At 44.7% G+C, this 71,365-nt stretch overlaps 3 protein-coding genes and 1 pseudogene across 5 annotated transcripts; 2 read left to right on the top strand and 2 right to left on the bottom strand.

The window, feature by feature from the left end:
• Positions 1-5,789: 5,789 nt before the first annotated feature.
• On the bottom strand, positions 5,790-6,869 carry LOC306668931 (poly(rC)-binding protein 2-like; annotated as a pseudogene). Its single transcript has one exon. The product of its transcript is annotated as a poly(rC)-binding protein 2-like (transcript).
• Positions 6,870-26,879: 20,010 nt separating this feature from the next.
• On the top strand, positions 26,880-31,406 carry LOC306668776 (GTPase IMAP family member 1-like). Its single transcript, XM_079152515.1, is given in 4 exon segments — positions 26,880-27,117; positions 29,358-29,406; positions 30,298-30,480; positions 30,483-31,406. Coding segments are annotated over 3 exon segments (918 nt in total). The 5' UTR covers positions 26,880-27,117; positions 29,358-29,363; the 3' UTR covers positions 31,175-31,406.
• Positions 31,407-38,810: 7,404 nt separating this feature from the next.
• LOC306668775 (GTPase IMAP family member 5-like) lies at positions 38,811-45,321 on the top strand. The gene is made up of 3 exons (XM_079152514.1): positions 38,811-39,211; positions 43,000-43,048; positions 44,297-45,321. The coding sequence occupies exons 2-3, from the start codon at positions 43,006-43,008 to the stop codon at positions 45,181-45,183; spliced, it is 930 nt and encodes a 309-aa protein (XP_079008640.1). The 5' UTR covers positions 38,811-39,211; positions 43,000-43,005; the 3' UTR covers positions 45,184-45,321.
• Positions 45,322-49,267: 3,946 nt separating this feature from the next.
• LOC306668773 (GTPase IMAP family member 5-like) lies at positions 49,268-55,874 on the bottom strand. Of its 2 annotated transcripts, none has more exons than XM_079152511.1 (4): positions 55,632-55,874; positions 54,169-54,264; positions 51,449-51,497; positions 49,268-50,911 (listed from the first exon to the last, which is right to left on the bottom strand). In XM_079152511.1, the coding sequence occupies exons 2-4, from the start codon at positions 54,211-54,213 to the stop codon at positions 50,064-50,066; spliced, it is 942 nt and encodes a 313-aa protein (XP_079008637.1). In that variant the 5' UTR covers positions 54,214-54,264; positions 55,632-55,874; the 3' UTR covers positions 49,268-50,063. The 2 variants fall into 2 exon arrangements, with proteins under 2 accessions (XP_079008637.1, XP_079008638.1); XM_079152512.1 differs by lacking the exon at positions 55,632-55,874 and adding an exon at positions 54,400-55,115.
• Between the last annotated feature and the right edge of the window lie 15,491 nt (positions 55,875-71,365).

The raw sequence follows: 71,365 nt of genomic DNA, 5'->3' as shown, positions 1-71,365 counted from the left end.
GCAATTGTTGGTTGAAATGGATGCAGAGTCTCTGTTGTCTTTCCTAGAACATTAGAAGTGTTTACAATAAGACTATAGCTATAGAAAATGTTCAGGGAATGCAATACATAAAGGACACAATTTAGGACACAGCAGAAAGTTCTTTCTACGAACTGGAAGAGTAATGCCATTGCTTTCTATGTTGCCGACATTTCCATACTTTTATTCATTATGAGAATTACACACTTACGTGCTCTGATTGCAAATGAAATGCAAATTACCTCCACCTGGTTACACATTTCAGTGAGTGGTTTACATAAGCAAGTAGAAAAAGCAAAGGTAGTTTATGGACATCAACACGAGTTCCAGGTTGTGGGAGGCACAGAATGAGCTGGGGCATTGGTTTATTACAAAGGTCACTGACTTTGACCTCAGATGTAGCTCCTCTCTTCAGCCTTTCTTGCTAAGGAAAGGGTAGGATGGGGAGGAGGCAGAGGAGAGAAGGGGAGGGTGGGAAGTCTGAGCTTCGCAGGGAAACCTAACACCATAGCTCGAGACCTCCCACCCACCTTCCCACCTCCCTCCTCTACTGTAACCCACTACTTGGTTTCCTCCCGCCACCCCCTTGGCCCTGACTTCTGTCCCATTCATTGTGGGCCCTAAAAGCCATTTCTGACTCATTCTATCCTTCGTTTAGGTCATAAGGGTAAGTCTTGTCCTTTTAGCCAGATTGAAATCAAGTCGACACTGTTGCCAGAGCTGGACACAGAGCTCCGCAGCAGAATGAGAGAAGACAGGAACAGAGGAGGACAGACCCAGCCTGTGTGTGAGAACAAAGGCCAAGTTTCATGCTGACTGCAGGGGAGCCACGTGCTGAGGACTACGTCCCCAGGTTCCTTCACGAGACATGAGCTCATGAACAGAGGGCAAGAGCTGTCCAGGGAGGAGCGCTGGTCCCGAGCTCCCCCGACTGCTGTTGGCTCAGCACCCATCCCTGGAACACGTCACCCGAATCCCCTTGTGCTCATGGCCATCCCCCAGGATGCTCCCCTTCGCTTCCCTCGGGTCCTGGATGCCCAGGGCTTTCTGACAGCGAGCTCAACCTTCTTCTGTCCCTGCTCACTCCAGCTACCGCAGGTGAGCTGAGCAGACCCCAGCCCTGGTTCCCACACCACCCCCTTGGGGAGCCAGGATGAGCAAAGGCAGCTTGTGAGCTCTGGCCTTAGTGGGCAGAAGGAAAAGCACGAAAAGATAAGCCGGACATTCTGGACAGTTCTCCTAGGGGCTGTTCCTGCACACGGGAAAAAGGTGGGTCTTCTCAACACAAAGCCAGGGAAGATTCTACAAGGTGCTAGTCCCCCAGAAAGGACTTTTTCTTAAAAATGTGTGTATTATGTTATACATTATCCAAATTTGATCACTTCTCAGATTTGGAATTCACAAAGAACCATCTTGCAGACATCGGTTATAATGAATGTCAGCAAAGTCATCAGCTCTGTCATCTTCAACTTTTCTGCTTATATGATTTACATTTCTGAGAATTTTATCTCTATTGTTTAATTGCTCTTCCAACATCACCACAATATGTTCCAAACAGATTAAGAAGTTTCTTTTAAAAATATTGGGAAACAGTATCAAAAGATCTATTAAAATCATGCCATTAGTTATGTATTTGATATGTTCTCCTTAATTATCCAGAAAAAAATCTTAATAATATTTGCAATGAGACATACTAAAACCAAGAAGCCAAAATAACCTAGACTAGTTTAAACACTGAACTAACACCCTATGGACAATTATTTTGAAATTTCTTCAGTGATACTATTTCCCCCAAATTAAACATTAGAGAAGTAGACTGGAGGCTTTCTCCAGAGGGTAATTTCAGTAGAAAATGACCTGGAGTGTTTGGTTAACAGTCATACAAAAAAAAAAAGTTATCACGAAAAAGTTATTATTTCCTGGAAATAATACTCCAACTCTCTGCAGTGTTACCAGGCCACATAAGAACACACAGCCACTTCAGGGACTAGTCTTTGGCAAGTATTGGTAAGTTGGAGCATCCCAAGGAGTGAAGCAAAGAAGGCTGAGGCGTGTGTGAAGTATTTACACAAACAACAGCGAACAAACTCAAGAGCTGCAAGGAGAAGACGCTGAGCTGAAGAAATGTGCTGCCAATGAAACGCAGCGTGGACTCAGGCAGCTGCTGCAAGGTGCAGGACGCCGATCGTCGCCGTGAAAGGAAATCCAGACAGGGCGCCTCCAGACAGCTGTGGGTCCACAGGTCCTTTGTCCAGGCCTGCCCGGCTTGACCATCCTGAGCATCACCCCATGAACAGAGGAGGGGCCGGAGACTGGCTAGACTACAGAGGAAGGAGGCAAGGCAGGGGGTGGCTGTGGGGAGATGACAGGAAGGGGGCCTCGCACACAGGCAAGGTGACAAGAAACAAATTCTGTTTTCGCCGTTTGAGACGGTTGTGGGAAACGGGCCAACATCACCTACAGACCACAGGCTTCCTGGGACATGTTGAGGCGCCTGTGAACAAAACCCACGTAACATGCGGCAGAGAGGTGGCCGAGGTGTGAAGAGTGGATGTGGGATCACAAGAGCAGCAGCGGCAGCCTCGGGAGACGCCTGGGGTGTGGGAGCCGCAGCTGCCTCCCTGCTCCTCATCCTGTCCCGCCTCTGCTGCCCCACAATGTCGAGGGCTAGGACGAAGCCAGCAGCTGTGAGAGACATGCTGTGGCTTGTGGTGAGGGGGGAAGGTCGTTGGCACCCAGGAGGAAAGGGCCAGGTCTTCCGGCACAACCCTCCTCCTTGGGTGTCTCACACCAACCGGGGGACAAAGCTCACTTAATGACCTGCCATTCTCTCCAAATCAGCAGTTCTGCGATGACCCTGGGGATCCAAACCCAAGGACGACAAGGCTGTTTCTAACACTGCTCCCCCGACAGTGTTGTTCCTGTGTTTGCCCTGGACTGGTCACTACCCTTGTCTCCACTGGGACCACTAGTCCTTGAGAGCAGGCCTATAGATCTCTCGGTGTGTCACACGAGCTCTGAGAATGGGTCAGGGTGACGGGTTGGTGGGCCGGCTGTCATGGGTGAGCAGGAGTTTCATGCTCATCTGGGATGGCCAGAAATACGGGACAACTTCAGATATGGAAAGAGGAAGAGACCTTAGCTCAAATATCATAATCCTCACTTCAACCATAAAACAGAAGCTCAGAGACAGTACGTGTCTTGCCCAAGGACACAATGTGAGGGCACAGTCTAGCCCACGCCCCGCATCTCCCGGTCCTCAGGCTGTCCTTTCCACTGTGCTCTGCACTAAAGGCAAACAAAGCGCTGAGGTACAACGGGGAAGTCCAGAGCTGATGGGCCCACAGCGGAAAAACAGCCATGGGCTGATGGGTGGGTCCCAACAGCACCAACCCAGTCCTAGTCCCACACACTCAGAGCTGGCAAGAACTAACCCGTTAGTGGGAAGGGGAGAGATGCGATGTTAGGGGAAAGCCCCACTTGTATTAAGGCAGTAGAATGAGGACTTTGGAGTTGATACCTTCCATTGGGCATCAGTGTCAGTATTATCCTTTAGGTAGAAATTCAAATTCCTATCACAGCGTGGAAATGTCTCAAGGCCAGTGAGCCATGCTTGCATGCAGAGGGGCCTTTCACCCACCTCCACCTGCACCTGTAATTTCCCATCTCTCAGAAGAGGAAATCATTGCTATTCTCCAGATTAAATGAACTCATAAAGCAAAGTCCTTGTAGAGGTGCTAAACTCAGTAAGAACAAGACTTATAACTAGGAGGAGCTGGGAATAAGCTTGGGTCTAGCCACCACGCTCTGTGTGTGTGTGTGTGTGTGTGTGTGTGTGTGTGTGCACGCGCACGCGCAAGCACACGTGCACGCGTGCACATACACACATGTATGTGCCTGAGTGTGTGTGTGTATGTGTGTTCCTTGAATAAGGGGTGATCAGACTTTAAGGAGTCGCTGGGCAGGATCCCAAGTGGCTTTCTTGGAAAAGTTCTCTGTTCTCCTTTGTGACCTTCAAGATCCACCAGTTCTGGGTGCAGGGGTCAGATTCAGGGAAGGGTGTTCCAATGAGGTTGGGTATTTCAGATTACCTAATGTAGTAGGGTAAAGAGCTGGGATCAGAATTTTTAAGCAGACGTCATATGAGAAAGAAAGGGAAAAGAGAAAGGAACTGAAGCAAGAGGGAGATGAACAGATGAGTAGTGGGAAAGTAAAATACAGGTTTGGGGGGAAAGAAAGAGGTAGGAAAAGGAAAAGGGAAAGAAAAGGGAGACTGTCTATAGATGGACAGTAACGTTCCTTGGCCCAGCTTCACTCCTTTAGCTTCATCCACTAAGCTGATTTGGCTCCTGCTGTCTCGTGGCTGATCTATGGAGCTTGCCTGTTATCTTTTCTTCCAAGCAGAGCTGATGTCTAACTCAACTCATCATTCATGCTTTTTCCTTCCGTCTAGTTGTCTGTCTCCAGGGTCTTCACACATGCCAGTGCTGACATCCATTAGTGAAAACTGCTCTGTGGAAACCTCCCAGCAGTGTGCGATCATTGGTCGACCCCCTCTGCCTGACCATCAGATGATGCTTCTTGGACTCATTTCTCGTATGTGTTAGTTTTGTCTTCTCAGAAACGTGTGAACACAACTGCAGATAAGAAACCAGAGTGGTTTCTTCTTTTACCTCCTTATAGTCCTCTGCTGCATGACAGTCACTTCAAAGAATTTAAACTCTACTTGAACTTCACAGAAATGGCTCTTTCATTTTAGTAATTCCCAGAAGCACAGGAAATAGAAAATAAGCTACTTGGCAGAGTGGCTGGGCAGTAGACCAGTTGTCCCAAAGCATGGGCTGTGGATCAGCAGCATCAGCATGAACTAAGAACAAACTTACTGACAGAAACTCTGAGTACAGAGTCCACCAATTTGTTTTCCAATAAACCCTCCTGGTGAGTCTGATGCATGTTAAGTGTGAAAAGCACTGAGGATAAAACTTACTTGTTTGTATTTACTAAGAACAAGAGACTGAAGTTTTAGTTTAAATGATGCAGGTTTGAACAAGGGGACAGATATTCCCAAGAAGGTGAATCCCAATCAGACACGGTCCAGCTGCTTCCATGCGTAGGCATGTGTGCACCCTCCACCATGGAAGTGTGTGCCTCTTCTACAGTTAAGTCCTAGGAGAGTCTAATCCTCAATCTGGGCACAAGCTTCACAAGGAGCCACCAGGTACAGGGTCATAGGAAGAAAGATCAAGGGCCAACAAAAAACATGGGAGTGGTGAGACAGAGGAAAATATCTTCATTGCAATAAAGATTTTCATTCAAAACCCAATTAGGGTCCAGTAAGGGATAAAAGGGACAACAGGAAGACAACAGGAATAAACCCACGTGAGTCACTGCGGCTTCCAATTTCTATTCACAAGGAAAAAAGCTCTGGTTCATTCTTTTAATTTTTTTTTTTAAATTCCTGACATTCCAGAACTTAACTGAAATGAATTAATAGTATACTTCTACATTTCCATGATTTTAAAAAAAATCATGAGCCATAAAGAATGGGGAGAAGCTTATAAAATTAAATATGGACCTCAGCCTTAACAGCTGAACAGAAAAAAGAATTAAAACACTTTCATTAAAAAATCATGAGTGGATGATAAAGTATGTAGAAACTGAAAATTTACAAACTATTTAAAACCTGGAATCGCTGACTGCTCAGGAACTACACAGATGGATCATGGAGGTGGTGAAGAGCAGAAAGGGGCTAGGGACGAATCTGCATTGTCCTACCTGCTCCCCATGCCACCCATCTCCAAGGAAGGCCTGGCATTGAGTAGATACTAAGCCAGGCTAGCACTGGCAGCAGATCCAGTGACAGTACCTGCCTATAAGTAGATCCTTCCACTGGGCTGGCAGCTTGATCTGCACCCCAGACATCTGGCGGATATCACTGATTTTGGCACCATGATGCCTGGTTATGCAGCCAATCAAGTTGGAATGGTGAGTGTGTGAGAAGTGGTCTGAGCAGATGCTTCCAGGTCTGCCCAATAGCTTTTACCTCTGGAGAGCAGGATTCAATGCCACTGAATCTGGCGTTGCCACGTGTCATAGGAAGATGAGACTCTTGCATTGCCCATTGGTGCAGCTTGGTCAAGTCTGGCTATGGAATGGAATACTGTCCTTGAATGGCACGGGCCACTAGAGGTATCCCTCCAGGTCAGGGTTGAGGCACATGGACAGGGTGGTGTGGGGAAAGCTCACAATGTCACTGCCTGTGCTGTACCTGTCCTGACCACCTGCAAAGATGACTGGGTGGGTATGGATGGTCATGACCTTTGGGGAGACTCCAACATGGCATGCAGGTGTGTTTCACACAGTCAATGATGTTTTGGGGAGTGCGAGCAACAGTGATGGCCTGCTCAGTTGAACTGGGGAGCATACCCCCTACCACCTGGACTTGAGCCCCATACTCCCTCGTATTTCCTTGATCTTGCAACTACTTTTCCAATGAGAGAGCCACACTGACTAGCAGGCACCACCAGCCTCAGAGTGACCAGGTCTACTGGAAACGGTGCTACTGGTCATAGAGCCGCTGTTGTCCTCTATCAGTTTGTCAATGATCATAGCAAAGGCTTTGAAGATGGCGTTAGCGGGACCGGCCGAAGCCATCATGCTCAGGAGAGTTGCTTCTGCGACCTTGGTGCTGCGCCACTCCCCCGCCCAGCTCCTTAACTGATCCTCCTTTCCGACCATACTGCCAGCTTCCCTTCCACACCTAAGTAGCCGAATGAGAGTGACATTCAATCCACCTTCAGTCACACCCGTGTTCATGTCCAGGGTTATGGGGAGCTGGACTTTGAGTGGCCACGTCTTTGGTCACTGGTGATGGGGAGTCAAAAACTGCAGGCATGAGGCCACTGAGGGGAGTAGGGGAGCAGGCGGGAAGGGGAAGGAGGGAGGCTGGGGAAGGAACAATGGGGCAGGGGGAGGCAAGAGGGGCCTGTGGGCAGGTGGATGAGGGCGGGGGCTAGGAAGAGGAGGAGGGAGGGGGAAAGAGACCCCAGAGCAGGAGAGGGCTCAGGGTACCCTGCACTCTCTTCTCAAATGAAAGTCTTTGAAATAAATACACACTTTTACATCTTTAGACCTGTGATGGGTGGGGTCCTGCTGATTCCTGAGATGCCCTCAAGACATATTTCCTACATCATGGTACAAAGTGATTGGCCTTTTATTCTTTTTCCTGCCTCTGGTTTATCTGTACAAATATTACAGAAGGACAGCAGCCCCCTGCAGATAGGGGCCCAGGGGTCACACCAGTCCTCTGTCCTCTCCTTCACAGACAGAGGCCTTTACTATGGAGACTTCACAGGGACCTGGGCACCTTTGGGAGACAGAACAGAAGCTGAAGCCTGGGCCTTGCTCTCTTTGGCAGAGCTTTCGACCCTTAGCGATGTGGCCACCAGCATGCCTCCTAAGCTTGGGGTGGGCAAGGAAGCCAAGTGTTTTGAATTCCTTATATGTTATGGATATTAATCCTTTGCCAGATGAATAGTTCACACATATGTTCTCCCATTCTGTGGGCTTTCTCTTCATTCTGTCATTTGCTGTGAAGAAGCTTTTTTAGTTGGATGTTATCTCATTTGTCAAGTTTTGCTTTTGTTTGCTGCTCTTAGGGGTCATATCCAAAAACTCATGGTCTATGCCAACATCTTCAAGTGTTTCCCATAAGCTTTATTCTAATAGTTTTGGAGTTTCAGGTCTCACACTTAGGTCATTGATCCATTTTGCGTTGATTTTTGTACAGGGGTAGATACCTAGTTTTCCCACCAAAAAAGTTGTGCTTTCTTCAGCGTATGCCTTTGGTGACTTTGTTGAAAACCAGTTGACTGTAGATTCTTGGGTTTATTTCTGGGGCTTCTATTCTGTTCCACTAAGCTGTGTGTCTGTTTTATGCAAATGCCATGCTGTTTGGATTACTATGTTTCTAAAGTATGTCCAAAATCAGGTTTTGTGATACCTTCAGCTTTCTTCTTTTTGTTCAGGACTGCTTGGGTTATTCAGTGATTTTGTGCTTCCATATGAATTTTAGGATTTTTTTTTTTTTAGTTCTGTGAAGCATGTAATTGATGTTTAATTGGGGATTTTATTGAATAAATAAATTGCTTTGGTGGTATGGACATTTTAACAATATTAATTTTTCCAATGCATGAACACATGAGGCATTGCACATGTTTTGAGGGGGTCTTCATTTTCTTTCATCAGTGTTTTGAAATTTTTATTGTAGAGGTCTTTCACTTCCTTCATTAAACTTATTTCTAGATATTTTTGGTAGCTTTTTGGGATACAATTGTTTTCATTTTTATGGATTATAGTCAAGCCCTAGATCATGAATAGATGATATTCTAGTGCAAGATGTGTAGTGTTAGGACTTCAGAGCTCATATCTTTTACAAAAATGCTTTCCATTCAAGCGTAAGGGGCTGCAGACTACACCAGCGAGCCTTCCAGAGGACACCCAGTATTTAAGGACTTGAACCGTTAACTCTTCAGCCCAGGTACTTTGGTCTTTTCAGTTCCTTTGACCTCTTCTATGTGTGTTGTTTCCTCTGTCTGACCACAGTCCTGGTAGAAAATGTTTACTCATTAGAGAGGACTGATAGCTCAGGGTGAGTGGGCAGCAGGCACATGGTTTTTCAGAGGGAAATTTCAGCATCTTCACATCATACAGGATAAGACAATTCTCTGCCTCCCTGAGAGCAGATCTTGCCTCAGTAGCCACCCTGGATCTTGCAATTTCCCTTTACACACTAAATTAGAAACAGTTATTTTTCATACTTGGCAAAACACCCCCAAATCAAGTTCTTCTAAAGACATAGTTGAACTCAGAGAGAATAAGAAATAAAAATGAAAGAAACTTTCATGCAGAATGGTTGGGGAGGAAACGGGCTCCTGGCAAGGTTCTGAGCAGAAGAAAGAGAGTGGGTGAGAACCCAGGGGGCTCCCCTCAAAGGTTGAAGCCAGGGCTCCTCTCCTGCTCAGTTTGGCCACAATTGCTGTGTTTGCTTGCACTAAAAGGGTGAGGTGAATGGAGATTCAGAGGAAGCAGGGGAGCCCCCAACAGAGCAAACAGAATTCAGCTCATGTAAAGCACAAGGAGGGAGAAGGCTTTGGAATCCATAATTCACATAACTGACAGTTACACATCTCTGACCATGACATACCTCAGTCTACTGCTGGAGCAATTTTCCATTTTCAATAAGAAAAATTTCAGGCTTCAAACATAACAATAAATCCCTATACAAATCACCTGCCTAAATCTGCAACCTCATTTCTGTACAATCTGGCTTATATAGAAGTCAGACTTAGGATCCAGTCATCCTTGACTTCCTTTAGGATCCAGCCACCCTTGATCTCCTTTGGTTACCTGTGAGTTCCCTGCCATCTCCTGGTATATTCTGTTTCTTCTTCCCGGAAACACTTATAATTCCTTTTTCCAACTTCTACTCACTCTTCACTTTCAGCTCAGTGTTTCTTCTTCTTAGAAATCTTTTCCAATTACCCACACCGTTAGTTTAGTGGATCAATTATATTCTCCCAAAGCACCCTATCGTTCTCCTTAATGACATTTATCATGCTAAAGTATCTTTTCAATATCATGCTTACCTGGGAGGAGGTAGTGATAAGGGAAATGTGGTGATGGTAGAAATTTTATTGTTTAAAAAAATGGTACATTTCTTCTAGAATATATCCAGAAAAACATGATGGTTGATATGTTTGGAAAAAAGACTTTAAAACTAGATTCAGCTAGAACTAAGGCAATCAGAGAGAAAATTGCGTGTACTAGAAATGGATAAGAGCCATTCTTAAAATCAATGCAAAAAATCATAAATTAGATATTAACAAATACAATCCAGCAATATCCTAAATTACTAAAATTTGTCCTACAAATGCAAAGAATTGTCAATATTAGAAAACATTTTCATATAATTTAAAATAATGTAAAGCTAAGGAACAACATAATCTGATCATTTCCTTAGCTGATGAAAGAAAATTGGAAAAATTCAATTTCAAATGATGGGTTACTTTCTTAGCAAAACATTCCATTTCAACCTCAAGTCTGCATCCACTCCCAAACTCACTGGCATAAAACGACAACCATTTTATTGCGCTCATGATTCTGAGTGTCAGGAATCTGGGCAGGCCCAGCGTGGATACCTGGCTCTGCTCCGGGAGATGGGGGATTGCTGGACTGGCTCTCATGGCTGCAGATAGCAGGGCCAGCGCGGCCTGGGGCATGTCTGAGCCTCTGTTGTCACCTGTCCCTGGGTTCCCTCTGGTGCTCCTGCTGAGGCCGAAGTTGACCTCTTCGCTCCTTCTCCAAGACAATAGCACTCCTTTCCTGGTGGCTCTGCTTCCCTGAGTTTATCAGAGTATTATCAAGTCAGAGGAATTTAAAGTTGCTGTTGTCAGCTCTATTCACTGTTTGGCTTACAGTCGTCAAGAAAGCAGGTTGTGTGTGAGATCTCAGATGCGCAGAGATTATTTTTCTTTTATGCATATGTGTTTTAATATTTTATAACATGCATCACAGTGTTGTCACCATATTCAGTGTCTGAAATAACACTCTTCTGAATGTGTTCAAAAAGTACTTTAAGAAACATCTTTCTACATGGGTCTTTAAGCACTTTACTGTATGCATTATAGTCAGAGATCTTTATAGTACCCTGACTCACCCATAGCCTCTTTCTTTTTAAAAAAATTTTTAGTTGTACATAGACACAACACTTTATTTATTTTTATGTTGTGCTGCTGAGGATCAAACCCAGTGCCTCACACATGCAAAGCAAGCCCTCTACCACTGAGCTACAACCCCAGCCCCTCCACAATCTCTTTCTTCATAGCCAACAGAAACTTCTAGATTCCTGCCCCACTGTATCTCATATTAGAGGCCTCCTTTGTTCTGAATGTAACACATCCAAATGAAATTAAACCCCTATCTCTCACCCTGCACAAAACTCAACTCAAAGTGGATTAAAGACTTAGGCACTAGAACAGAGACCCTGTGCATAGTAGAAGAAAAAGTAGGTCCAAATCTTCACCACATCAGCCTAGGTTCTGATTTCCTTTATAAGACTCCTAAAGTGCAAGAAGTAAAATCAAGAATCAATAAAAATGGGAAGATTCAAACTAAAAAGCTTCTCGGCAAAGTAAAAAATCAAGAACGTGAAAAGAGAGCCTATAGAATATGAGAAAATCTTTACCACACACACCTCAGGTACAGCATTCATCTCCAGGATATATAAAGAACTCAAAAAACTTAACACCAACAGACAAAAAACCCAAACAATAAATGGTCTAAGGAACTGAACAGACACTTCACAGAAGAAGAAATGCAATTGATCAACAAATTCATGAAAAAAAGTTCATCATCTCTAGCAATTAGAGAAATACAAATCAAAACTACTCTAAGATTTCATCTCACTCCAGTCAGAATGGCAAGTATCAAGAATATAAGCAACAGCCAGGCATGGTGATGCACGCCTGTAATCCCAGAGGCTCAGGAGGCTGAGGCAGGAGGATTGCAAGTTCAAAGCCAGCTTCAGCAAAAGCGAGGGGCCAAGAACTGAGTGAGACCCTGTCTCTAAATAAAATACAAAATAGGGCTGGGGATGTGGCTCAGTGGTCGAGTGCCCCTGAGTTCAGTCCTTGGTATCTCTCCCCCCAAAAAAGAATACAAGCAACAATAAATGTTGGGAGGATGTGGGGGAAAAGGTACACTCATACATTGTTGGTGGAACTCAAATTGGTGCAATCATTATGGAAAGCAGTGTGGAGATTCCTCAGAAAACTTGAAATGAAACCATCATTTGACCCAGCTATTCCACTCCTCAGTATATACCCCAAAGACTTAAAATCAGCATACTATAGTGACATAGCCACATCAATGTTTATAGCAGCTCAACTCACAATAGCTAAACTATGGAACCAACCTAGGTGCCCTTCAACAGATGAATGGATAAAGAAAATGTGATATACATACACAATGAATAATAAAATGAAATAAGTCAATCCTCAAAAACCAAAGGCAAATGTTTTCTCTGATATACGGATGCTAATTCACAACGAGGGGCACAGGTAGGGAAGCATAGAGTTACTTTGGGTTAGGTAGAGGGAAGTGAAGGGAGGGGAGGGTTATGGGGGTAGGAAGGATAGTAGAATGGACGGGACAGTGTTACCTATGTGCATACACGACTAGATGACCTGCATGATTCTACATCACGTACATCATGTACATTGAGGCTTCAGGTGACTCGATGCCAGTCACGATGCACTGAGTGGTTCTGAAGTATTATTAGGAAAGACAAAAAAGGAACAAAAGTTAATGAGGCATATTTGAAAAAAGTCAGGACATTTTTATCAATCAAATGCAATGAATAAAAATCTTTAAAATCAAAGATGAGAAGTGAACTGATTATATAAACTTTCCTGGGGAGAGAATTATAAAAACTATGAAAAAATGTTTATATAAATATATAAAGATATGGAAAACATCTAAAAGTGGACAAATGAAGAGAGTGTCTCTCAAAAGAACCTGCAGGTATTTCTACTAACATTGAGGCACACCACCACTGCTGCTATTTAGCACTCCAGTGGAGATCCTAACCGGCAAGTTAGGGAAAACAAATTAAAAAACAAGTTGTGAGCACTGATAAGAAAGAAGAATAGTTCTCAGATTTTCAGAAGTAAAAGTAGAGCAATGGGTCTCAATATGAAGTCAACATTTTGAAAAGCTACGGCACTTCCACATCCTGGCAACAAACAGAAAATCAAAATTAAAAAATTAGATGCCAGAAAGCTTCCTGGTGAAATCAAAATGGCAAAACAAGGACCAGAGATGTGCCCTCCTTGCCCCATGTGAAACAAACAAAAAATGAGGCAAGGCGTGTAACAGAACAGTTTTCAGTTGAACATCAGGTAACGAAAGAATCATGGCTGAGAATTCAAAACCAAGGCAAGACGCACGATTCCCAGGTCCCTGCCTTCAGTCCCTCCAGTCCCAGCATGGAGACAGTGTGTCACAGCCGGTGACGACTCCCAAGCACTCCGGACCCCTGGTGCTCATGCTTCAGTGGACACTCCTCCACCTGAGTGTGGGAGGACCTGCAGCCCACCTCTGACCTGTAGACCGTGGCGTAGGTGACAGAATGCCACTCCAGTGGTTTACTTGGCTTCAGGACCTGCTCACGCTCCTGCTGGCCTGGGGAGCATTTCCACACCGTGAACTGCCTGTGGACAGGGCCAACTGGCCAGAACTGCAGGTGGTTTCTAGGACTTGAGCGTGGCCTCCAGCTAACAGCCAGTGAAACATCAGAGTCCCAAGTCCTAGAGCCACACAGAAGCAAATTCTGCCTTTAACCTGAGAGGGCAGGTCATTTCCCAGCCACACCATGGATAAGGCTTCAACCTGGCTGCAGCCCAGAAAAACACGGAAGAAGAAAATGCAGCTCAGCTACGCCTGGACCCCCGACCCACGTAGATGGTGAGATAAAGTCTGTTGTTTTAAGTAGCCAGGTTTGTGGTGGTTTGTTCTGTAGTATTAAAACTAAGGCATAAAGGAGAGAGTCCAGCTGTATCCAGGACCTGAAATGAACATGCTGGGATTCTGGAGAGGCACAAGTGGCCAGAGTTTACAGAAGAGTAGGAGGAGAGGAGCTGCATGGAAAGAGAACCCAACATCTGGGGAGAGAACCCTGACTCCTCAGTCCAGCACTGATCAGCAAAGCATCTGCTAAAACCTCCTGCGGCCAAGGAAAGAGCCACCCACGGTGTTAAACCTATGAGAACAGATAGTGCCCTTGATCTCAGCCAAAGGCAGAGAAGCGAACACTCCAGAGTGTTAGAGGAAACAGAGTCCTACCCTTAATGCGGGAGCAGAAAACTTCCCACCAAATGTAAAAAGCTGATGATTTGTGAGTCATTGAGTAGAGTGCACAGGAGAGCCAGGCCTCAGTAACAGGGAACAGCTAGTCTGGGGCTGAAAGTTCCCCAGGTATGCCTCAAAGACCTGAAAGCAAGGCCTGAAAAATCCAACTGTTCCACAGAACTCAAATACATTCCAGGAAAAAAGTCCAAAAATAGTTATAAGAGTATAAAAATATTTAGCACATATCAAGGTTGAAACCAGAGGTCTGGCATTAAATGAAAAATTACCAAACATGAAAAGAAACAGAAAAATAAGACCCATTAATCAATCATTCAATCCCAACCAAAATCTAGCATAATGTTAAAATAAGCAAACAAAGGTATTAAAATAATTGATACAGATGTGATATATATGGTCAAACCATTCGGTAGAAAAAAGACATTAAAAGACTCAAATTTAACTTCTAGAAATGAAAACATGATGTAAGACATGAAAAGCACACCGAGCTGAATTACTAAACTTGAAATCTGTAGACTAAAATTACAAGTTAGTAGATCAGAATTTTAAAAACTGAAAGATTAGTGAACATGAAGACAGAGCAATACAAACGTTTCAACAGAGGAAACAGGAAAAACCAGCCTCAATGACGTGTGGCTCAACCCCAAGGGGACCAAGGTTCAAAAAACTGAACTCACCAAAAAGAAAAGGTAGTGACAGAAAAAAATGTGTATCTAAAACAATGGCCCAAAACTGTACAAATTAGATAAGAACTATAAGCCAAAAGGGTCAATACACCACAAGTAAATAAACATAAAGAAATCTATGTAGAAGTACAGTGTAATAACTTGCTCAAAACTGGTGATAAAGGGAAAATCTTTAAAGAAGCCAGGGAAAATAGACATGTTGCATCCAGAAGAGCAAAGATAAAGTTGGCAGCATATGTTCCCGTAGAATTAATGTGAGAGAACAGACGGTGGAAAAAAAAATCTTGAAAGGATTTTAAGAAAATCTGTCAAGATAAATGATCTTTCAAAATTATCTTTAAAAAATGAAGCCGATATCTTTCCTGATTTATAAGAACTGAAAGAATGTATCACTAGCGAGGCTGAACTACAAAAAGTGTTTAGGAAGGAGAATGATACCAGAGAGAACTGTGGATCCATAGACAGGAATTAAAATAATCAGAAACGGCAACAGCATGGATAAATATTTAGGATATTTTCTTGTTAAATTCCTTTAAAATATAATTGACTTAAAGCAATAATAATAATACATAGTGAGATTTACAGTATATGTAAAAGTAAGTTTTATACAATGTTAGGACACAAATCAGAAGTGGACAAACTATATCATTTTAAAAATTCATGCCTCCATCTGCTGAATTGCTTTGGGTAAACATCTGTCTTTTTAAAATCTGTTTTCTCATCTATAAAAGATAGATGAAGAAATTATTGTCTCAGAATTAAATGAGATCATCAGTGTGAAGTAATTATGCTGTATGTTCAGTAGTACGTCACTTAAAAGTAGACTGAGGCAAGTTGAGGGTGTTTCTCACAAGCCCCAAGCCTACAGCTTCCCCCTGAAAAGGAGTTTGTCCACACACCAAGCACCCCAACTTTTATAGCTCTCATGATCACTGGAATTCATGGCTAAAGCCATGGGACCTGGAGTTCTCTTTGTGGAAAGCTCTTTCATTACAATTCAATTTTTAAACAACACATATTAAGGCTGTTCTGGTGAGATTCAAGATAACGGACTAGAAAAAGGCTGCATTCCTTGTCACTCGGTGACTGGGGATTCAAGAAAAGGAAACAACTGTTTCTCTGCGAGGCAGCTGAGACTACCACTGAGACATTGCTGTTTACCCCCCATTTGTCTGCAGTGATTGCCTGCCTGCTGTCTACCAGCATATCGCCCACCTTTTGGACACAGACTGCTCTCTGACCAGTGCCTATCATACACCATTGGCCCTCTGCCTGCCTTGCCTGCCCATTATGCACTTTCTCCTACTCACCACCTACCACCCAACATCTACCCACCAATCACCCGCTGTTAGCCTACAGACTGCCCAGAGACTGCCAGCAGATTGCCTGCTGCCTGCTGTTGCCTGGAAGTTCATTGTCACAGTACCCACAGGTGAGGTACTGGAAGCCTTCAGGGACACTATAAGAAAGACTACAGGGTAGAATCCGTACTGCCTCAGCTCCATACTGCTAGATGAGAAGACACACAAACAATATGGAAAAACAAGGGAAAAAGCACCTCAAACAAACCTAGGCCTTCCAACAATAGAATCCATAGACAACATTGTAGAAGAAATGTCAGAGATGGAGTTTAGAAAATACAGTTAGAGCGATCTTCAGAAATAAAGATGGTATCAGAGAGAAAATTCAGGAAATGAAAGATCAATAAAGAGGCAGAGATTATAAAAGGAATCAAGCAGAAATTCTTGAAATGAAGGAAACAATAAACCAAATTAAAAATTCAATGGAAAGTGTCACCAACAGACTAGACCACTAGGAAAACAGAAACTCAGACAATGAAGACAAAATATAGACTCTTGAAAATAAAGTCAACCAAACAGAGAAGATGATAAGAAACCATGAGCAAAACTTCCAAGAAATATGGGATAATATGAAAAGACCAAATTTAAGATTTATTGGAATAGACAAAGGCATGGAGATACAAACCAAAGATTTATTGGAATAGACAAAGGCATGGAGATACAATCTTTTCAATGACATAATATCAGAAAACTTCGCAAAGCTAAAGAATGAATGGAAAATCAACTACAAGAGGCTTACAGGACCCTAAATGTACAAAATTACAGCAGACCCACACCAAGGCACATTATAATGAGGATGACTAACATACAGAATAAGATAGAATTTGAAAGGCTGCAAGAGAAAAAAATCAAATTACATATGGGGGGAATCAATTTGAATTTCAGTTGATTGCTCAACCCAGACCCTCAACACCAGGAGATCCTGGAATAACATATATCAAGTTCTGAAAGAAAATGGATGCCAACTGAGAATTTCATATCCAGCAAAATTAAGTTTCAGATTTGAAGACGAAATAAAAACCTTCCATGATAAACAAAAGTTAAAAGAATCCACAACTAGAAAGCCTGTACTTTCTCAGCAAAATGTTCAGAAAGCCTGAACATTCTCAGCAAAATATTCCATGAGGAGGAAATGAAGAAAAAAAACAAGGAAAACCAGCAAACGGAGGAACTACACTAAAGGAAAGGTCAATGACAGGAGAAACTAAGTCAAGTTAAAAACCAAAAATAAACAAAGATGACCAGGAACACAAATCATATCTCAATAATAATCCTGAATGTTAATGACCTAAACTTGTAACTCAAAAGACATAGACTGGCAGATTGGGTTTTAAAAAAAGACCCAACATTATGCCGTCTTCGTGAGACTCACCGCCTAGGAAAAGACATTCAGAGACAGAAGGTGAAAGGTTGGGAAAAACGTATCACTCACATGGACTGCAAAAACAGCAGCGTTTTCCATCCTCATATCAGACAAAGTGGACTTCAAACCAAAGTCAGATAGAAGGAATAAAGAAGGACATTTCATACTGCTTAGGGGAATCTGTAATGGTTAATTTGAATTGTCAACTTAATTGGATTAAGAGATGCCAATGATTAAGAGGCCTCTGGGTGTGTCAGTGAGGGCGTGTCTAGGAATGACTGGCATGTGGGATAGTGAACTGAAGTGAGCGCCTCCCTAAGCATGGGCAGCACTGCCCAATAGGATGGTAGCTTGGATGGAATAAAATTTGGAAGAACAAGGAAGCAGATTCGATGCAAGTTCAACTCTTCTTGAACAGGTTCTTGATTGCTGCTTTGATCGTCTGAGGATATCAGACTCTGGGTGCTTCACTCTTCCAAAGCCAATTCTGCCAGTGATTCTCCAGGTAGTTTCCAGAACCCTTGGTCTCAGACTAGGGCAGCACTGTTGCTCTTTCTTGTTCTGGGGCTTCAGCCTCTTGGACTGAGTAGCTACTGGTTCTTCAGCTCTCCAGCCTGCAGACAGTCCTTGTGGACTATCCAGCTTCTGGTTATGTAAGCTAATCTAACAAATCCCTTTTTATAATTATACTTCCTGTTTATTCTGTTACTCTAGAGAACCCTGACTAACAAGACATAACAATCGTAAATATATATGCCCCAAACAATGAAGCATATATGTATATCAAACAAACCCTTCTTAATTTCAAGAATCAAATAGACCACAATGCAATAATACTGGGGGACTTTAACACACCTCTCTCACCACTGTATAGATCTTCCAAACAAAAACTAAACAAAGAAACTATGAAATTAAATAATAAAATCAATGATTTAGACTTAACAAACATGTATAGAGTATTCATCCATCATCGAGCAAATACACTTTCTTCTCAGCAGCACATGAATCCTCTAAAACTGACCATCTGTTATGCCACAAAGCAACTCTTAGCAAATACAAAAAAAAAAAAAAATTAGAAGAATTACCTGCATTCTATCAGGTCATATTGCAATGAAACTAGAAATCAATGATAAAATAAAAAATAGAAGCTACTCCAACACCTGGGAACTAAACAGCATGCTATCAAATGATGAATGGATAGTAGAAGAAATCAGGGAGGAAATAAAAAAGTATTTTGAGGTAAATGAGAACACCAATAAAACATATCAAAATCTCTGGAAGGCTATGAAAGCAGTGCTAAGAGGAAAGTTCATTGCATTGAGCTCACATATTAAAAGAATAAAAAGTCAACAACTAAATGACCTAACATTACATCTCAAAGCCCTCGAAAAAGAACAAATCAACACCAAAAGCAGAAGACAGGAAATAATTAAAATCAGAGCTCAAATCAATGAAATTGAAATAAAATAAACAACTGAAAAAAAATTGACAAAACAAAAAGTTGGTTCTTTGAAAAAATAAATAAAATTGATAAACCCTTAGCCACACTCATGAAGAGAAAGAGAGAGAAAACTCAAATTACTAAAATATGTGATGCAAAAGGAAATATGATGGACCCTCCTGAAATGCAGAAGATAATTAGAAACTATTTTGAAAATTTATACTCAAATAAAATAGAAAATCTCAAACACACTGACAAATTTCTAGAGACATAGGGTCTATCCAAACCGAAGCAGGACATACACAATTTAAACAGATCAATTTCTTTTTAAAAAAATTTTTTAGTTGATGAGACCTTTATTTTGTTTATTCATTTGTTTATATGTGCTGCTGAGAATTGAACCCAGTACCTCACACATGGTAGGCAAGCACTCTACCACTGAGCCACAACCCCAGCCCCTAAAAAGATCAATTTCAAGCAATGAAATAGAAGACACCATTAAAAGCCTACCAACCAAAAAAAGCACAGGACCAGACGGATTCTCAGCAGAGTTCTACAAGACTTTCGAAAAAGAATTAACACCGATACTCCTCAAATTATTCCATGAAATACAAAAGGAGGAAATTCTTCCAAACTCATTCTATGAGGCTAGTATCACCCTGATACCAAAACCAAAGATACAACTAGGGAAAAAAGAAACTTTATACCAATATCCCTGATGAACATAGATGCAAAAATTCTCAATAAAATTCTAGCAAATAACATACAAAAATAAATTAAAAAGATAATGCACCACAGTCAAGAGGGGTTCATCCCAGGGATGCAGGGTTGGTTCAACATGGAAATCAATAAACATAATTCATCACATCAATACGCTTAAAACCAAAAATCATATGATCATCTCAATAGATGCAGAAAAAGCAAATGACAAAATACAGCACCCCTTCATGTTCAGAACACTAGTAAAGCTAGGGATAGTAGAAAATATGTCAACATTGTAAACGTTATCTATGCTAAGCCCAAGGTCATTTTCTAAATGCAGAAAAATTGAAAGCATTCCCTCTAAAAACTGGAACAAGACTGGGATGCCCTCTTTCACCACTTCTATTCAAAATAGTCCTTGAACCTCTAGCCAGAGCAATCAGATGAAAGAAATTAACTCAAACTATCACTATTTGCTGATGACATGGTTCTATATTTAGAAGACCCAAAACACTCTACCAGAAAACTTCTAGAATTTACAAATGAATTCAGCAAAGTAGAAGGACATAAAATCAATACCCATAAATCAAATGTATTCTTATACATAAGCAATGAATCCACTACCCCATTCACAATAGCTTCAAAAAAAAAAAAAAAAAAGAAGCAAACAAACAAACGAACAAAGGAATCAATCTAACAAAAGAGGTGAAAGAGCTCCTCAATGAAAACTACAGAACACTAAAGAAAGAAATTGAAGAAGACCTTAGAAAATGGAAAGATCTCCCATGCTCTTGGATAGGCAGAATCAAAACTGTCAAAAAAGCCATACTAGCAAGAGTGTTATACAGATTTAATGCAATTCCTATTAAAATCCCAATGACATTCTTTATAGAACTAGAAAAAGCAATCATGAAATTCATTTGGAAAGATAAGAGGGCCAGAATAGCCAAAGCAATCCTCAGCCAGAAAAGTGAAGCAGGAGGCATCACAATACCAGACCTTAAACTATACTACAGAGCAAGAGTAATAAAAACAGCATGGTACTGGCAACAAAATAGACATGTAGACCAATGGTACAAAATAGAAGACACAGAGACAAACCCATATAAGTATGGTTATCTCATACTAGACAAAGGCACCAAAACATACAAAAGATAGCCTCTTCAACAAAGGGTGCTGGGAAAACTGGGAATCCCTATGTAACAAAATGAAATTGAACCTTTACCTCTCACCCTTCACAAAAAAAACAATGCAAAATGGATCAAAGACTTAGGTACTAGAACAGAGACCCTGCACCTAATAGAAGAAAAAGTAGGCCCAAATCTTCATCATGTTGGTTTAGGACCTGAATTCCTTTATAAGACTCCTAAAGTGCAAGAAGTAAAATTAAGAATCAATAAATGGGTTCAAACTAAAAAGCTTCTTCTCAGCAAAGGAAATAATAAAGAATGTGAAGAGAGACCCTACAGAGTGGGAGAAAATCTTTACCACTCACACTTTAGGTAGAGCACTAATCTCCAGGATATATAAAGAGCTCAAAAAACTTAACAGTAAAAAACAAATAATCCAGTCAATAAATGGGCTAAGGAACTGAACAAACACTTCACAGAAGAAGAAATACAATCAATCAACAAACATGAAAAAACATTCATCATCTCTAGCAATTAGAGAAATGCAAATCAAAACTAAGATGGGCTGGGCTGTAGCTCAGTGGCAGAGCACTTGCTTAGTATGTGTGAGGCACTGGGTTTGAGCCTCAGCAGCACCACATAAAATAAATAAATAAAATAAAAGTATTCTTTAAAAAAAAGACATCATGAAAAAAAACTGATTTCGTCTCACTCCAGTCAGAATGGAAATTATCAAGAATACAAGCAATAGCAAGTATTAGCGAGGACGTGGGAAAAAAGGTACTTTCGTACATTACTGGTGGGAATGCAGATTGGTGCAGCCACTATGGAAGGCAGTGTGGAGAATCCTCAGAAAACTTGGAATGGAACCACTGTTTGACCCAGTTATCCCACTCCTCGGTTTACACCCAAAGGACTTAAAATCAGCATAACACAGTGACACAGTCACACTAATGTTTATAGCAGCTCAATTCACAATAGCTAATCTATGGTACCAACCTAGATGCCCCTCAACAGATGAATAAAGAAAATGTGGTACATGTACACAGTGGAATAATACTCAGCCTTAAAGAAGAATGAAATTATGGCATTTGCAGGTAAATGGATGGAAATAGAGATATCATGCTAAATGAAATAAGCCAAACTCCCAAAACCCAAAGGCCTAATGTTTTCTATGATAAGCGGATGCTGATCCACAGTGGGTGGGGGGCGGGTAGGGAAAATGAAGGAACTTTGGATTATGCAGAGGGGAGTGAGAGGACGGTGGGGTGATGTTGCTGGGAAGGACAGTGGAATGAGACAGACATTACCCTATATACATGTATAACAACACTAATGGTGTGACTCAGCACCATGTACAGCCAGAGGAATGAGAAGTTATGCTCCATTTGTGTACAATGTGTCAAAATGCATTCTGCCACCATGTATAACCAATTAGAAGAAATTTTAAAAATTTAAAAATAGTTTAAAAAAGCCTGTTCTGATTTTTAAAGTTTCCTTTTATGCTCATTGTGATATATTGCTCCTGTAAATGAATTTGTCTTTTATGTTAATGTTATTGGATTTATTTTCATGAATTCATACGGAAAACCGCCGCTTCCTAGCCCGGGTTGCTTCAAGCGGCTCGCGATGCTTCTTGCTCTTTCAGCCCAACCAGCAGGACAAAAGACATGTACTCTTCAGAAGTTCATGAAGCAGCTTCCCCTTTATGCAGATAACACACCCTCAATATATAAGCAGTCTCATGCATAAGCAATTTTAACCAGATATGTCCATCCAATCCTGTTAAAGGTCAAGCGATCACTCGCTCAAGCATACACGTGCTAGGCGGCTGAACTGATTATCATACAGCCAATTGTAAATGCTTCCTGCCTCTCTCCAGGCATAATCAGGATGCCATTTGCTCTCTGCCAGTCGCCATCTTTAGATGCACGTGGCGTAACCCTGGGCCCCGGGTCTCGCCCGCCACAAATTCATAAAATCTCCTTATTATCCTTTAGTACATACAGGAACTACCTTATCTTTCCTTTTTGAATTCTGATATTGGCGATTTGTGCTTATCTCTTTTTTGGCTCGATCAACCTAACGAGGTTTATCAATTTTTTAAAAACTTTACAGATCTAACCATGATTTTTCTCTACTATATTTTCTGTATCCTATTTTTCTGTGTGTTCTTAACAGTGTCTTTTGCAGAGCAGAAGTTTTATTTGAATGAAATCCAAGTTATCGATTTTAGTTTCATGCACTTGCTGCTGGTGTTGTATTTTTAAAGTCATAGCAAACCCCAAGGTCACGTAGATTTTCCCTGGCGTTCCTTCTGGGAGTTTTTTAGTTTTGCATTTTACATGTACAGCTATGATCCATTTTGAGTTAATAGTTGTACAGTTTTTCTGAAATCACTTGTTGAAAACACCACACTTTCTCCATTAAATTATCTTTGCTCCTTTTTTGAAAATCAGTTACACCTAATATGACTATAGTTACAGGTGGCTTTAAGTCTACCACCTTGCTCCTCATTTCCATTACTTCACCTTTTCTTCGTTCCTCTTTTCCTCATTCTTTTTTATTAATTGAGTTTTTAAAAATATTATTTCCTTTTATCTCTTTTGGCTTTTTTTTTAAAGTGGTTGCTGTAGAAACTGAAGTATTTATCCTTAACTTGCTCTCTACCTAGAATTAACAGCACACCACTTCAAATGAAGCACGGAATCTGCTAACGGTGTATTTCCGCTTAACCCTGTTAGGTTGGGAAAAAGAGGCGTGCAGTTATGGTTCATCGCTAGCTCCCAGAAACACTCCACAGATACAGGTCTCATACAAGGAACCATTTATTTGCACAAACGAATTCACGTCTGCACGGGGAAAGGGGGAAAAGCAAAGAGGGAAAATAGCAAACGGTTGGTCTCAGACATAGGAATTTCGTGGGCTAAGAGGAACCAATCACGGAGGAGAATTCTTACAGACTGACTGATGGGCCAATGACATAGTGGGACGTAATGCTGGAGGCAGGAAGCAACGTAAGCCGGAAATTCCTGTAACGTGAGAGGCGGGCTAACGCAGATTGACAGGTGGTGGGGAGGACGGGAAATTCCTGTAACCGGAGAGGCGGGGAAACGCAGATTGACAGGTCGTTGGGAGGTGGGAAATTCCTATCACAGGAGAGAAAGATGGCTTTATATCTTACAAACCCCTACTCTTCTCATTTCATAGTCATTTTTACTTCTTAATGTGTTAAAAAAAAAACTCACAGTGTTATCATTTTGTTTTAATCAATCTCATTTTAAAGAAATTTAGTAATTGGGAAAACCGGATATCCGTGTGTAAAAGAGTGAAACTTGACCCCTATCTCTTACCCTGCACCAAAGTCAACTCAAAGTGAATCGAAGACCTAGGAATTAAAACAAACTGCAGCTGCGAGAAGAGAGTGGAGACCCAGCACTCCAACATGTTGGCATGATGACCAACTTCTTTAACGAGACCCTGAAAGCATAGAAATAAAACCAAAAATCAAATTAATGGGATGGCATCAAATTATACAAGTTCTTTACAGCAAATGACACAATTAAGAGCAAGAAGAGAGAGCCTGCAGCACGGCAGATCTCTGCCACATGCTCTTCAGACATCGCATTAATGTCCAGAACGTATGAACTCAAAACACTTAACACCAAAAAGTCAAAAAATCCAACCAATAAATGGGCAAAGGAACTAAACAGACATTTCTCAAAAGAAATACAAATGACCACCAAATACATGAAAAAATGTTCAACATGTCTGGCAATTAGGGAAATGCAAATCAAAACTACATTGAGATTTCATCTTGCTCCAGTCAGAAGGGCATCTATCAAGAATATAGATAATTATAAGTGTTGACTAGGATGTGAGAAAAGGGTACACTCATACAATGTTGGTGGGACTGCAAATTAGCACAACCACTACTTTGGAAAGCAGCATATGGATTCCTCAAAAATCTAGGAATGGAACCACCATGTGACCCAGCAATCCCACTCCTCAGTATTTATCCTAAAGATCTAAAATAAGTACCCTATAGGGATGTAGCCCCATCGGTATTTATAGTGGTACAATTCACAATAGTCAAGTTTTGGAACCAACCTAGGTGCCTTTCAACAGACAAATGGGTCAATAAAATATGATACATATATACAATGGAATATTACTCAGCCATAAAGAAGAATGAAGTATGGTATTTGCTGGTAAATGAATGGAACTGGAGACTCTCACACTAAATCAAATAAGCCAGACCCTGAAAGTTGAAGGTTGAATGCTTTCTCTGATATGTGGAAGGTAATCCAAAATAAGACGGGGGAGAAAAGAAAAGGAAAGGAAAGGGAAGAGAGGAGAAGAGAAGAGAAGATGAGAGGAGATGGAATTCTATCAGAATAGAAGCAAGATCAGTGGAGTAGAGGAAGAGGATTGAGGGGGACAGAGGAGGGAGGAGATAAGGAAGAACAGTGGAATGAATCTGACCTAACTTTCCCCTACACATACGTGAATATACCACAGTGAATCTCACCATTATGCACATTACCAGTCATTAATTAAAAAAAATAACTGTAAGTAAATAGCAAAAAGATCAGTCAAATAGAGGGAAAGGAACAGGAGAGGGAGGAGGGGAGGGAAGTACCAGGGACTGAATGAGAGCAAAGTATATTCCATGCTCTTATAATTCAGTCAAAATGAATCCTAATGTCACATATGACCAAAAAGAACCAACAAAGAAGAATTTAAAAAGAAATTTTGCAAATAGTAAGACCTTTCATACTTCTCACATATTTAAAGTCTCCCTTTTTATTCTTTCCTATAGATTCAACTTTCTATCTGGATCATTCCCCTTTAACATTTTGTAGTGCAAGCCTAGTGGGACAGATTATCTCTGGTTTTCATTATCTTGTCTTTTTCTAAAATGTTCTTTATTCGTGTGTTACAGTCGTCCGTGATGTTAGGGTTCGTTTTGACAGGATCCCACGAGTAGGGAGTTTAATCTGCTCCAGGTCAGCCCTGGGACTCCCCGTTCCCTCTCCAACTCTCTACGTACACATTCGGAGGTACCACAGTGAATCTCACTGTTCTATACACCTGCAAAGCACCAGCTGAAGAACTATCAACAAGTTCGAGGCAGACAAGCAGAGGAAAGAGAGTGGGAGGGAGGAGGAGAGGAAAGGGGAAGTCAAGTACAACACATTTTCTTAATCCGTTCACTATCGACGGGCCTCTGAGCCGGTTCCATACTTGGCTATTAGGAACTGCACTGCTGTGAACATTGATGTGGCTACACCCCTATCGTCTGCTGATCTTAAAATGTTTTTTTAGAAATCATTTTTGAAGGACAGTTTTGCTGAATATAGAAATCTTTGTGGATCTGCTGTTTTTCTTTCGTCCTTTAAACATATGTCAAGGATTTCCAGCTTGCATTTTTTCTGATAAAAAAGTAGCCATCATTTTTTATGCTTTTCCCTTGTGTGTACTGTGTCTTTTGTCCTCTGCTTAATTTTAAATGTTTCTATTTTTCTTTTGTTTTCAAGTTTGACTGCAAAGTGACTGTTTGTTTTTATTTGTTTTCTATTTTAGATTCATTCAATTTTTTAAATTCATGAGTTGAGAATTTTCATCAAATACTTTTCTCTTTGATCTTTACATATTTCTATCCCATTCACTCTTTTCCAGGTCATTATTATTCCAGTCATCATTAGTGCTGTGTTAATTTTATTTTTTCAATTGTTTCCCTTTTGGTGCTTCAGTTGGAATAATTTCTCTTGATCTATCTTCAAAATCATGCCTCCTTTCTTCAACGTCTAGAACGCTGGTAGGTCCCTCCACTTAAGTTTATTATAGATAGTTTATTTTCTAGTTCAGAATTAGTTCTTTAAGATTTATATTTTGTCCTGAAATCCTTCATCTCTGACAACCATAGTATTTATTTTTCTATGAATCCTTTATCACATGTATTAAAATGTTTAAGTCCTTAACTGATAATCACATTGAATGGACCATCCGTGGCTCTTATTCTACTCGTTGACATTTTGGTTGTGAATCCTATTTTCATGGTTCTGCATACATCAAGTGAATTTTTATTGTATTTCAGACAATAAAACCGATCTCTGAAGCATGTGCTAAGCCCGTGCTACTCTCTTTGGCATATTTCCTGGAAAAGCAAGGTCATTTATCTGATGATCAGAGTGATCGCGCCATTTGCTCTTAGATTTGAGCTGAAACAGTCAAGGCCACGCCTCGGCTGTGGCAAGACACTTAATCTCAGACCCTACTGGAGACACACACAGCTTCGTCGCAGCTGGAGGTCACAGCGCAAACTCGGCGGGATGGGAAATGTTTCTGTCTCTTTAAGCTTTTCATCGACAGGCCCTCCCCAGCTTCCTGAGCTCTGGGGTCTGAGTGAACTTCCTGCACTCATGTCAGAAAGGAAAGAAGGAGATCGGGCTTCTCAGAGCCACCCCAGAGTCTGTCACCAGGAGAGGTGAGCTTAACTCTAGGGCTGGAGGGAGGGGGCTTGAGAGGAGCAAGGGCCTGAGCCCTGAGAGGGTTCCTGCTGTGCACCTGGTGACACAGCGCTGTGCTCAACCAGAGCGGTTGAGGCTGTGCTCCCAGGTTTTAAAAGATGTTCCTAATTCCAAATAGAGCAAGTTCAGAGAAAGCTTAGGAGCTTCTCCCTGAGCACCCACATTCACTGGGGGAACTGAAACCTGACTCCCCCACCGTGAATACTGGATCTACTTCCAACAGCAAAGCACAGTTTAAACATACCCAGGCTGTAAATTCAGCAGAGACAAAGGATATTTCTGTGGCCCATGAGCAATCTCACCTTGGGGCAATCCTGGGCACACCTGAACTCACCTCGCCTCACTTTCCAGACCAGGGGGCCTTCAGGAGACATCTGAAGTCAGGATCAGGTCTCCTTCCCCTGACCCTCAATGTCCCTTAAATGTCTGCTCCCTAATCAAGCTTTTCTCGCCCCAGCTGCAGGGACACCTCAGTTTCTTCATCTATACAATGAAAGGATTTGAAAAATAACTGATTTCCAAACTGAGTTGTGGACTGACTACATCAGAAGGATCGTGTTCATTAAATCACAATCATTAATGGCAGGTCCAAAAAATGTGAATTTTGACTGAACATTAAAGTCATTCTGAGAAAAAGCAGGTTTTGAGAAGCAGGAATTAATGAATTTTGATACTTCATACTCCTAAAGTATTAAGAATATAGATTTGCATGTTTTACATTCGTGAATCATTAAGAATCATTTTTCACATCAGATGTCTGTGGGGCTTATTTCTCTCTTAAAAACTATTTAAAATAATTTCAACCCCATTTGAGACTCTGTGGAAGCCCCACTGGCCTGGGTCCCCTCAGCAGGCTCTCTCACTTTCAGCTTTGACAAGGACTTTATCTTCCGCTAAATTCTTCATCTTGATCTTCATCTTGTGGCTGCGGCTTCTTTTCTGCTCTAGTGTTGATCATGGGAGTCTGTGGATTTCTATATGCAATATAATTAGCCACACAAGTCCTGGGGGCTGAACGTCACCGGAGGCTTTGAGGAGGTGGCCAGGGAGCTTCTGCAGCCCAGAACACCCCAGGGTTGGACGCAGCAAATCCATTCTCACAGACCCCAGCACAGGCAAGTGGCCCAGCCCGCTCTCTCTGCTCTCCTTTGTGTTAGTGCCCAGGGGAGACAACGCATGCCCTGCAGGAACCGGGCAGCAGCAAAAGAGGCAGAATTTGCAATGACAGGGAAGAGGAGATCACAACACTGAGAGAAATGTGGGTAAGGATGGCTGTTCACGGGCGAGAGCACAGAGGGGGTTGGAAAGGTCCTGCCGTTGGTTCTTTGTGGAGTAGCTGACTGAGCAGGATGAACTGGAAATGAGGCTGGAGATGCAGACTGAAGGGAGACCATGCATGTGTGCTCAGGGACTTGTGGGATCATGGAAACGTGACCAGAGAGTGTCAACTGTACGAAATAACGCTAGGCTTGGGCATACCACTTTACTTAGAAAGCCTCACACTTAGGGACGAGGACATCAGTGGCTAAGGGCAGCCTCCCAGGCCTCCAGCCACAGAGCACATGCAGACGTGTTTGGACAAGCCAGTGCTTTGGCTGGAAGACAGCAGAGGCAGAGGCTCTGCAGGCAGGCTTGGGCGGTGACTGTTCTCCAGGTCCCAAAAGAAGGCTTCCAGTTTTCTTCTTGCTTGTTTCCCAGGCCAACCACCCTAAAGTGGGTCCCTAAATCACTGGGTAAACTTCCCAGTCCTTGGGGTTTACCTAAGTGTCTTCTGTGCTGAGTCCCCTGGGAAAACTTCATGTCAGGAGCTTATGTCGCTGACCTAGAATTACCTGGGAAAATTAATTCCTGAAGCTTAGGTGTAAACACCCCTTGGCTGTTGCATTTGAGTCCCTGAAAAGACAAACCCCGTGAATGTTCTCAGGGGTCTAAGCCGCAGCCAGGGTGTTGGTCCTTCCCATGTTATTCTCAAGAAAGCATCAGCACAATCGACTGGAGCTGACAAAATGCACCTGCCTTCTCTCTGGACACCTGCCCCCACCCAAGCACTCACCTGGATGTTCCCACCCTCACAAGGCAGGAGCCATGTCTTGTCACTGTGACGTCCCCAGCTCTTTGGACTTTGCCTGACACAACATAGGTGGTTATGCCTAGTCAGAGGAATGGTACATGAGTAATTCATGTTTGGGATTTGCAGGGACACATGAGAGGGCAGAAGATGGCAAGACACGAAGAAGACCCCTGTGGTAAGAACAGATTCCAGCAATGCATCCTGGGGTTCAGCTCAAGATAAAGGGGAGTGGGGCTTACTGGGGACCAAACACAGGTAAGTCCCAGAGGGGTCTCCAGCCTGGGGTGAAACAGCAAGAGCCCGGTGTCTGCACTTTGGCTGGGTCTCTGTTCCCGCTCTGCTGTGAGGTGTTCAGTTCTTTGACCACCTGACCGATTCTCACAGCATAAAATGGGGGTTTCAAAAGTACTCTGGTGTCCACAAAGGGGATGCAGAGGTATCAGATCAGGTAGTAGAGTGAGCACACTCCCAGGTAACCTGTGTCAGAGACAAGGGTGGAGGTTAAGATGGCCTTTCTTCATAGGCAGCAGGTGAGAGAGAGAGAGAGAGAGAGAGGAGGGAAGGAAAATGAGAAGGGTCTTATCTCAACCTTCAGCAACCCTTTGAGAATCGACGCTATATTGTTCCCATTTCTGCAGACTTAACACTTAGACTAAGCACTTCCCCAGTGTCACACAGGTGCAGTTGGTGGGCTATGATTCAATCCAGAGAGGTCCTGGCCACCTGGAGGGACTGTGCCCGCCCCCGGCTATCCCCACGGGCTGGCACCGGGGAGCACACTGCAGTGGAACACGAACAGGTCGGCCTGTGGGGTGACCAGACAGTGGCAGGCGTGGCGGGGCCTGCGATGATACAGGAGCGTTTTCTGAAAGCTTCGCGACAGCTGGTGCCTCTCCAGGGCTGTAGAAAACCCAGACACAGAAAGCAAAGCTGGCGAGGAAGCGCCCAGGAGCCAGGGCTGAGGGCCGGCGGGAACGCGCAGTCGGCGGCGCTCCCGCCCTTGGCTGGAAAGCCCAGCGCTGGCCGCCCCGGGAAGCTCACTGGCTTCTCACGCTTGGGCCTCCAGGTTCCGCAGACGACTCCGGGTCCCCGCAGGAGCCCGAGCTGAGGCTCGTCCTGGTGGGCAGGACGGGCGCCGGCAAGAGCGCCACGGGCAACAGCGTCCTGGGCCAGAGGCGCTTCGCGTCCAGGCTGGCAGCCACGTCGGTGACCAGGGCCTGCGCCGCGGCCAGCCGCAGCTGGGCCAGGTGCGCGTGCGCGTCGTCGACACCCCCGACCTCTTCGGCCCCGACGTGCACCGCGCGGACCCCGCGTGCGTCCAGAGGGCGCGCTGCTACCTGCTGTCGGCGCCCGGGCCGCACGCGCTGCTGCTGGTCACCCCGCTGGGCCGCTTCACCGCCCAGGACCAGCAGGCGCTGCGCGAGGCGAAGGAGCTGTTCGGCCCGGGCGTGGTGGCGCGAGTCGTCCTCGTCTTCACCCGCAGGGAGGACCTGGCCGGCGGCTCGGTGCACGACTACGTGCGCTGCACGGAGAACCGGGCCCTGCGGGAGCTGGTGGCCGAGTGCGAGGGCCGAGTCTGCGCCCTGGACAACCGCGCCACGGGCAGCGAGCGCGAGGCGCAGGTGGAGCAGCTGCTGGGCCTGGTCGAGGGCCTGGTGCGCCGGCACCGGGGCGGGCACTACACCAACGAGGAGTACCGCCTGGCGCAGGCGCTGCAGGCCGCCGAGCCCGAGGAGAGGCTCCGCAGGGTTGCCGAGAAGCTGGCGGGCCGCCTGCGGAGGCCCCGCGGGATGCGGCTGCTGGCGGGGCTGTGGGCGTGGCGCAAGTCCCAGGGGACCTACTGGAGCCTGGGCCTGGCCCTCCTGCTGGGGGGCGCCGTCCTGGTCTATGTGCTGCTCTGGAGTCGCCTTGGTGACCCGAGTGACGGAGATCTCAAGTCTTAAAATTTGTAGTATTTGGCAAAAAGAAGCCGAATACTTGGGGATGAAGGGAAAATTACAACTTCATTCCAAAGGAATTCTGTCGCTTCATACTCAGTTTTAGGGACATGAAACTTTGAACACTATCAGCTTTGCAAAGGCTCGAATCTCACTTTCAAGCTTTTAAGTTTCCTTTTTAACTATGTATGAAAAATTTAAAAATAAAGTTGTCTAACTTAAAATCTTCCTTGACACATTTTCGCCATCTTGGTGAATTTTTCCTTTCTTAAAAAATAGTGAAATGGCCCACAGCCGCACAGAAGACAAATGCATGGCACTGAGAAAACAAGCATCTTTATTTGGGGGCTTAAAAAACATTGGATTGCCCTTCCTTAATAATTTTCTAGTTCTTATACCTGGGTATCTATGTCCCTCCACTATCTGGATAGACTTTTATTATCAACACTGAAAGAGATGTCAGGGTTATACGTGTTAATGTTTACTTCTGATAGATCTGTTTATTTATTAGTAAGATGGTTTACTGCCAACAGTTAAATGTAACTAAACTGGAAATAACAGTTTATCATTTTCTACCAGATATCACAGTCCCTTTCTTTCTGAAATATAACAGAATGTTGGGAAAATAACATTTAATATCTTCAATGTATTTAGGTTTTCATGCAACATATTTGTGTATATATATTTCAAACATACTGTGGGATGTGTGTTTACATGTGTGTACATACACACGAGTGTGCACACATACACCCCAAGCTCCTCCCTGATCACGGAGAAGAGAAACAGGCAGGTGTATAGACAGAGCCACAGGCCCCTGAGCACAGGTTGGAGCAGCGGCAGCACTGGGTTTTATAAGGATGAGCGGTTCATCGAGGCTCTTGAATGTCATTTCTTTAGAAAATTGGATGCCAACAGGTTGTGCAAACCAAACAATAGGATTTCCTTATTTCTATTTCTGAATGTAAAAAGTGCTTATTAAAGGAAGTCGTTGTCTTTACATCAGCCAACCTCTAGTCAGAAGATGTGGATGCAAAAAGGAAACAAAACCCCCAATCATGGGGAGCAGGCAGAAGGGATCTGCTTGCACAGATATCCCAGGGCCCGCAGCCCCACCCTAGGAAGGAGGAGTCTACCTGTGCACAGTGAATGCTGTGCTCAGCTAAGGGCTACAGAAGGCTTTAGGCAGGCAGTGGGCTTGGGTGGGTTGTGGGGGTGGTTTGGGGCCCATAGTGGTCATTCCCAGGAGTTGAGCTCTGTGAAGCCAGGCAGGAAAAAAATCCATTCTTAATTCCAGCCCTGGTATCCTGGGTAGCCCTGCAGTCCTGAGAGGTGTTTCTTCATCACAGATGACCAGAGGGATAGCAGGGAGGGGTCTGCACTGGGGGCAAGGGTGGGTAGGGGGAAAGGAAGATGTCCACAGCATGGCCGGCCAGTGCTGTTTGCTCCCAAGGTGGTGCTGCTCTGGGCTAAGGGTCGCCTACCAGCTGGCCTAATGTTGACCTGTCACTCATTTATTTTCTTCATTGTCTCACTAGGGGTCCATACTTACCTTCCAACATATGTCATGGTTTGCTTCTTGTAAATGCCAATGTGATTTTTAAAATAACTATTATGATTTTCTAATTCTCTCGTGGGACATAGCTATAGAAATATACCTGGAGCACAACATCTGGGGCACAAGGCCCTTGTTGGGACTAATGACACGTTAACTAACTCAGGCTGACTCCTTACTTCCTGGCAGGTGAGCAAGATCAAGGCCTCAAAAGCAGTTTCAAAAGTTAATGATGATAAATCAGACCACCATCAGGGATTGGTTAACAACAGTTCGACAAATGTGATCAGCTCTGCTTGCCATATAGTCCTATGGGACTCTTGCCTGCGTGAACCCCCGTGCCTTCCTGACCTTTAAGCTGATTGGTTCCCACCTAGCCTTCACCCTACATAAAAGCTGTGTGACTTCAATAAACGAGTTCCTGCTGTGACTGGTCTCCCTGACGTGTCTGATTGTCCTCCGCCCATGTCTGATTGTCCTCCGCCCGGAAGGCTGGGTGTGGGAGGGCTGGGTGTGGCCGGTCAGTTGACCTTACCTTTCCTGGTCTGGCTTTTTTGGGGAGTGCTCCCTTCCCTTGTCGCTGGTCGAGAAGAACAAGGGGGCTAAAGACCCCAACAGGTCCTGTCTGGGGCATCATGGGGCATGTGGTAAGGGGCACTGTCCCAGGCAGATGTGCAGCTGAGGGTCCTCCATGTGGCACGGAGATCTTAGGCACAGTGGCACTAAGGTTTTCCTTGACGTGTACACGTTAATACTAATCTTCACAGTTTTCACATGTAACGAAATACTATGGATGAAATCACTTTGTCAATTAAACTCCATAAGAATGTGAAACAAACAAATCAGCTAAGAGAATTTTTGAAATAAACGATCTACATTATCCTCTCCTGTGTGTATCCAGTTGGGGACTAGTAATAATGAAAGATTAGGATGTGATTAATTCTCAAGTACATTTATAGAGCACAAAGATGTATTCATTCTCTAAAATGTTGCTACTTTCTAATCCTTAGATTTAAAAAAATGCTAAGCAATTCATTGTCATAATAAATGTAGAAGACACTTAACTGTTTTAGCTTTTAAAATATGGTTTAATATTACACATGTAAAATCGACCATAAAACAAAAGAGCTAGAAATAGGAAACAGGAGCTGTAGAAATAATGAGATAAAAATGATAATCATCATTTACAGCTTAATATTGCATAATGAAAATCACTAATGAGATTTATTTGCACCTTCTTTAATATACCTTTGATTCTCCATTATGCCTGGAAATACAGAACTTTGCACCTCAGAGATCCACAAGTCCTACTGTGAAGAAATATCTTTATAAAACAAAATCAAAATTCCCCAAATAAGCAAAAGCTGCAAGGTTGAGTTGAGTAGGACGTTTGCTCTGCAGAATTCATGTCTTTTAGTACACCTGATAATATGAAAATAACATTCTACTTCCCTGTTTTTTCTTTGTATTACTGAGTTTTTCAAAATTTCACAATGATGTTTTGGCATTTGACCTTTCATAGAAGGTTCTCCGACAACAGCCATAGAGTTTTTGTGTTTTGTTTTGTTTGTCTTTGTGCATGCCGGGCAAGTGTTCCAGCCCTGAACTGCACCGCACCCCATCTTAGGGTAATGACTATGCAAGGTGTCACTAAATTCCCAGCTTTGTATCAGTTTGTTTGGAATGAAGAGCTAGGGTGCTTGATGATTCTTACTGTGGACACACTGTAATGACAATGCCACTGAATGTTGTATGACCTCACCAGTGTGAGTTGGACGTGAATCACCGTATCAGACAAGTTTACAGTTCCTCCTCACACAACATGGCTCCTGGCATGTGAAATGGGATCAACAAACGGTTGGAAAAGGAATGGTAAAGTAGACTCTTCTGTACCTCTGTTCTACTAGGTTGCTAGTTTCTAGACTTTTGGACTTTCAGAAAATGTCACCAGAAGTGACAAAATTATTTCATGAAAGTGTGCCATTATGTTCATGATATTCTTCTTCCTTCAAGCACAAAGTCCCTAAATTGCCACATTTCCAGTCTTTCAGTTCATGCTAGCCTTTACTCCTACAGAAAAGCAGTAGCCACCAATCCACCCAGTCAGTATCCTTTTAGGTTGTGGTTGAGAGGACCTTCTTCCCCTATAGGTCAGGTTTAGGCCCGGTGACCTCACTTGTGTAATTTGGGTGACTTGATATCATAAATCCACTTTATTATTTAAATAGCAGCATAAAACAGCACGATAACCTGTAGGAAGAGTTTCCTGGATAACTTTCATGAGACACAGGGTAAATTACTATCCAACAACTAAAGAATTACATATTTGTGTGAATACATATTCATTTCAGACATGATTTATTTCACCTCTTCTCCTTTCATCCTTCCAAAGATGAACTGTCTGGCTCCTGTGTTGATGAAGTTTCTGTTCATATCCATGCCCTGCCTCCTGGATCAGCTTTCATTTTACTCAAAGAAGATCAGATCTAGGCCATGATGAGATTTTGGAGCAGAAAACTTCCAGCCATGAGCACACTCTTACTTATTCTTGCACAGTATTCAGTTCCTAGCACACATCGTAGCCTGTAAGATACCATTGCTCCTTCTAGAAAATCAACCGTGGATTAATTCCCCAGAGGAGGAATTCCTACATCTCAATTTGTATTTATCTCAAAATAAAAGTTTTAATTTAAGAAAAAAGAATTCATTTCGTGCACTTACTCGTTGTCTTTCATGTGCATATGCCTTGGCCCTTTAATGAGATTATTGATCCCTTAAGGGAAGGGTTTTGCTCTGCTTCTGGCCAGTTCTATCTGGACTTCCACTCACCAGGCCTCATATGGCATATAGTCTCAGAAGAAAACGATAAGTTTATTTAAGACACATCAGATAATTAGAATACGATATATGGCATCATTAATCCTTCCTTATCGGTGGGTCAACTGTGGACTCAAACAGCTGCCCTGTGTCTTGAGCTGGCATTTCTGAATCCTCTGCTCCACCTCTTGAATTCACCCCCAGATGACCTCTGCTCCTGCTATGGAGTATCTTGGGAACGTGTGGTCTCTTTGACATATCCTGAGCCAGAAGGCTCCTTGCTTACCTCCATCTGGCCCCTCTTAAACCTTAAAAGAATAGCTAATGATCTTGCCCAGACACAGAGGAAGTACTGACACTGACAAGACAGAAATGCCTGTTGTGCCTGCTCTTAAATTTTTAGAAGAGCATGCTAAGCCGGTCAGGGCATGAATTTCCTTCCCATTGGCCAAGCTAGCAAACCAAAGTACAGAGTGGGAAAAATTGCATCCATCAACAGCAACAGTGACAGAAGAATTATGGCCCCCCTGTACAGGATGACTTCACTGACCTCTTTGGGTTTAACTTGTTCACCTGTAAGCCCAGGCCTTTGATTTACAGGACATCCAAAGTTCTATTTCTTTAAAAGGATTATTGATGCCCTTACACACTGAAGCCACTCAAGGACCTTCTGCCAGGAGCTTTTTTTAGAGTGAATGTAGACAAGGAAAGGAAACCATACTGCAGAATTTTGCTTCAGCCCCTCCTAACTCCAACTTGAAGTTCCTTTCCCACATTTCCTGCTAGTTTTGTTCAGGGGGAATTCCTATCCCAGGGCCAGAGGAGGCACGAAGGGGCAGAGGCAGATGATGGGGGACAATAAGCATGAACTCAGTGTTCAGTATTCAGGGACCACGGGTGACCAACAGTCTCAATTTGACTGGTCTAAGGGTTTTCCCAGGATGTTGGACTTTTAGTGGTAAACTCACATATGTTCTCGTCAAGTTGGAATGGTCAGTCCCTCTAGGACCCTAGGACAATGGCTCAGAAAAAACAATAAAGGCTGCATGCACCTCCTCTCTGCCTGGCTTCGCCTCTCCCTCAATCAGAAGAAAACCGTTATCAATGATTTTCATCCTGTCTTCTGTCTTGAATGGAAGGTTCAAGGAATAAACCGAGGGCCCCTTGAATCATTCTAAGTAGTAGGGAAGATTGCGGCCCCAAATGTCCCAGAGATGTATTTGTGGAATTCCCTGGGATCAGGAAAGCTGATTCTCAGCACCACAAGCAGTCGTCCACCCTGAAAGGCCTACTGCACCCAGGACTTCAGAATCTCTGTCAGGTGACCAGAGTACTCTGGCAACTGAGATGCTCAGTGCTTTCCACCCGGAGAGTCACATGGGGAGCACAGGAGGCCAGTGAGGGGTAAAGGCTTTCAGCCATGACTGAAGGAGTCTTGGTAGAGGAGAACGTGGGAAATGTAGAGGCAGGTGGGGAAGGAATTATTGGTGATTCTCTCTCTGTTCAGGCTGAAAGGGGATTGACTTTGGTGTCACACAGAACAATTGGGAAAATGACATTTCCTAGGTGTCCAAGATGTCCTGGAAATCCCATGGTTTGTTGCAGATTTGAATAGAAGAAGTCAAGAAGGTGTGGGAAAGAGCACAATGTGTCTCGTCCGGGAAGCTTTCACGTCTGGCGCTGTGCGTGCGCCTGTCCAAGTCTCTATCCTGAGAGTAGCCTGCTAAGATTGCTCTTCTAGCAGTAACTACAAAAGGGGGTAAAGGAACTGTTGGAGCATTTAGCCAGGAGGTTCTATTCATTTATTCAGTATTTGGTGGCACTTTCTAGGGCTAAGCACCTTGATCTAAAGATAGTCACTGACCTCAAAGGAATCCATGGTTCATCTGGGAGACTGATAGTGAGCGATCAGTTAGTACATTTCCTCATTGACTCTCTGGGGCTCTCTGAATTAGGAACCCAGGAACTGCTAGAAAGGAACATTGAAGACTGCTAGAGAATGAGAAAACTAACCAAAAAGGAGAAAAATGTTAATTCCTCCTGATGGAAAAACAGCAGAAAAGAATTACCTCCTCCCTTCCTAGAGCATTGTCTAAAAAGAAAACTTGTAATTAACTGTTGCTTGTTCCTCTTTCTCTGTCCCATTGATATAAAAAGGGGGGTTCCCCTGTGCTGGGGATCGAACCCGGGGCTCCGTATGACTGCGCTACATCCCCAGGCCTTGTTAGCTTTATCTTTTTAGATTCTGAAACAGGATCTCACTAAGTTGCCCAATCTGGCCTCAAACTTGCCATCCTCCAACTCAGCCTTCCTAATCACTGGTGTTCCAGGTGCCTGCCACCAAGCCTGGCTTTTGGCCAATTTGAAAACCCAGGAATGTTTTTCTCAAGCACCTGGGAGGCATCTCTTTGAAATGCAAGCATTGGGGAAGATGGCTGCCCCTGTCTCCCTGGGAAAGCAGGAGAGTGACTTAACTCAGGTGGGGGTCTCACCTGCACAGGTTCCTCTCTCCAAGTTTCTAACCCTTCTCCTGCCATAGGGTAGAAGTTTGTTTTCCTCTGCAAGAATCCATTCGCCAGCCCAGAAGGTCACCAGGTGAATTTAAGATGAACCACTAGTGATAAAGGATGCTGCCACACTCTCACTTGAGAACTAGTTATGGCTTATCTTTGGAACACACAAGTCAGGGGTGGATCTGCTTGGCTATGTGAACAGGTGACATCTCTCTGTGACCAGTCTCTTAGTGGATTACCTGTGGTGTGCATCATGTTCTGGTTTAATGCGTCTGTGTACTAAAGGTGTTCTCTTTCTCTCCCACCTTGGGGGGGGGATGTTTTCTGGGTTGGAAGGAAACTTTTATTTTCCCCATCAAATCTTGAACAGTGGTCATGATATATACCTAATTTGAAATGCCAACAGAAAGGAAGGTGGGGATTCTCTGGGGTAGGACAGCCTCCACCTAAATCCATTTTGTATTCTCCACCCCACTGTGTGAGGTCATTGCTTTATGTTGGTTTTTCAAACCTTAGAAATGAATCATTTGGAAAATAGACACGCTATAGCCTTGCTCCCAAGCCGGCGCAAGGAGACCCACCCACACACTGAGGATGTGCCCAGGATTGGCTCCGTCACGCGGCAGAGAAGAGGTAGCCCGCGCACGTGGGGTGCTGCCAGGGGCTCGCCCAGGTTCTCTAGGACGAGCAGTGCCTTTCTGCTCCTGGTTGGCGGGATCCAGTGAGAAGGGGCCCAGGGGTGGATGCTGGGGGGTCGAGGGGGCTGTAGCCCCTGCACTTCCCAGGAATGGGGGATGCTTTCTCTGAACCTGAGGGAGGGCAAGGGCTGTCATTTCCCCCACGACCTCAGCTCCAAACACTGCTCACTTTTAGAGTCATAACGGGGAAATGGGAGGGTGAGGGCAGCGTGTGGCCCGCGGCAGGAAGTCACTCAACTCACTCATTGGCTGGTCACAGACCTGCTTTCTTCGGTTTCCAACAAGCCCCGCGGGTCCCGGGCTGTGGGCCAGGAGCGCTGCGTCCTCCTGGAGATCCTGCGGCTCAGAGATCCGTCCGCTCAGCCCCGGCTGCCCAGCGTCCCGCGGCGCGCGGCAGGTGGCCGGGCCCTGCGGTCACCCGCTTTCCTGAGAGGGACCCCGCGCTGGCTGACCGCCGCCCCCGGTAAGGAGGATCGGTTTGCGCTCAGGGATGCTCTGGGGCCTGAAGGACCACGGATAGATCCTGCTGCCTGGAACACGACTTCACAAGAGCTCTCCCACTTCTGGGTCCCCTGGTCGACCAAGCAGTGGAGTGGAGTGAGCGTCATGGGCAATGGCAGACACTGAGCTGGTGGGACACAGGCCGTCCTGTCCCGTGGCGTTTGCTCAGGCTCCCGTCTCACTGCAGGTGACCTAGACCACCCACCCCTTGAAACCCTGGCAGTAAAGCTAGGCCCATCCCCCCATCCTGCTTGACAGGTGAGAAACGCCTGGGGGACTCTAGGCTTCTCCAGGCTCCTTTACAAGTGGAGGTTAACTTCTCAAGCTCAGCATCCTGCCTTCTCAGAGCCCACCCCAGCCTGGCAGGCACCTCCTTCCAGGAGTCGAGATGGATTCTTAGGGCTTCTCGGGGTAGTGAGCCTCGAGTTCCACGCAAGACCCTTCAGTGGGCTTAATCTTATGACCTTGATCTTCTCGAAACCACCCCACTGCTCCTCAAGTCCCCACACCTTTCCTATGACCCTGTACTGTGCTAATGCTAGGGCAACAGTCCCAGATTCAGTGCACATGTGAAGAGTCCCTTGGTCAGCTAACCTATTGAGAAATGGGTCTCGGAGTCATAGTGAGGGACCTGTCAACCAGTGATTCTAATACTTGGAAACATAAGGACCAGACAGGTTCATACTAATGAGCCAAGAAGAAAAGAACTGTTTTTGTCTTTCACAAAATAGCATTATTTGATTTAAAAAAAAAAAAAAAAAAAAAAAAAGAGGTATCATGGTGATAAAATCAGGTCCATGCCATTTTCAATTCAGAAGGTACATTACGATCATTTGCTTCAACCTTCTCCCTAAGCTAGACCCTTGTCAGTTGCTGCCACTGTTTTGCCCACATACTACCCACTAACCTGCATGAGCCCTGGTCCCATGTTAGAGAAAAATGGTAGAATTTTTTGAGGGGGAAAAAGTGTCTCTATTCTCAACTCTCCCACTGTTGTCTGCTCTGCAGACCAATAAGCACACATTTCTTCAGGTCTACCACGTGTCTCCAGCCTCCTCCTGGACTTCATTCAGTCCCTTTCCTTCTTGTCTATGCCTCCTTTAGCATCTCCATAGTATCCCTCCTGGCTCACCTCTGGACACTTTGTTATTTGCTCCTGTCTGCCAAAGAGTCTGTTCCTCCATGGGACATGTCTCCCCTAGCAGCCGGATGCACTCAGAAGTGGATTCAGAAGAACCACTCTGCACATTTTGACAGATTTTGTGACTGCCACAGAACACCATTTGGGCCACACTGAGAAACACACCTAGTAAAAAAAAAAAACACCAGATTGTTTCAAACTGAAATGCTTCAATTCAGAGCAACTCCCTGCACTTTTTGCCTTTGAATTATTTTGAGTCAAATTACTTACTTTATTCATTTTGATTATTTTAATTTTTGTTTATTTATTTATTAGTTATATAAAAACAGACACTGAACTTTCTGCAATACAACTCTGCATTGGTTCAATATCACTGTGTCCTGACCTTGCACGTTGGTGTTACATCCAGGAGGTTGCTGACTTACCTGGAATTCATTCTCCCATATCCTCTCTCCCTCCCTCTCTCTTTCACTGTGAAATCATGAAGAATACACAAGCAAAAGGAGTCACTTTGAGGATTTAGTTCCAGGGTAAATGTGTGGTCATTTGATGCTGCTTCCTAAGATTTTAATAGAAATTTTAATACGAATCTTAGTCACATCAGAGGGAATTTAGGGGAACAATTTTTTAAATGGACACAAAAGAAGTTTGAACATTATAAATGGCCACACAGAGACATGTCAGGATGATGAAGTTCATCATCAACATCACCACCACAGTCACTGTCCTCGTTACATAGATAGGACTCCAAACCTTAGAAAATGTCAACTTTAGTAGAACAGTGTCTGAGAATTGGGGCAGTCTTAGCAAACGCCAGGATATCACTTACCAAAGACAAGAACAGTATGTGTGGGAAAGGGTGACAAGGAGAAGGCTCCTCTCCAGCTGTCAGGGAAGAAAAGAAGGGAGGAGTGGGGAGGGATCAGAATACATTCCATGGTTTCATGGATGGTTTCCTCTAAGGAGGGACAAGAAAATCCACTGAGTGAGTAGTAAAATGTGTTAAAGATAAAATAACAAAAGCAACTGAAAATGAAAATCAACTATGAAAACTGTTTTGAATTCCACTGTAATCAGTAAAATGCAAGTTTCAACCAATGAAGACATCCATATTTCTGCTCAGAAGGGTGACAAAAAATTAAATGTAGCATCACTAACTGGGAAAATTTGGGAAATTTTCATGTGATTGGTACAAATATGAATTAGCATAACCCACCTGGAGTCATATTTATCCAATAGAAAAGATAAATCGTTAACACCTACGCGCAAAGAGTGTCTATGCAAGTTCTTTTGCAACATCATTTGTAGTGGCAAGCAAATATTTTGGAACAGCCTAAGTGCTTGTTAATACAGAATTGGATAAGATATTAGCAAGCAATGTGTGAAAGTTTAAAATACAAAACCAGTATTGCGAAGTGTCCCTAGATGCATGTGTATGCAGAAGTGCAAATATACAAATGACTTATAAATACCCTGGAGAGGGCAGATCGTGGGACTCAGTGGTAGAGCATTTGACTAGCATGCATGAGGCCCTGGGTTTGATTGCCAGCACTGAAAAGAAAATTCCAGAAGATTGGTTGCCTCTGAAAGACAGGAGGAGGAAAGAATAGAGATTAGAAAAATAAATGCGAAATGCATCTTTGATATTTTAATTTCTAGACCAAACAGAATAGCTGCAGTAAAATTTGTCCATTGCAAGTAGTGGGTATTTGTTTTATTATTCTGTGTGTTTCCCTACTCAAAGTTTGTTTAAACTTTGTAGCATCTTTAAACCGAGCAAAGAAAACACAAGGCGGGAGCTGATCTGCTAGCTGCGTCCCACTATCCACACTTTTTACTGTGTGCTACTTTCCCGACATCAAAAATGTCAGAGTTAAGCCTCTTTGGAATGAAGAATTTATTCCAGTGCTTGTGCCAATTTCTGGTTAAGCCTATTGGGATCCAAAAATGCTAATTATTGTGAGACCAACCAGGAAAGATGTTCGATTAGAAACTGAGTGGGAAATGTCTGCCTTGAAGTGGTCTCTCATGCTGATTCTTTCCCTTCAGCCACAGCCCCTCTGTCTCCCTTCCACTCCCTCTCTCACCGACTTTGAGGAGTCCCCAGTCCCCGGGGCCACCCTCCCACTGGAAAGTGCCTTTCACTTGCCCCTTTCCCGCAGGGATATTCATCTGACAGAGTTTCTGGATTGAAAATTCCCAGTATTTCAAACACATTAGTGTTAATTCCAGCAAGGTCATTGTTTTCTCTAGTCTGGCAAGTTTGCCTATGTTGGTGCCAGTAAAAAAATAATGCCCACTCCTTATTCACTGAAGAACACTCATTTCATTTTGTGGCTTTCAGTTTTGAGAGCGATAATCAACTGATTTGCTTTAAAACATTTCCTGTTTTGCTGCAATCTGTGGGAAAAAGCAACAAGGCATTGTGTTAGAATAACCCAGCATTGCCTCACACATGCAAAGCACTTACAGATGCTTGAAAGTAACATGTTACAAAATTAGTGATGGAAAGGGCTCATCTGAGAATAATAATTTTAAGTACCTGAATTGAGGTGACTATCTTTCTTATATGGACACCACCTTTTATTCCTTTCCTGTTTTTGTTCCAGAAAAGAATGGAAGAGTTTCAGAAAAGCAGATATGGGACTATGAATGAAGGTAAGAAAGTCTGGAAGCTCTAAAGAGTGTCAGTCTTGGGGGAGTTGCTCTTGTCTCCCTACCCCTGGCCACTCCAAACACAGGGACAGAAACCCAGTTATTCTACACTAAAGAAGGAAAAGGCTGCCATCATCTGTTCCCTGCCGCTCCAGCCCTCTTGTGCCTGGCCCATAGTTGTCTCCATGGTGTGAGGCTCTCCCTGCACAGCCTGTGCAGGAAGTGAAACTCAGGCCAGAGGCTGGAGGGTCGGGAACTGAAGAATGTGGTTTCTCTTTCCGTGGCTCCTGTCAGCTGAAAAAAGAAAAAGCTCCCCATAAAGACTTAGTGCTTGTTTGCCATGAAGCACCCCCAGAATACATAACGGAAGGAAGAAGAAACACAGAGAAGAGAGAATGAAATAATCAACTTTAGGTGCCTAAAAAGGTCAAATTCATTAGGATCCGCAAGCACTCTAGACCTCTCCAGAGTCTCAGCCCCTCCAGCTCTGAAGATTTAGCTCCTGGCTCCAAGCCATCCTCTCCTACACCACTTCTGTCTAATTTCCTGCACTTCAGTGAACCAAATAGGTGGTCTTTCTAGCACATGTGCTTCTGAGGGTCTTATCTTCCACCTCCTCAGTCACCCATTCTACTGTCATCTCCCAGACTTTGCACGAACATTAACTGTGACCCAGGAGGTCACAATTTGAGATGAGGACCATCTCACTCCTCCCTCCACTAAAAGAATAGAGCCAGGGACATTCAGCTGGCAGTGGTGCAAGTCACTACAGCTCAGCCATCTGAGACCTTCGTTATTCTCGAGGTCCAGGTGAATGCTCAGAGGGCATCCACACAGTGTACCTGGGAACTCGTGGGTGAGAGACAGATGAATGTGTGCTTCTACACTCACGTGTGTTTAACAGGTAGGCCTCTCTGAGCCTGCCCTAAGCACCATTCAGGTAAAAGCAAAGGGACCACTTTCCCACCCCACCCCCCAGAAAAATCATATTTGCCACCATCCAGATGAAGTGCTTGGTGCATCTCCTTAGTGTGGCACTTCTGGCCCCTGGCTATGAGTTCAAGTAAGAGCCCCAGCTGGGGCGTCTTACAATTCAAGAATCATTATAATCGTATGCACTATTTGGGTTCATTTAAATATGTCCAGGGGCCTGCGGAGGAGATCTTAGCCTTTGAGAGATCACCCTGAGGGTCCAGGATCTAAGAGCCCGAAAGTCACCAACTTGGGAGAACAACTTCTATTTTTTCACAGGTGGAGTAGAAGAGCTCTGGTTTGTAACATCAGCCTCACTGAGGATCCTCCTGGTGGGCCGAACAGGCAGCGGGAAAAGCGCCACGGGAAACAGCATCCTCTGCCGGCCAGCCTTCGAGTCCAGGCTGGCCACCCGGCCGGTGACCAGGACCTGCCAGGGGGAGATGGGCAGGTGGAATGGGAGGGACATCCTGGTGGTCGACACGCCCTCCATCTTCGAGGCGGAGGCCCACAGCCAGGAGACCTACAAGAACATCGCGGACTGCTACCAGCTGTCTGTCCCCGGGCCCCACGTGCTGCTCCTGGTCACCCAGCTGGGGCGCTTCACGGCCCAGGACGCCGTGGCGGCGAGGAGGGTGAAGGAGGTGTTCGGGGCCGAGGCCATGGGGCACACGGTCGTGCTCTTCACCCACGGGGAAGACCTGGGGGACGAGTCCTTGGACCAGTACGCGGCCGGCACGGACAACCCGGGCCTGCGCCGGCTGCTGGCCGAGTGCGGCTGGAGGTACTGCGCCTTCGACAACCGCGCGGCGGGCGAGCAGCAGCGCGGGCAGCTGGCCGGGCTCATGGCGGTGGTGGAGCGGCTGCAGCGCGAGCGCCAGGGCTGCTTCCTCAGCAACGAGCTCTTCTTCCAGGCGCAGGGGCTGAGGCCGGGCGCGGGCGCCGCGGCCCGGGACGCCTACGACCTCTTCCTGGCCAAGGTGCGGGCGCACGTGCACAGGCAGAAGCTGGCGCTGCGGCGGGACGAGCGGCGCCGCAAGGTCCGGGCGCTCCTCGCAGGCCGGGGCTGCACGCTTCCTCACTATGTACTGTCTGCCCTTGTGATCCTGTGCGCTTTGCTTGTCCTTGCCATTTTAATGAGCTTTTGTTTTAATCACAGGAACTGAGCATTTTCTCGGGGTTTTCCCTCAGTGACCCGCATGGTGTGCCTTTTCGTGCAGATGATAATGCTGGAGGACAGACAGATGCAAATGGTAGGAACAGGAGATTAAGAGAATGATTCTATTAAATGGGCCCCCTGTGCTGACACCAAGAAGCAATTTACCTAAGTCCTGCCTGGCCTAAGTAGACAGACTTTGTCACATTCCTCAGCAAACTACCTGCTATCTGCAGCAAAAATGCAGGCCTGAAATAATGTCCATAAGAGGAACCCAAGTTACCTGAAGCGGGAGACTTTTGTGATCTTTTTCACTGACCCGATCCCAAAACTCAGGGAGATAAGGATACTTGCTTTGAACCACAAAATCTGTAAGAATTTATAGTTAAAAATCCATTTAGGACCAGTCAGCCTGGGCCAAGGTGACCCAAAGCTTGGGGACTTGAAAGTCTGACTTCATCCTGCTGACAAGAGTGAAGAGGTAGACCTGGCTGGGACTCTCTGGAAACTTCTCTGGGATCTCAATAAACTAGAGTGCAGGAGAGGCATGTTGTCTCCCTCCTCTCCAAGAGGATCCACTCTCTCCCTTGAGAGTGTCCCTTTTCCCTTTTCCTCTCCCTTCAATAAACTCATGCCTGTTACTCTGAGTGACATGTCTGAAATCTTTCTGACTTGTTCACAAGAATCAGGGTTCCCAGGGAGGTCTTTGTACTGCTTCAGTTTCCCAGAAGTCTCAACAGTTTTAAGTAAATGAAACCCAAAGAAGTTTTTTTTTTTGTTGTTGTTGTTTTTTTTTGGGGGGGGGGGGTTGGTTAAAAGTCAAGAGGGTAAAGGATGAACTTTTTTTTTTTTTTTTTGGTTTGTTTGTTTGTTTGTTTTGGTGGGGAGTTGGTTAAAAGTCATGAGGGTAAAGGATGAACTAACTATCTAGAAGCCATCATGAAGTACCTGAAGGCTAGCAGGAAGCAAAGTGCCTGGACAGTGAGCCCATGGGAATGCCTGGTTCCTGGACTCCACTTTCTGTAGTCGTGATGTCAAGAGGAGAAGCATGTTATTTGCAAAGCTAAAAGGATTTCTTATTTTATTCACCATCTTATCCTGACCACATTAGCAGCCACAAAAGATGATGCCCCATCATCTCTCTCCACCCCCAAGTGAGGAGACAATGCGGGCAGTCTGCAGAGCAAACCAGGGGTTCTGGAGGTGTGGAAGGGGCTGGAGAAAAGGGGCAGGAGCAGGAAGCAGAGCAGAGGATCACAGCAGTGGTATGGACCTGACCAGCAGAAAGCAGGTCCATGACCAGGAAATACAGGAACTGGCATGTGGGGGGGGGGGGGCTGTGAAGGGCCAGAGAGCAGGTATCTTGGGCTCAGAGGGCTATGTAGTAGATATTACAGCTACTCAACTGCCCTTTTATGCAAAAGTCACTTTGAATAAGAGGCCGCATCCCGTAAAACTGGTGAACACTGAATTTTGAACTTCACATAATTTTCATGTGTGAAGGAGAAACATTTTTCTGATTTCTTCAACCATTTAAAAATGTAGCTGGACGTGATGGCACACACCTGTAATCCCAGCTACTCAGGAGACGGAGGCAGGAGGATTGCAAGTTTAAGGCCAGGCGGGGGAACTTAGTGATGCCCTGTCTCAAAAAAAAAAAAAAAAAAAAATTGGAAGGGAGTGTGCTGGGGTTGCAGCTCAGTGGTAGAGCACTTGCCTGGTATGCTCGAGGACCTGGTTAGAGCCCCAGCAGAGTAAAACTGTCAAACCACTTCCTAGCTCACAACTGTGCAAAAAGGTGGTGGCCCTGGTTTGACCCAGGGGCTGTCTTGTCATAAAGTAAATGTCCCATTGTTGGCTGGCATGCATGGGTACATGACATCTTTAACCTTAAATTCAGTAAATCCTGGACAGTCATGTGATGCCTGTGGGGATTTGGGGAAAGGATGGATCCACATTTCAGTGGTAGTAAGGAGAAGGCAGACACTGGGGTGCGATACAAGCAGGGTAGAATTCAGAGGAAACAGGAAACCCGATGAGGAAGTCCCTGAGGCCCCTCTGCCGGACCTGTTTTGGGTAGCTGCTGTCGCCTCTGCTCTTTCACACCCTGTAAGGGAGACTTGCAGTCATCCTGGGAGGCTGTGGCTGGATGGATCAGTGTTGAATTCTGGGGAGAGTTTAGGAACTTGACTGGCATGAACCACAGTGTCATTCTTCAGCAGGGCTGTTGGTAATAAGGTTGCTATGTTGGTCTAGACCTGATTCCACATGTGTGCAGGGAGTGCAAGATATCAGCTCTTCAAGCCCTAGGGAACTGAGGAGCTCAGAGTGGTCAGAACAAAGGCCATGTGCTAACTGCAGTGTCCCCAAACTGCTCCCACCTCACTTGGTCTGCTCCCTCCTTGACTTACTTCAAGAGACATTTATTACATGAGTCCTGAGTGTCAGGGTCTGTGCTTGGCACCAGGGATGTGAGACAAATAATATCAGATTTTTGCTCCACAAGAGTTACTATGGGATGGGGGTGAGGCATATAAAAATGGGGCATACAAGAAAGTATTTTGGGGACCAGGATAGGCTCTGCAGAGGCTTCCTAGCTGGTGGGATGCTTGCTCTTACTAGGAACATGCTTGCCACTCAGGGAAGTCACTTGAGGCTCAAGGGCCCATGCCATCAGGAAGGGGGTTGAGAAGCAGACTGGCAAGTGGGTGCAGGGAGGTATGGGGCAGAGGCCAGGAACTGTGCCTCATGCAGTGAAATTAAATAACAGAAACTCACCTCACTAAATAACAGAAAGTTGCTGGGGTTTTAAGCAGGTTGGTGTATCTTAGATCAAATGGCAGAAATGTGGTGGTTGGATATATAAGATGAGGACAGGGATTATGTTAAAGGAAAGGATTCCATAGAGGCAGTCAGGATCTGGGCTGTACCACTAGGAACAGGGATGGAGAGGGGCAGAAGCTATGGGAAACACTCAGGATGGGGTCAATGCAAGGTGGTCACTGACAGCAACAATAGGAAGGAACCAGGGCCTGTCCTGGCCGTCCCTGAAATGCAGCTCCCTCTGCAGCAGTGCCTTTCGGAGTAACAGTGGGTCCATACGGATCTGGATATGCTGACCTTGAAGCCCTCTGGGGGCTCTGGTCCAGCAGACAATGGATGGTCTCATCCTCCCTCTAGGGAAGGTAGTCTGGTCCCAAGAAAGTATCAGGGAGCAGGGCTGCAGGAGGTTGGCCTCCCTCCAGAAGTGTGGATGGCTCATTCCCAGGCCTCCCAGTCTCGACTCAGCCCTCCACTTTTCCCTTGAGCAGGGCTGCCTGGTACCCAGCTGACATGCCCCTCGTGAATTTCCAGGGGATGGGAGTATGCATTAACCCAGGGGCATCTGCAGTAGGAGTGAGCCTTTCCCTAGCCCTTCCTCACACAGGAATGTTTGCCACACAGATTCCTTGGAGTGTGCAGATGTGAGCTGTTCTCTAGGGTCTGCCTCTAACTGGTGATGAAGGACCACAGAGTGCTGCCTTGAAATAGCATTTCCTCTGATCCTATTTGTTAAAGTAATCCAACTAGAAGTGTTTTGCTAATTTCCTAATTGTAAGAGCAAGAGAAGACAAATCTTTTCACTTACTCTGGATGCTGCTTCCTCAAAGGCAGCAGGAGAGCAGGGCAGTTATAACAGATTTAAGGGATGAAAAAGGAATGCAGAGAACTCTTTATCAGTCCAAACGCTTTTAAGTGCAGGTTAAAAGACCTGAAACTCAAATAGTTTACCCTGTTAGGAAATGTATTGGTTAACATAATGGGAAAAGCAGAGACAGGGCAGGCTTCCAGGATGGAGGACTCAGGGGCTGCGTTTTATTCCAGCTCTCTGTTCCACTTGGAAGCATTGCCTTCAAGTTTGAGTTAGTAGCAATGCTACTAACCATAACCAAACCCAACAGGCAGAAGAGAGGCTGGCTCTTGCTGTGGTTCTCCCCTAGGAAGGAGAAATCTCTGGCTGCACCTCCCAAGACTTTTACTCACTTTTCATTGGTTGGCATGGAGTCTCATGAGCATTTCTGAACCAAACGTTGTCAAAGAGAATGGCATTATGTATATGTATGTGTGTGTATGTATGTGCGCATTAGTTGTTGACTGTAGTTTTTAAAAACATTCTTTCCACATTTTTTATTGGTATATTATAGTTGGTACATATGAATGGGGTTTGTTATATGTTCGTACATGCACACAATATAACTATATGATTTGGCCAGTGTCACTCCCCAGCATCCCCCCCTTGCCTCCCATCTCTCGCCTCTGTACGGATCTCCCCATGATTTTTAGGAAATCCACCCCTCACCTTTCTTTTTCTTCTTCCTCTCTAACTTCCACATATGAGAGAAAACATAGGACTCTTGACCTTCTGAGTTTGATTTATTTCATTTAACATGATGGCCTCCAGTTCCATCTATTTTCCAACAAATGCCATCATTTCATTTTTAATTATGGCTGGGCAAAACTCCATTATGTGTATATACCATATTTTCTTTACCCATTCATCCTCTGATGGACATCTAGTCTGGTTCCATAGTTTTGCCATTGTGACTTGTGCTGCTAAGAACATGGGTGTGCACGTATCACTGCAGTAAGATGACTTTGATTCTTCAGGGCAAATACTGAGGGTGGAATAGCTGGGTCATGTGGTGATCCCAGGCATTGTATTTAGACAAAACAGCCCTGTAGCTGAGGATGGAGTTCTGAACCAAACCCGAAGTCTGTAAGGAAGAAGGGGAAAGAGGAGCTGCCTAGACGAGCAGCCCTCTACAGACGTGAGAATAACCTTCTGGCCGGGATACTTAGAGCTGTGAAAACAGGAGGTGATCTATTTTCAAATCCCTACCACACAGAGCATCAGGCCTGATAATATATGATCAGCACGATAAGAGTAAGCAGAAAGCCGCACCAGGTAAGAACGGCACAGACTTCACAAACAGTGCAGCCCCGGCCTGCGAGGAGCGCCCGGACCTTGCGGCGCCGCTCGTCCCGCCGCAGCGCCAGCTTCTGCCTGTGCACGTGCGCCCGCACCTTGGCCAGGAAGAGGTCGTAGGCGTCCCGGGCCGCGGCGCCCGCGCCCGGCCTCAGCCCCTGCGCCTGGAAGAAGAGCTCGTTGCTGAGGAAGCAGCCCTGGCGCTCGCGCTGCAGCCGCTCCACCACCGCCATGAGCCCGGCCAGCTGCCCGCGCTGCTGCTCGCCCGCCGCGCGGTTGTCGAAGGCGCAGTACCTCCAGCCGCACTCGGCCAGCAGCCGGCGCAGGCCCGGGTTGTCCGTGCCGGCCGCGTACTGGTCCAAGGACTCGTCCCCCAGGTCTTCCCCGTGGGTGAAGAGCACGACCGTGTGCCCCATGGCCTCGGCCCCGAACACCTCCTTCACCCTCCTCGCCGCCACGGCGTCCTGGGCCGTGAAGCGCCCCAGCTGGGTGACCAGGAGCAGCACGTGGGGCCCGGGGACAGACAGCTGGTAGCAGTCCGCGATGTTCTTGTAGGTCTCCTGGCTGTGGGCCTCCGCCTCGAAGATGGAGGGCGTGTCGACCACCAGGATGTCCCTCCCATTCCACCTGCCCATCTCCCCCTGGCAGGTCCTGGTCACCGGCCGGGTGGCCAGCCTGGACTCGAAGGCTGGCCGGCAGAGGATGCTGTTTCCCGTGGCGCTTTTCCCGCTGCCTGTTCGGCCCACCAGGAGGATCCTCAGCAGCAGTGATCCTGAGATGAAGCCATCATGAAAATTAACATTCAAGAAGTACTTGGTGAAGAGGAGGAGGAGGACCAGAAGGGGAAAGACCCAGAGGAACCAACACCCTGGACCAATCAGGATGCCATCTGCTCCCATCGCCTCGCACCCACGCGCAGTGGAAACAGAAGACCCGCACAATATTCGTGGGATAAGTTACCCCAGCTGGTCAGAGTCCCAGAAATCATTTCTTTGGGGAGGGCTACGCTTCGCCACCCTTTCCAGAACCTTCCCCGCGCTCAAGCCTGAGGCATGTTGACTCCTTCAGGATGCCCTGAGCTATTCATTCTTTCCTTCCTGCTCCCATCCCTGCCTGGGCTCTGTTTTACAAGAAGCAGGATTTTATCTGCGGAAGCTTGCCCTTGCTAAGGAGAGTGAACGCTAATAGCCTCATTGTTCAATGCCGGGTCACCCTTGCTCTGTGTGGGGTGAGTACAGTCTTGTGCCTGGGAAGCTTGCTCCCCACCCTGTTGAGAAGCACCGGCCCAGGCTGCACTGTACCTCCTTACCTGTGGGGGAGGCGCCTTCTCCGCCCTCCCAAAGGCCTTCTGCTTTTTCCTAGAGAGCAAAACACAAGGAATGGCTTAGGCGGGAGTTGGGCGTAATCCCTGACACAAAACACCACATTTTATTGATGAGGGCATGGAGGCAAAAAGCAGAAACCACCTGCTGAGGTTGCGCACTATTTAACAGATGCGCTGAGACTAAACCCAGGTCTGCTGGCCCTCAGATATTCTCAGCAGGAACCCAGTGAGCTGAAGACCGTCCAGACAGCCCCAGCAGGAAGCACATGCACATCTTCCTCCCATGGCCCATCCTCAGAGTGGGTCATCGTCCCAGAAGACCACAAGTCAGTCCATCCTTTCCTATGGAGCATGTGGCTGTCTGGGTTCCTGGTCTGCCTTTAGGGTCTCGGTGCTGCTACCCAAACTGAAGTTTGTCTGGCAGTTGTCCCCATTCAAGAAACTCACAAAGGCAACTCTCTTCAGTTTCTATGGTGCTTTTCTGATTTGCCTGGGACTGAGCAGGGTCCTCATCAAAGGTCTTTTTGTGCCGAAACTGGGAAAATTCCAGGTAAACCAAATGAGTTGTCCACCCAAGAAGTAGGAGACTGTTGGGGTCCAGGTTGGGGAGAGGAGAAGGAGGCATGCCTAGCATCTGAGGGAAGAGCTGGTGTGTTAGCTCAGACCAGTGCTCCCTGTCCTCTGCACAGTCTTGGACCAGTGGCTGCCTCAGAGGTGTCTCTCCTCAAGTCCACCTTCTCCATGGTCCCTCAGACCCCTGCTCTTGATGCTTTCGTTTTGCCACCACCACCACCACCACCCCGCCACCGCCCACTCCTGTCGGAGGGCCATCCAGGCTGCAGGGAAGAATGAGGCTTCGCTACAAGACCTACCAAAGTGATCTCAGGACCTTGCTGATGCAACGCTTCCAGGTGTTTCCTTGTAACAGGTTTCAGAAGTTATTGCTCAAAATGAGCACCTCATTGAGGAATCTCAGGGTCCATCGTGGGTCAATTGAAAAAAATACTTTCTGGAATAAATGAATTTTCCTGGAGCTCCATGGGATCACACCATAGAAGATTCTATCTAGCCCCTCTACCTATGAAATTATTCAGTGATCACCTTGGCAGTAAACATAAATTAATAAATAACTTTGGATTCATTTTAGCTTAGGTACTAAATGTCAAAATTCAGCTTCTATTAAACACTTCCCTTGTAACTTCTTTGTAACACCTCTGAGGGTAGAGAATAGAGAAATGATAGCAACTTCCTGCCTCCTGGCCTCTGTTCTTCAGCTAGTTGGGTGGAAACTATTCCAGTGGATTTGCAAAGCCTGCCTGTGATGATGCACAGTTCAGGTCTGAGTTACCCAAGCGGAGGAGCCACAGCCTGATCACATGACTCGGGTCTGCTCTTACATCCAAGCTTGCGCTGGCCTTTTGCATGGAAACCGACCCCTGAGTGTTTTTTGTCCCCTGCAGTCCAGGAGACTTTGAAAGTGAGTGTGAAGGTCATTCTGTGTCAGTTTGGCCCAGGCTGTGGCACACGGTGATCTAGTCAGTTATGAACGTAGGTGTTGCCGTGAGGATGTTGTACAGATGTGACATTATGTAAAGATCAGCCTCCATGGCAGGGTGGGCCTCATCCACTCAGTTGGGAAACTGAGTTTTCCCAGGAAAGAAATTCTGCCTCCAGGCTGCAGTGCCCCCTCCAGCTTGGGTCCAGCCTGCCAGCCTACCTGCAGCCTTTTGGGCTCTGCCATTGCCCACAATCACACCAGCCAGGCCCTGGAACTACATCTCTGAACACATCTATCTTATAGGTTCTGTTGCTCTGGAGAAGCTGATGGATGGTCAAAGCTCAATCTCTCTGGAAACCCACAGCCAGAGCAAACCTGAACATAATTTTCAGCCTTGACTGGCTCTTTTTGAGGATAGAAAAAGGGAATATCTTTTGAAGATGCAGCTTCAGGAATCCATGGCAAGCAAGGAAAACAGTACTTTATAGGTATCAGCTCGTCTGCAGTGCTGACGGTTTTGAAATCAAGACACTGACCCACCACCGTGCTGCCCCGATCACCTTGAATGTTGTCTCCAGGGGAGGAGCGAGGAGGGGCTCCTGAGCATCAGAGGAAATGGAAGGTCCCAGGTGACCAGAGAGGTTGTGATAAGGGGCAGAGAAGACCATGTGGAGTGAGTCACAGAAACGGGGTGGAGGAAGGTAGGGGCTGGGAGTCCTAAACTCAGAAAGCTCCAAGGGACCTTGGATGTCTGGCCCTCCTCTCCATCCCTAACTGTGAGGAAGCCAAGACTCCCCCAGACTGCAGACAAAGGGACTCCAAAGAAAGCAGTACAGAGATTTCTCAGAAAATTTGGAATGGACCCACCATTGGACCGCTCCTCAGTTTATACTCAAAGGACTTAAAGTCAGCATACTACAGTCTACAGTAACGAGATCACACCAATGTTTACAGCCGCTCAATTCACAGTAGCTAGATTGTGGAACCAATCGAAATGCCCTTTGATTGATGAATGGATAAAGAAACTGGTATATATACACAATGGAATACTACTCAGCCATAAAGAAGAATAAAAATCATTTAAAAAAAAAAAAAGGACTCCAAAGAGCAGCAGTAGATTCTTCACTATGGTTCCCAGGCGCAAGGAGGGGTAGCCCTATGCCTCACTGCTCCTGGGTCGCTCTGGGTGTCAAGCAGGGGTACTCACATAATTCATATGACATGTTTGGTCAAGTGACTGGTAGCAGGCCATTTCCTCCAACAGTGAGAAGAAGCTTAAATCCCTGCTCTCTCAGAATCCAGCCTGTGCAGGAAAAGTGAAAGCAGGTGAGGAGTCATCCAAGTTTTTCTCCTTTCCTTGTTTGTTTGTTTGTTTTGTTTGTTAGGCTTTTTCCCCTCTCAGATCACAGTGCCGCTTCTCTAGTCAGAACTGCCGTACCTCCAGCTAACATGACTGTCACAGAGAATCTCGCAGGACTCTGCGGGCCCTGGATACCACCGTCACCCACTGCGAAGCTGTGGCTGGGCTGGTCGTCAGCCTGTTCACTCATTCCTCATCCGTCCTTCCATTCATTCATTTAAGAAGGTTCTGTTCTTAAACACCTTCCCTGGACACACATTTCTTGCCCTGGGAGGAAGGTTGGCTCAGTTTGAAGGACAGCGCCACCCTGACTGGGATAGAATCACCTGAGCTGGCTGGGGGTGGGGAGGAGATCTGCCGGCCTCTCAGGAAGCACCCTGCCTGCAGCTTCTCCAGTGCCCAGGCCCAGAAGGTACCCTTGGTGGGGGTCGAAATGGTGGAGGCCACCCTGGGGGGGATGCGACATGGTCTTAAACTGGTGGCTTGGTCAGAAGCAGGTGATCTTACTCTCATTTTCCAAAGTCATCATCATAATAATATTCCCCACTCCCTCGTTGGAGGCTCCGGAAGACCAACGGCCCCCTGTTAGGGAAACGCAAGAAGCAGACATGCTCATGGCTGAGTCCGGGCAACCTCTCTGGAACAAAGCTCTTGCTGCTTGCAACTTCATTCTGGCTATTCAAGTTGTTCTGACTGATTTCCGTTTTAACCTTGTATTTTTTATCAGAAAATAAAGCAAATGTTTCATGTGAGCAGACCACCTGAGTCAGACTCCTGAGATGTCTCTCTCTTTAGAATGGAAATTATTTCTACATATTGAACAATAACAAGAGAAGTAACTGGAAAGAAATGAGATTACAATCAAAGACTGAAGTGACCTGCGGGGCAGGGGGGGTGAGGAGCCAGACACTCTTCCCCCGCCCAGGTGCACCCAGGTAGGGCTCAGCAGCCACCGTGTGCACACGTGAAGTGCTTCACACACCCAAGAAGGAAACGCGTTAGTATCGCCAGAGCACCACCATCGAGCTCACCCCACCCAAAATGTCAGGTTCTGAAAAGCAGAAGACTGGTAATATTTGCAGCTCTCACCTATTTGTGACTTTAGGGTATATAATTCTTTTTTTTTTTTTTTTTTTTTTTTTTTTTTAGGGTATATGATTCTTGATCCTTATTTGGAATAAAGAAAAGATTTAGAAAGATCAAGTGCCTTGCCTGGGTTGGCACATATTGTTACTGGCAGGACTGAGGGAGAGGAAGAGAGGACAGAGAAGACAGGGGGGCACCCAAGGAGAGCAAAGCCAGCCTGTTACCTGGCCAGTGTGACAGGGGCGGCCGGGCCTGGCGGGCCTGCAGAGGTCTCGGAGCAACCCCCTCCTCTCCTAGGCAGCCCCTCTCATTGCTTCCTTGTCTCTTCATGAAAACACAAGAGCAGTGAGGGATGACAACGGGCTCGCAGAGTCTTACCACCGGAGAGAGAAGGGTCGGGTAAGAAAAGAGCGATGTGTGTGCGTCGGCTGGAGGAAAGCGCGTCTCAAAGAAGTATCGCTTCCGTTTCCTTCCCGCCACACCTCTGCAGTGCTTTTCTGCAAAACAAATTCCGTGCCCGAGTTAAGAGATCAGAGACCCAAAGGAGGCCATGAACACGTGTAGCAGGGCTGCTTCCCACGCCAGCCTCCCCGGCGGCCTTGCACCAGCCCGGGCAGACACTGAGCCTCTGCCAGCATTCCTTTTTTTTTTTAAGTACTGCGGTTTGAACCCAGGGCCTGTGCACGCTAGGCAAATGCTATGACACTGAGCTGCATCCCCAGGCCTCATTATTTTGTTTGGAGACAGAGTTTCACTGAGTAGCCCAGGCCGACCTCCAACTTTCCATCCTCCCACCTTGGCCCTCTGAGCTGCTTTCTTCTGTGGAATACTAGATGGCAGCTCTTCAAGTTGACCACAAGAGAAGTAGACACCGCTCTGGGGACATTCTACGGCTCCCTCTTATTTCTCTGCCAAATGTCCTGCCCTCAGTTTACCCACACTACAAGGCTCAGCAGAGGTCCCTGCTCAGACAGACTTCCTTTCACATGCACCAGGGAGATACCCAGTTCCATCCATGATGCATTAGGCAAAGTAACAAGCACCCAGCCAGGGGCTTGGTTAACACCCCCGTCTCCGTACACTGTCTGCCGGGAGCTTCTGTGTGTGGGCTGAGCTGAGGGACCTCTCGAGACCTTCTCAGGGCAGTCGGGCAGAGCTTGACCAGTTACTTGCATGTTTGAGTTCTGGTTAATTTTTTCACAAAAAGAAACTATAAGCAAGAAAGTGGAATACAATTAGTTCTTGGATCCCAGTCTGAAGAGGAGGGCAGAGATAATGCAGCCAGCACCCAAAGCACATTTTGCAAAGAAAACCAGGCTTGACTTCCTAGCCTTCCATATCATTCTGTCACTTAAACTTCTCAAGTGATAGCTATTTTGCAGAATGAGCTGGATGCACACCCACCTGAGAGCAGATGGAAGGGCAGGCTTAAGCTGCAGAAGACAGTCTCTTCTTGCTTTTTAAAATGCTCCCATAGTGCTAATCTCCAGAATCTACAAAGAACTCAAACAACTTTACCAAGAACATAAATAACCCAATCAACAAATGGGCTAAGGAAATGAGCAGACACTTCACAGAAGATCTACAAGCAATCAACAGATATATGAAAAAACGTTCAACATCTCTAGTAATAAAAGAAATGCAAATCAAAACTACCCTAAGATTTCATCTCACCCCTATTAGAATGTCTATTATCAAGAATACAAGCAACAATAGGTGTTGGAGAGAATGTGGGGGAAAAGGTACACTCATACATTGCTGGTGGGGTTGCAAATTGGTGCAGCCACTCTGGAAAGCAGTGTGGAGATTCCTTAGAAAACTTCAAGTGGAACCACCATTTGACCCAGCTATTCCACTCCTTGGCCTAGACCCAAAGGACTTAAAATCAGCATACAACAGTGATGCAGCCACATCAATGTTTATAGCAGCTCATAGATGCCCTTCAATAGATGGATGGATAAAGAAATTGTGGTATATAGACACAATGGAATATTATTCAGTCATAAAGAAGAATAAAATTATGGCTTTTGCAGGTAAATGGATGGAATTGGAGAATATCATGCTATCAAGTGAGATAAGCCAATTCCAAAAAACCAAAGTCCAAATGATTTCTCTGATAAGTGGATGATGATATATAATGGGGGGTGGGAGAGAGGAAAGAATGAAGGATGGATGGATTGTACAGAGGAAAATGAGGGGCGGGGAGGGAGTGGAGGAAAGGAAAAATAACAGAATGAGACAAACATCATTACCCTATGCACATGTATGATTAAGCAAACGGTGTGACTCTACTTGGTGTACAACCAGAGAAACAATAGTTGTACCCCATTTGTGTACAATTAATCTAAATAAATAAATAAATAAATAAATAAATAAATAAATAAAATGCCCTTATATATTTCATTTTTATCAGGGTGGTGGGGTGAAAGGGAAAGATGGCTAAAGATGATCTCTTCTAAAACAAAAATAATTATTTTGGGAAGACATTTATCAGTTCTAGAGAGGCTTGTCATAAATGATTTTGTACCTGAGGCCAACTCATTAGTCCTTTTAGCGTGTGTTTTATGAATACTTGATATACAAGAAGGGGACCTTGCTAAAAGGCATCAGAACCACACCATCCTGGTTAACCCTCCATGGTGGAGGGAAATGTGGAGTTTACCTGTCTTAAGATATACAGTCTATTAATACTCCTGTGTCCAGGGTACCAACAGAAAATGTGGATCTGTATCTGTGACCTCCTGGGCAGTAGAGAAAATGCAAATTGATTGTGGAAAGAATCTGGATTCCATCTTTAGTTCTTGCCCATCCATTTAGGTCAACTAAAGGCCTTTTCTTCTAATCTGCTTTTCATATGCTTAGTTGATTTTTTTTTATATTTAGTTATTTATATTTTTCTTGTTATCTCAAGAAAGCCCTATCTGTTAAAGATACAAATTATCTATATCATATTACACACATTTGTAATTCTTCTCTGTACCCTTTTCTTTCCATATTCAGCGTTCCATGGCTACTTGGGGTTCCTCTTTTTCATCTGGTGTTAATTGATGGAATTCTAGTACTGGCCGTCAAATGGTCTTGCGATATGGGGGTGTATAACTGCTGGTGAAAAGTGGTCAGCAATAATGAAAGGGGGAAATTATTCTTTTCTCCTACAGGTACAGAGAAAAACAGCAAATATTTCCACGAGACCTGTGAGATATCTAGTATTCAAAAATCAAACTCTGGCTTGTGAAAATAACTCTTCCTGTCTGAAAGTCTATGGAATTATGATTGTTTTGCTTCGTACTATGTTTTCTAATAGTGAGACATAAATCGCTCTCTGGTCATCCTTGAAATTATAATATTTTAATACTTATAAGATTTGCAAAGGGAATTGCCAATGTGTCCCCTCTACCACAGGCACGCCTGTGAAAAATAAACCAAAGGACTTGAGAATCTTATTTTATTTAAGCTCACAGTATATTAAGTGAAATAGAATTGTCAACATTGTAAAATGTCCTTGCAAATACCACCCCCTGCTGTTTCACTCTTAAATGTTGTTTGGGGTTTTTTTTCCCTCGGTCTGGAAATTTTAACAAATGTTTTCTTTAGTGTTTTGTGTTTTTAGAAATCTCTCCTTTCCACCTCTTATTTAAAAATATATTACTATGGCCAGACAAAAATCCACACATGAATGCTTATAGAAGCTGTATTCATTGTTGCAAAACCGATGGAAAGACCAAGATATCTTTCAGGAGGCAAACAGAAACTGCGGTCCATCCACAGAATGGAACCATGTTCAGGGCTGCAACAAAATGAGCTAATGAACAAGGCGGAGAGGAAATTGAAGTGCATATTGTTCAGTGAAAGATGCTAAGCCAAGAAGCCTCCCTACTGTGTGATTCCAGTTATGACAATCCAGAGAAGGTGACTCCATGGAGACTTAATAAAATGATCAGTGGTTGCCCGGGTTCTGGGAAGGGAAGGAGACATGAGCAGATGGAGCAAAGGGCATTTTTTAAGGCCATGAAATCATTGGGGCTGACACTGTAGTGGTGGGCACCTGTCACTGTACACATATCACCCCTCCTGTAGTGGCGGGCACCTGTCACCATACACGTCAGATCCCAAAGAATGTGCATCACCAAGAGTGATCCCTACTGTAGAACCGTGGACTTTGAATAGTGACAATACGTCAATATTGATTCATCAATTGCAGCAAATGCACCCCACGAATGTGAGGTATTACTAATAGGAGAAACTGTGGGGGCAGAGGCGAGGTGTCTATGGGAACTCCCTGTACTTCCCACTCAATTTTTTCTGTAAACCTAAAACTTTTTAAAATAAGCCTATTGGTTGTTTTCTCTAAGAGAGGGATGAAAGGAGGTACGTGGGGGTGAAAGGAGGTGGGTAGGGAGAGAGGAGCCAAGATGGGATGAGGAGGGGAGAACTGGGAGAAGAAGAGAGGACAGGCGAGGGAGGGGAAGGACAGGGCAGTGCGCATGCGGTAAGCCCCCTCCCCTCCAAGAACTCACCGTGCGTTAGAGATACAGCGGGTGGCTGGTGTCGTCAAACAGGAACGGTATGAGCGCTGAGAAGAAGTGAAGTGAGTCTCAGACCAGTGTAGCATCCTCATCCTAGCATAAGATGCTGAGGGGCCTTTCCCGCTGCCCTGCACGACTTTTCTGGATCAGCGTGAGGGCTTCTGCTCCCTCATGATTAGCCTAATACTGTTTTCCTTATCGGATTGCTCGGGTTTTTGCTTGGTTTTGAAACTGCCTCTGACTTCTCCACATCTCTCTCTCAGCTGATTCATAAACAGACACATAGATACATCGAAATGTAATAGAGTGGATAGAATATAGATATATAATACATGGTAAAATGTAGAGATATTTTACATGCAAATATATTATGCATAACATATACTAGCAGAGAAATAGAACTCTGAGATTTTGACATCTAAAACTACTTGGGGGGGCTGGGGTTGTGGCTCGGTGGTGGAGCACTTGCCTAGCACTTAGGCCCTGGGTTCGATCCTTAGCACCACAGAAAAATAAATAAACAAAATTATAAAGGTATTGTGTTCATCTATAACTAAAAGATTTTTTTAAAAATGTAAAGAAATACTTGTGAACAGTTACAATATTATTTAATGATACACTGATTAATTAAAAATGTATGACTCCTATACCAATGATTAAAAACTGTTTTAAAAGACAGATATTAAGTCAATAGAGGACAGAAAAACAGAATCATAAAAAATGTTGAGAGGTTTCAAGATGGCGGCCTAGAGGGTGGCTGCATTTCATGTTGCTCCAGGACTCAGGATTCAAAAGAGGAGATATTGAGACGCTTGGGACCAACTCAAAGCAGCCGGGTGACTCTCACCCCCTGGGGAGGCATCCCTGATGGGACGGTGGTCCCGGAACGTAGGAAACTTTGTGAAGTAGAACTACCGGCGAGACGCCCCTCCCCCCACTGGAGCAGTGAACTCGGACAACTGGGAGCGCCGTAAAGGAGGCCGCTGGGCACAGCGCTGGGACTCGGAGCAACCACTGGGGCTCAGGCGGCTGCCCAGGGGAGGAGTGGCGAGGAGAGCTGTGTGGACTCAGGACACCGGGGCCTGCCCTGAGGAGGAGGAGGAGGAGCATGGCCACTTGGATTCGGAGTGACTGCACCAGAGCTACAGGCGGTTGCCAGAGGAGAAGCCGCGCGGCGAGCTGTTTGGACTCAGGGCAACTGCTTCTGAACACCGGGGCCTGCCCTGAGGACGAGGAGGAGGAAGAGGAGCGCGGCCGCTTGGATTCGGGGTGACTACACCAGAGCTACAGGCGGTTGCCAGAGAAGGGGCTGCGTGGCGAGCTGTATGGACTCAGACCACTTCTGAACCCCGGGGCCTGCCCGGAGGAGTAGGAGGAGGAGGAGGAGCGCGGCAGGTCCTTTGGACTCACAGTGACTGCATTAGCGCTCCAGGCGGCTGCTCAGAGGAGAAGGCGAGTGGTGAGTTGTTTGGACTTAAAGTGACAGCTCCTGAGCACAGGGGGGCTGCCTGGAGGAGAAGCGTGGTGGGACGCTTGGTCTTGAGTGGCCGCACCAGAGCTCCGGGCGGTTGCCCAGAGGACCCGTGCTGCGGGTCACGTGGACTCAGAGCCACTCAGAGTGACCGCTCCTGAACACCCGGGGGGTTATCTGGAGAAGGAGGAGGAACGGGGAGGGTCACTTCGACTAGAAGTGGTTGATTGCCCAGGGCTACGGGTGGTTGGTGGAGGTGGAGGCACGCAGTGAGTTTCTTGGACTCCTAGTGACTGCACCGGAATACTGGGCGGCTGTCCGGAGGAAGAGGCGTGTGGCGGGTCTCTGGGATTCATAGCGATTGTACAGGGCCCCAGGTGGCTGCTCAGAGGAGGGGCCGCATAGCCAGGCTATTGGGCGCAGAGCAGGGTCCCAGGATCTAGGAGGCTTCTTGGTGGAAGAGCCGCACAGAGACAGGCTTAGGGCGGAGTGAAGGTTCCAGGCCTGCGGGCAGATTCTCTGAGGAAGGGCAGCCTAAGGAGAGTCATCTGCAAAGGGTGAGGCTCCCAGGCCCAGGAGGTAGGACCGGGCCCCTGGGAACTTTGCAGAGGAAGGCAGCCCAGCCCAGGCGGTAGCTGTAAATTGAGGGGAACCTCTAGGAGGGAACTGACCAGCGAGACCTCCCCACCGGGTGAGTCTTCCCTGCTGGGTGAGGTTTCCCCACAAGGACGGTAAAACCAGAGACACAGGCCCAAACAGGCCTTGCCTCAGCCCGCAGCCTAGGTCCCCTTTGGATGACCATTGGTCAACAAGTGGAGGCACCTCTGCCCACTAGCAGGGATTATACCCCACCTGAAGGCCACCACTCCTAGAGAGGCAGCTTCCTTGTGGAGCACCGCATTATCAACTTCCTCCAAGACTTCAGCCTACTGAAGGCTAAGGGGGGATATATATAGAAATCTTCAGGGACATTGTAAGTCAATAGAGGAAATCTGCAATATCTCAGCGGTCCTCTGATACCTGAACAATATGAGAAAACAAGGAAAGAAAATGCTGCAAACAAATCTAGATGTTACATCAATAAAACCCAGTGACAGCATGGCAGAAGAAATGACAGAAAAGGAGTTCAGAATGTACATAATTAAAATGATCAGAGAAGCAAACGATGAGATGGAAGAGCAAATGCACGCACTGAATGATGAGATGAAAGAGCAAATGCAAGCATTGATTGATCGCACCAATCGACAGTTAAAAGAGCAAATACAGGAAGCAAAAGATCATTTCAATAAAGAGTTAGAGATATTGAAAAAAAACCAAACAGAAATCCTTGACATGAAGGAAACAATAAACCAAATTAAGAACTCCATAGAAAGCATATCCAATAGGATAGAACACCTGGAAGACAGAACCTCAAACATTGAAGACAAAATATTTAACCTTGAAAACAAAGTTGAACAAACAGAGAAGATGGTAAGAAATCATGAACAGGATCTACAAGAACTATGGGATATCATGAAAAGGCCAAATTTAAGAATTATTGGGATTGAGGAAGGCCTAGAGAAACAAGCCAAAGGAATGAACAACCTATTCAATGAAATAATATCAGAAAATTTCCCAAATCTCAAGAATGAAATGGAAAATCAAGTTCAAGAGGCTTATAGGACTCCAAATACACAAAATTACAACAGACCCACACCAAGGCACATTATAATGAAAATACCGAACATACAAAATAAAGACAGAATTTTAAAGGCTGTGAGAGAAAAGAACCAAATTACATTCAGGGGGAAACCAATACGCATATCAGCAGATTTTTCAATCCAGACCCTAAAAGCTAGAAGGGCCTGGAACAACATTTTTCAAGCCCTGAAAGAAAATGGATGCCAACCAAGAATCTTATACCCAGCAAAACTTACTTTCAAATTTGACGATGGAATAAAATCCTTCCATGATAAACAAAAGCTAAAAGAATTTACAAAAAGAAAGCCAGCATTACAGAACATTCTCAGCAAAATATTCCATGAGGAAGAGATGAAAAACAAAGAAGCAAATCAGCAAAGGGAGGAATTGTCAAATAAAGGAGGAAACAAGTTGTGTCAAACAAATAAATAAATAAAATTTAAAAAATGAACCAAATGACCGGGAAAACAAATCATATCTCAATAATAACCCTGAATGTTAATGGCCTGAATTCATCAATCAAAAGACATAGACTGGCAGATTGGATTAAAAAGAAGGATCCAACAATATGTTGCCTGCAAGAGACTCACCTCATAGAAAAAGATACCCATAGACTGAAGGTGAAAGGATGGGGAAAAACATACCATGCGCATGGACTCAGCAAAAAAGCTGGAGTATCCATCCTCATTTCAGATAATGTGGACTTCAAGCCAAAGTTAGTCAGAAGGGATAAAGAAGGTCATTTCATACTGCTTAAGGGAAGCATAAATCAGCAAGATATAACAATCATAAACATCTATGCCCCAAACAGTGGCTCATCCATGTATGCCAAACAAATCCTTCTCAATTTCAGAAACCAAATAGACCATAACACAATAATACTAGGTGATTTTAACACGCCTCTCTCACCACTGGACAGATCTTCCAGACAAAAATTGAACAAAGAAAGCATAGATCTCAATAACACAATCAATAATTTAGACTTAACGGACATTTATAGAATATACCATCCAACCAAGAGCGAATACACTTTCTTCTCAGCAGCACATGGATCCTTCTCTAAAATAGACCATATATTATGCCACAAAGCTAATGTTAGCAAATACAAGAAGATAGAGACACTACCATGTATTCTATCAGATCATAATGGATTGAAGTTAGAAATAAATGAAAGAGTAAAACACAGAAACTATTCCAACATCTGGAGATTAAACAATATGCTATTATATGATGAATGGATAACAGAAGATATTAGGAAGGAAATTAAAAAATTCTTAGAGGTAAATGAGAACAAAGAAACATCATACCAAAATCTCTGGGACACTATGAAAGCAGTACTTAGAGGGAAATTTATTTCCTGGAGCGCATTTAATAAAAGAAGTAAAACTCAACAAATAAACGACCTAACACTACAGCTCAAAGCCCTAGAAAAAGAAGAACAGAACAGCACCAAAAGTAGTAGAAGACAGGAAATAGTTAAACTCAGAGGTGAAATCAATGAAATTGAAACAAAAGAAACAATACAAAAAATTGACAAAATAAATAGTTGGTTCTTCGAAAAAATAAACAAAATTGATAAACCTTTAGCCACGCTAACAAAGAGAAGACGAGAGAAAACCCAAATCACTAAAATTCGGAATGAACAAGGAAATATCACAACAGACAGGATTGAAATACAAAACATAATTAGAAGCTATTTTGAAAATCTATACTCCAACAAAATAGAAAATTTTGAAGGCATCAACAGGTTTCTAGAGACATATGAATTGCCTAAACTGAACGAGGAGGACATAAACAATTTAAATAGACCAATTTCAAGTACTGAAATAGAAGAAGTCATCAAAAGCCTACCAACAAAGAAAAGTCCGGGACCAGATGGGTTCTCAGCCGAGTTCTACAAAACCTTTAAAGAAGAGCTCATTCCAATACTTCTCAAAGTATTCCATAAAATAGAAGAGGAGGGAACCCTCCCAAACTCATTCTATGAAGCCAATATCACCCTGATACCTAAACCAGACAGAGACTCATCAAGGAAAGAAAATTTCAGACCAATATCCTTAATGAACATCGATGCAAAAATTCTCAACAAAATTTTAGCAAATCGCATACAAAAACATATTAAAAAGATAATGCACCATGATCAAGTTGGTTTCATCCCAGGGATGCAAAGTTGGTTCAACATCAGGAAATCAATAAACGTAATTAACCACATTAATAGACTTAAAGTCAAGAATCACATGATTATTTCAATAGATGCAGGAAAAAGCATTTGATAAAATACAGCACCCCTTCATGCTCAAAACACTAGAAAAAATAGGGATAGTGGGAACATTCCTTAACATTGTAAAGGCCATTTATGCTAAGCCCATGGCTAATATCATTCTAAATGGTGAAAAACTGAAAGCATTCCCCCTAAAAACTGGAACAAGGCAGGGATGTCCTCTTTCACCACTTCTATTCAACATCATTCTTGAGACTCTGGCCAGAGCAATTAGACAAACCAAAGAAATTAAAGGGATACGAATTGGAAAAGAAGAACTCAAACTATCCCTGTTCGCTGATGACATGATTATATATTTAGAGGAACCTGGAAATTCCACCAGAAAACTCTTAGAACTCATAAGTGAATTCAGTAAAGTAGCAGGTTACAAGATCAATGCCCATAAATCCAACGCATTTTTATACATAAGTGATGAATCTTCAGAAAGAGAAATTAGGAAAACTACCCCATTCACAATAGCCTCGAAAAAAATAAAATACTTGGGAATCAATCTCACAAAAGAGGTGAAAGACCTCTACAATGAGAACTATACAACACTAAAGAAAGAAATTAAAGAACACCTTAGAAGATGGAAAGATCTTCCATGTTCTTGGATAGGAAGAATTAATATTGTCAAAATGGCCATACTACCTAAAGTGCTATACAAATTCAATGCAATTCCAATTAAAATCCCAATGATGTACCTTACAGAAATAGAGCAAGCAATTATGAAATTCATCTGGAAGAATAAGAAACCCAGAATAGCTAAAGCAATCCTTAGCAGGAAGAGTGAAACAGGGGGTATTGCAATACCAGATCTTCAACTCTACTACAAAGCAATAGTAACAAAAACGGCATGGTATTGGTACCAAAATAGAAAGGTAGATCAATGGTATAGAATAGAGGACACGGACCCAAACCCAAATAAATACAATTTTCTCATACTAGACAAAGGTGCCAAAAATATGCAATGGAGAAAAGATAGCCTCTTCAACAAATGGTGCTGGGAGAATTGGAAATCCATATGCAACAGAATGAAACTAAACCCATATCTCTCACCATGCACGAAACTAAACTCAAAATGGATTAAGGACCTTGGAATCAGACCAGAGACCCTGCAGATTATAGAAGAAAAAGTAGGTCCAAATCTTCACCTTGTTGGTCTAGGATCAGACTTCCTTAACAGGACTCCCATAGCACAAGAAATAAAAGCTAGAATCAACCACTGGGATAGATTCAAACTAAAAAGCTTTCTCTCAGCAAAGGAAACTATAAGCAATGCGAAGAAAGAGCCTACAGAGTGGGAGAATATCTTTGCCAATCATACTTCAGATAGAGCACTAATCTCCAGAATCTATAAAGAACTCAAAAAACTTTACTCCAAGAATTCAAATAATCCAGTCGACAAATGGGCTAAGGAAATGAATAGACACTTCACAGAAGAAGATCTACAAGCAATCAACAAACATATGGAAAAATGTTCAACATCTCTAGTAATAAGAGAAATGCAAATCAAAACCACCCTAAGATTCCATCTCACCCCAATTAGAATGGCGATTATCAAGAATACGAGCAACAACAGGTGTTGGCGAGGATGTGGGGAGAAAGGTACACTCATACATTGCTGGTGGGGCTGCAAATTAGTGCAGCCACTCTGGAAAGCAGTGTGGAGATTCCTTAGAAAACTTGGAATGGACCCGCCATTTGACCCAGCTATCCCACTCCTTGGCCTATACCCAAAGGACTTAAAATCAGCATACTACAGAGACACAGCCACATCAATGTTCATAGCTGCTCAATTCACAATAGCCAGACTGTGGAACCAACCTAGATGCCCTTCAATTGCTGAGTGGATAAAGAATCTGTGGTATATATATACAATGGAATATTACTCAGCCATAAAGAGTGATAAAATTATGGCATTTGCAGGCAAATGGATGAAATTGGAGAATATCATGCTAAGTGAGATAAGCCAATCTCAAAAAGCCAAAGGACGAATGATATCACTAATAAGTGGAGGATGACACATAATGGGGGGGAGGGAAGGGTTAGTGTTAGGGTTAGAGTTAGGGTTAGGGAGGGGGGCAAGTATGGAGGAAGGAAGTACTGTATAGAGGGTAAAGAGGGGTGGGAGGGGTGGGGGGAAGGGAAAAAATAACAGAATGAATCAAACAACATTACTCTATGTAAATGTATGATTACACAAATGGTATGCCTTTACGCCATGTACAAACAGAGAAACAACATGTATCCCATTTGTTTACAATAAAAAAAAAAGAAAAAAAAATGTTCAATTAATTAAAAAGAAGGCAGAAAAATGAAAATAATAACAGTAAAAAAAATCAGCTACAAGGTGGAGATTTTAATTTATCCATATCAATAACAACTTTAAATTTGAATGATCAAAGTATATCAGTAAAATGCCAGAAATTGCCAAGGCTCATTTATATAACGCCTTTTAAAACCCATTTTAAAAATAAAGTCATAAGTAGGTTAAAAATATGAGAATGCTAAAAATTGTATATCATCAAACAATATCCAAAAGCAAAGTGGGGTAGTTATATTAATATTAGAAAAAGGAACTTCAGAACAAGGAATATGCCCAAGCTAGAAGGGAACGTTACTTAATGATACAGACGCCAGTCCACCAAAGTGATTAACCATCCAGAACATATGTGTCCTTGACCACGGAGAATCACAGCACGTAGAGAAAAGCTGGACACACTGGGGTTGGAGAGATGGATGTCTACAATTACAGACAGAGATTTCAACATTTCCCTGTCAGCTGTGAAGAGAACAAGGAGGCAGAAAATCCTAAGGGTAAAGGTGACGTGACTACACGCTTACCAACTGCCCTTCTCGGTGTTTGTAGGACAGGCCACCTACCAGCAGGAGCTCAGGTTCAAGTGTACATGGAACATTCACCAACACAGGCCACACCCTGGGCCATAAAGCAAACCTTAACAAATCTGGAAGAATACGCTTCCAGATCCACAATGATAAGGGGGTAGAACCTTCAAGAGGTGGGAGAACTTCAGGGAGAACTTCAGGTCACAGGGGTGTGCTCTTGAAGGGGTTAAGACTCCACAGCTCTCCCTCTGTCTCTCTCATCTCTCAGCCCTAAGGTTAAACAGGCTTCCTCTGCACATGCTCCCACCCTGACATACTGCCTCACCACATGCCCAAGAGCCACAACCATAGACTACAACTTCCAAATCTGTGAAGTTGTAAAATAAGCCTTTCTTATTTTTAAGTTGATTATTTCATGTATTATGTTTCAGTAGTGGAAAGCTGACTAACAGATGAGAAAGGAAGTAGAATTCTCATCTACTGTCAATAGGAATACAAAATAGTATAGGCACTTTGGAAGTAGTTTTGCAGTTTCTTATAAAGTTAAATATACACTTTCCATGTAATCCAACAATCCACTCCAAGTTGTTGACCCAAACTAATTGAAATCTTATCCTGACAGAAAAACCTGTTGCAAATGATTTCAAAAAATTCATTCCTAACCTAACCAAAAACTGGAAATGACTCAGCTGTCTTTCAACAGGTGATACAATAAATAATCTGGTATACAGCCACAAAATGGAATGCTACTCAGCAATAAAAATTATCTACATATTGATTCACACAATATGGACGAAAATGCTCAGTGAAAGAAGTAAGACTCCAAATATTACATATTGAATAATTCCATTTATGCAACATTCTGGAAAGAGCAAACAATAAGGAAACAAATCAAGGTTTTCAGGAGTTGCAGGGCAGGCTGCAGAAATGACGTCCCACTTCAAGGTATCTTTAGGAAACTTTGGTAGTGCAACTGTGCATCATGATTGCATGCGTTTGTCAAACCCACAGACCACACACCACAAAGCTCAAATTTTAGTGTATGTGAAATTCTGAAAGATCAACCAGGGCATTGATTTTTTTCCAACCAAGATGGAAAATGGGCAAAGACAGATTGATTTAGCTATATTATAAATAAATAACATATCCCTACTACCGGGGACAGGGGAAGTTACTTAGCTGACCTAGGTAACTTCTCAAGACAGTTTTGACTGGAGATAGTAAGGCAAAAAAAAAAAAAAAAAAAAAAAAAAAGAATCCATATATCAAACTCTCTTCTCCGGTTGGTGAGTTGGTTTCTCACAGACCATTGTGAAACCATCACATACTGCAGTTCGACAAATAAGTAATCACACCATAGGTAATAAGGTCCAGGTTTCTCACTGTCAGGGAAAGAAGTTAAAATAAACAAAGGGATAATGTTAAAATAAATCCTGGGACTGGACTAGGGTAAGAAATACCAGTATGAACTCATGGTTGGTTCCTTTTTTAAAGAGGGACATAAATATAGGTAAGTGCATGACGGTTAATTTGGGTTGTCAACTTGACTGGATTAAGGGATGCCTATGTGAGGTGTTTCTAGAAAAGACTAGGATCTGGGTCAGTGAACTGTGTAGAGAAGACCTGCCCTGAAAGGGGCAGCACCCTCGGGGGGCTGGGGCTGCAGATAGAACATAAAGTCAGAGGAAGAGGCAGGGAGCTTGCGTGGCCCTGTGCTGGACCCTTCTTGCAGGATGGGGGTACTTTCTGCTGTTGCCATCTGTGGACGTCAGGCTCCGAATTCCTCAACCTTTAAACATGGACTTGAACCAGCAGCTCTCCAGGGCCTCCCAGGCCGTCACTGTGGACTGGGGCTGCGCCATTGGCGCCTCTTGGTCTGAGGCTTCTGGCTTCTCGGATGGAGCAGCCAGTGGTTTCCTCAGCTGTCCAGCCTGCAGACCACTGGTCAACCTCTGGTCGTATAAGGAAAACTAATAAATCCCTCTTCTAACGATATGTGCTCCGTGGTTCTGTTGCTCTGAAGAACTCCGGCTAGGCACGCGGGATTTCCAGGCCCCGGCGAGTGAGAAACCGCAAGGAGCGGCGGCCCAGGAGCAGCGAGCACAGCCAGCACTCGATCCTGGTTCCTGAATTCCATTCCCCAGGGAAAGGAGCCAGGACTCCTTAGAGAAGTATGCAGGGCTGGAACAGGGAACATGAGTACAAGACGGTCCCAGAGGCGCTTATAGTGCCAGAAAATGGGAAAGTAAGAACAAACCAGTGAAATTCTTGAAAAGGATGGGTCATGTCAGACGGGCAGATCGTAGAGGCACAACGTTACTTCTGTGCTCTTAAGGTTTTTCCCAGCCCCGACTGAGAATTAAATTGACATAAGATAGGTCACTGCAAGAACAAGATACCAAGTTGCTTGATATACACTTCACACGGCAGGAAAGGCTTCCTGAGGACACGAGCACCCACAGGAGCAGAGACTTGGACCAAGGGCGGCAAGTTGTCCAACTGTGGCAAGCAAAGAAAGGGGGCTGGGCAAGGTGGCCGAGAGGGTGGAGAAGGCACTGGAAGAGAAGGCTGTTTGCTCAGACTTCCCTCAGCCCCCACCTCCGCGATAAGAATGTCCCCTCCCAGGCTGGGGAGATAGCTCAGTTGGTAGAGTGCTTGCCTCGCAAGCACAAGCCCTGGGTTCAATCCCCAGCACCAAAAGAAAAAAAAAAAAAAAGAAAAGAATGTCCTCTCCCCTTTTAGTATGGGAGTTCTCCCATGTTCCATGGGGGTTTAGGAAATATCTCTGACGTTTAGGAAACAAAGATCAGAGGGAATCTTCTTGCACCTCCTGTTGAGTATCTAGCCACACTGGCTGATCTTGGCTTATCTTGTCCTATCTTGGTGGATCTTGGGGCAGTGTGTTCTGAACTCCAGGCAGAAGAGGCAACCGTAAAGCACTCTCAAGGGCCAAAGCTTTCTTTTTGTAGAAATGTTCCAGCAAGTAAACACAAGAGGATTGATAGAATGAGAAGAGCACCATTTTGCAGCCCCTGATAAATTAAAGGCTCTAGGTGATAGCTCTGTGACTACTAGACATCACTCAGAAAGAGACAGCAGATGTCTGTCTCCCCAATGAAGCACACGCAGCACCTGCACAGTGCAAGGTGTGGACCTTATGTGGATCTGGGT

This window comes from Sciurus vulgaris (genome assembly GCF_902686455.1).
Source record: "Sciurus vulgaris genome assembly, chromosome: 8".
Lineage (NCBI taxonomy): Eukaryota > Metazoa > Chordata > Mammalia > Rodentia > Sciuridae > Sciurus > Sciurus vulgaris.
This window is presented reverse-complemented; position numbering and strand designations above follow the sequence as displayed.

Coding starts and splice junctions, on each gene's coding strand:
- LOC306668775 (XM_079152514.1), top strand. CDS start 43,006: ATGGAAGAGTTTCAGAAAAGCAGATATGGGACTATGAATGAAG. Junction 43,049..44,296: donor ATATGGGACTATGAATGAAG/GTAAGAAAGTCT, acceptor ATTTTTTCACAG/GTGGAGTAGAAGAGCTCTGG.
- LOC306668773 (XM_079152511.1), bottom strand. CDS start 54,213: ATGGCCTGCTACCAGTCACTTGACCAAACATGTCATATGAATTAT. Junction 51,498..54,168: donor AAACATGTCATATGAATTAT/GTGAGTACCCCT, acceptor TTTGCTCTCTAG/GAAAAAGCAGAAGGCCTTTG. Junction 50,912..51,448: donor AGAAGGCGCCTCCCCCACAG/GTAAGGAGGTAC, acceptor GCTTCATCTCAG/GATCACTGCTGCTGAGGATC.